At 44.1% G+C, this 71,887-nt stretch overlaps 2 protein-coding genes across 2 annotated transcripts; one reads left to right on the top strand and one right to left on the bottom strand.

Annotated features, from left to right (window-relative positions):
• Nucleotides 1–45,242: 45,242 nt before the first annotated feature.
• Nucleotides 45,243–60,244, bottom strand: ZIC4 (Zic family member 4). The gene is given in 6 exon segments (XM_054710332.1): nucleotides 45,243–45,246; nucleotides 46,637–46,955; nucleotides 51,429–52,046; nucleotides 58,237–58,346; nucleotides 60,139–60,190; nucleotides 60,193–60,244. Coding segments are annotated over 6 exon segments (1,155 nt in total).
• Nucleotides 60,245–66,222: 5,978 nt separating this feature from the next.
• ZIC1 (Zic family member 1) lies at nucleotides 66,223–69,661 on the top strand. Its single transcript, XM_008160948.3, has 3 exons — nucleotides 66,223–67,204; nucleotides 68,660–68,823; nucleotides 69,464–69,661. Exons 1-3 carry the CDS (start codon nucleotides 66,223–66,225, stop codon nucleotides 69,659–69,661), a joined length of 1,344 nt encoding a protein of 447 aa, XP_008159170.1.
• Nucleotides 69,662–71,887: the final 2,226 nt, after the last annotated feature.

Genomic DNA, 71,887 nt, shown 5'->3' with positions numbered 1-71,887 from the left:
AAATCTCAAATCTTTCCCTGCTTGCAGTGGCCATGCCTATATGCCTACTCTGGCCAATGTCCTGTTCCCAGATATGACTGACAGACAAGAACCCTCTCCACATCACCTAGACTTTACTGGGCATGCATCTATATTACAGCTTTCTGGCTCAAATGGCATGCCTATATTATCTGACCTTCCTTTCCAATTAATTAATAACTGGGTTAATTGCAATGGTATCATTAGCATTTTTAATAAAAGCTACTTTAAATGAGTACTTATTATTATACTACTAGTGGCCCCGTGCACAAAATTCGTGCACATTAAAAGGGAATTGATTAGAGGAAATATTTTAATATTGCTATTTGCCCTTTGCCGGGGGTGGGGACATGAGCCTCACATCCCAGGGTCCGTTGCTGGGGGCAGGGACGCAAGCCTCATGTCCCCGGGCTGGTGCAAGTCCCCACCCACCCTGCTGATCAGTCATTACTGTGATGGTGTCTCAACCAATATGCATATTACCCTATTATTAGTATAGATTTAAAAGTATATTTTAGTTCTAATTTCATCTCATGCTTAGAAAGACCTTTGTTAAGGTAGGTATTATTATTTTCCCTATTTTACTTATTTAAAAAACTGAGGCAAAAAGAGGGGCTTATAACATGCACATGGTCACATGTTGCAAGTCTTAGAGCAGAAATAGATCAAGAAGACCTTTGCAAACCAGGAAAAATCATATCAACTTGGAAAAGTTCAGCCTTTTCCCATACACATTTTTACTCCTAAAATAAAGAACACAAATGATTTTTCAGTAATTTTCCTATCTTTAATACATCTTTAAAGTAAACTTCTAGTATTAGTTTTAGAGTCTTGTAACCTATTCAAGATTACTTTTTGAAACATCTAAATTCTTCTTTGCTACTGAACTATCACACTTTATCGGCTTCCTTATTCTTCTGTGGCATATTCTCATATTTCTACACTATGCTTTCTAACTCTGTGTTTTTGCTTTCATTTTGCCATTAAACTATGCATGGTTTGTGTCACTTCCTTTTCCTTTACAAAAACCAGATCTTTATGTTTCTATGGTTTAATTTAAAAAATTAACTGAAACCCTACCCTCTGCAAAGAGGATAAGAGGCCAGGTTATTAAATCTCCAAGTATGGAGCAGTGGAGGGACACATAGCTGTGTATCACAAATACAAAGCATAATGAGAGAAGTGCCCATTTGATACTGTTGTAATAACCTGATTATTATCTAACAGAAAAGGAGTGAAAGGGAAGACTAAATATAGACATGCCATTTACACAGTTAAGCTGAAAAGCTACATTTAACAATGTCCAAGTCTGTTCCCCATTCATCCAAGGGAGAAGAAACTGGACAAAGGAATTTAGATCCATGCCCAATAAGGTCTGAGTGAGATGAAAAGATGCCTATCATGCTTGCCCATCAATCACACTTGAAAGAAAATCATTGTCCAGGATGGGCGGGGCCCCTATGTGTGCGAAATCTAAACATATAAACTTCTAGACAAAGAAGCCACTCTCTCTTAGCTGGGCCCTCTTAGAACTCCTGCTACTGGGGAATGTTCCCCTGCATCCCACATGGTTCCCCTGCTCCACACATGAATTAATGGACTTTAATCAGGCCCAAATGTTAAATTACACCCTACTGTAATATGAAACAGAAGCTCTGGATACTGGCCTTGTTTCTGACCCTACTAAACTCCCAACTACATCTTTTCCTTAAGGAAAAGAGGACTTTGGAACCCAAAAGATATTACTTGACCCAAATAAGGCCTTCTTCCACATTCCATCCTCCCATGGAGACTTCTACAAATGTTTCTTTCAGCAGCACCCTGAGAACCTCACTCTCCCAAATGACAGGAGGGTTTCATCCACCAGTAACACCTGTACTTCTATGCATTCCATCAACCCACAAACCTCATCCCTACACCCCCACAATATCATCACAAAGCACACCATTTTCTCCACATTAAAAAAAGTAATTGCTTTGTATTTGCTTTTCCCTTTTAAGTTGCTTTTTAAATCAATGTAAAATGAACATCAACTACAGAAAATGCTGGGCTGAGAACCATTAGTATTATGCCCTCCACCCTTGAAGGAAAAGCTCTAGAAATTGTTGAAAAACAAAGTACATAGAGTGAGTGTATGTTGCTAATTCCAGAATTTTTCAAACCTTATGATTTCTAAAGCTAAATGCCCATAAAATATATCCAATCATCTAATTAGCTTCCTCATTGTGATTTTACAAATAATAATAAACACAGAGAGGTTAGGTGACTTATTCAAAGTCACACAAATTAAATGATAATAATAGTAAGATTCCAAAAATAAAAGATGAGCAGAATATCATCTTCATAAGACAAAAAGATAGCAATCTGTTAATCTGTATTGAATCACAAAATCATTGGAATAAATGCACCCAGAGAAAAATTCTCTAAAACAAAGCAGAAGCCGATTATACTTGATCTAATCAAAATTTAGCAACTGTGCTGGAGAAATAATCCAGCTTTAAATTTTCAAAAACCATTAGTTGTCAAATTAGGTGGAAGGTGAAATAAAAAATTACCTTTTGCTGAGATCTACTGATAAATTTGGTCAATTTTGTTGTTTAGCAGTGCATGAAGTCCTTCCACTTACCATTTGACAAATTTGAAGGAAGAAAACACACTTGCTGCAATCAGGTGAAGTAGGTTATTAATGGTTCTGAACAGATACATAGGATTGCCTCATCCTGAGGCAATTAAGGCTGAAAAGAAAGTGTGCTTGAAGTGTCTGAGGACTAGTTTCATGGAACACATGGTTTTCCTACAATTGGCATTTTTGTATAATTCTGAATTGCTCAATACATTTCCTCTTTTTAACAAATCACTCATGAATTCAGAGGTCTTCCTTTTTTTAAACTCTAGCTCAACTAAAAGTCACCCCAAAAAAGCTGTAGATTTTATGAAGGAAAAATAGAAGCAAAAGAATAACCAGCATAAAAACACTTCACACCAATAAGCTTGGAAATAAAGTTGAGACAAACTATTGAAAGTGAAAACATAACGGAACTAAAAGCAAAACTTTCAGGTGCTTTTCCAAGTTGAATCACTTTGATCCTCGCAACTCAGTCTCAGATTACTTGCCTTTCAAGACAAGTAAATTGCAAAGCAAAGCACTTGTGAATCACAAAGGCAAAGTGTTCTTGGAAGTGAAAACTTACTGTTTCCTAAATATAATAATATAGGTAAACAGAATTCAATTCAATGTCCAATTTTCTATTTTATGTTATTCCTCCAGGAATCTCTCATCTACCATCTCTACACACACACACACACACACACACACACACACACACACACGTACCAGCACAAGGCCAGTATCTCTCATCTACCATCTTTACACACACACACGTACACACACACACACACACACACACACACACACACACACACACGTATCAGGTGGTTTTAAGTGATCTCTCAAAGTGTCCGAAACTCCTCTTATCCTAGAAGACATCACACATTATTACTATTGCTTGTATAGTTTATTGCATTTCCTTGTGTTTAAGTATAGTCAGCATCAAGTTACAGAATACCAAATAAAAGTTTTAAATAGTAAGAATATTTATCATCTATTTAACATGAAGGTTGGAGACAGGGTGTATCAATATGGTCACCAAAAAAACAACCTCTTTCTTTCCTTCCTCTCTATTTTCCTCTGCTAATCAACTACTCCTCTTTATCAAAGGTGGCTACAGCATTGCTCCAGACAGGTGGAACCTAGTTGATCAAATACATACTGAGTGGATAACTTTGTATCCTGGTTTGTCTAGGGAAATTCCTCTTTACACCCATTGCCCAGGCATAACTATGCCTTTCATACTCAAACGTGTCTCTGAATGAGAAATTATATGGTCACTCTCTTGGATGTCATGGAGAAAGTTTCTTCAATTCATTGAGCCCTCATTTTCTTTATAAATGAATATGATATGAATATGATACCTCTTCAATGAGGTCCATGTCAGAATTAAATGGGATATGTTATGTAAAGTGTCCAATATCTGATTGATCCTAAATGGATGACAGCTTTGCTGTTATTGTTGTTTATGTCTTTTGTTAATCCATATGCAATTACTTGTCTTCTGGTTTTTTGAAGCAGTAGGTCAGACAACGTTTGTCACAATACTGTCTGTTAAAGTGGCTGGGTATAACAACTTCAGCACGACATTCAAGTGAAGGACATTCCCAAAGAAGGTGACTAATTTTGCCATTCTCACCCCTTTTAGTATTAAAGCTGTCTCACTATCCAAGATAAATGGAAGGAGGAAAAGTTTTTCACATACATATATCTGCTTTCTCAGTGGTTTTAGTAACCTGTAATCTAGTTCACTATACAATCTATCCACATTTTCTAAATATCATCCAAATGTAACTTTTTCTGGAAGGTGCCACTGGTCATCATGGGCAGAATTAACTAATCCCTTCCTGTATTCTGATGCTTTAGGCCATATCTAAATAAAATCAAGTCAATCTGTTGCATTGAAAACTTCAAAATACAGCCTCTCTGTGGAGCCTCTCTGTGGCAGTATCATGTGATCCCAATATCTTCCACTTATTTTATAATCCAATCTTAAATTTAACATCCTAATTAAACTGTGCCAACAGCAATAGGAATGTATTTTCCCAGTAACAAAAAATACCTTGGAAAAAATTTCAGCAGCATCTAGGTTGTACCATCAACTAGAAACATATTTTGTAGTGGGATAAAATCACATTTAAAAATAAACAAGGCCTGGCAGGTCTGGCTCAGTTGGTTGAGCATAGTCCAGTGCATCGAAAGGTCACTGGTTTGATTCCTGGTCAGGTGGTCAGGGCACATACCCAGGTTGCAGGTTCAATCCCTGGTTGGGGTACATGCAGGAGGGAACCTATCCATGTTTCTTTCTCACATAGATATTCCTCTCTCTCTCTCTCTCTCTCTCTCTCTCTCTCTCTCTCTCTCTCTCCTCTCAAAAAAAAATCAATAAAAACATATTTAAGAAGAAAAAAAAAGGCTGAAGTAAGCTGGTGACCCAGAATAAGCAAAATCCTCAATTCCCAAAAGATCATGTAAACCCCAAATACAGGTATTGATGTAAATACTCCCAATTTAGTTTGGGTATTAAGAAGACTAGGCTAATTCTCAAGAGCTAACAGAAAGGACATTTGAGGGGCAGCATATTGATTAGCTTTCCAAATTTCCATCCCCCAGAATGAGCAACAAATTTCTATTATATAAGGCAAATGTTGGCAAATGCCTGTTTCATAGGCAAAAGAAAACAGCATTTTCCCAACTCAAACTATATATATTCCAGATAGTTTTCTTGGATTATGAACAAACTATATTACTAAAGCATCAAAATTATCAGCACTTACTTATTTCAAATAATAAACCATTTCCCCAGCATTATCATAAAGAGCCCTTTGTATAACCATTAATTTATCAAATATTGTTTATCCCAGCATTTTTCTGGGAAAATGACCTAATTGGGAGTGGGGGGAGAGATTTACCTTTGTCAGTTTAAAAAGTAGGAATAGGACCGATATATGATTTTTAATGCAAAATTTTACTAATTTGGTCAGTCATTACAAAATGAGTTACAATCTAGGCCACTAAGGAGCTTTTACTCCCTAAATTACATATAGAAATATAAAATGACAATAAAGTATATATTTTAAGTTATGAGCTACTAAGTGTATAGTATTTGGATAATTTATTCTGTTAAATTATACTTCCAAAATTCTACCTGCTGAGTGTATATTGTCCTTTTGCATGCCTTACCTATATGTATATTCTGGCACTGATCTTTGTTCTTATGGCTTCTAAAAGCTCCTTTCATGTATGGAATCATGAGGTCCTCTTTCTCAAATTAGAGCCCACTAAAATAGTATTTACCCTTATCTTACGTACTGCACCCTTATTCTGAGGTTTCCAAAATGAAATATGTTTCTGGTGAGTAATTTGGTCTTGCACTCTTTAAGAAATGCAGTCCATACTCAGAACTTTAATTTCATTGTTTTCATTGGGAGCTTTTGTTTGGAGGCATGTACAGGTACAATAAAGTTATGATAGGCACAGTTTTGCTTTTCAAATAAATTACAGGTATCATTAATGTAGCTCATCCCATAAATAATAGCTAGAGGGAGATCAGAAAACCTAGATCTAGTCCTGGACTAGCTAGTTATGCTTCTTAGAATCACTTCATTTTCAAAAGTCTCATTTTCTTCATCTGTAAAATGAAGCATTTGATATAAGTGACATTTGGAATTCCACCAAAGACATGCTTCTTATCTGCTCCTGAAGTTGCTTAAATGAAGAGAAATCCTCTAGATCTCATAATTTGTTTTAGCCAACTTTGATGGTTACCTTTTCTGCTACATCCTTAAATATAGATGGATCCCTTACAATTCTTTCAGGCATTATTAATTTTATAAAAGTTATCTAAATGGTTCTTTTAATATAATAAAATAAAACCATGAACATCTCTAGTTCTCTACCTATAATTCTCTCTGAGGGTGTCAAAACATTATCTTGATTTAAAATGTGTATACACACACATATATATGTTATGTAACTATGAACAGAACTCATCAGAATGATTTCATATGTGAAATCATTGTATTTTTTCTTAACTTTCAAAACTATAAAAATTTGGGAGAATATTTGCTCTTTTAGAACCAAAAAGGCCTGAGTACTCTTTCACATGCTATACACAGATATTTAGCCCATAGGGTTCACCATGACTGAAAAAGATGTTGAACTAAGCACCTAAAAAACAAACCTGAAGCTGATAAAAGGCTTCCAGCTCCCAGGAATGCAATTGTGCTGGCCAGACTCTTGGTTTTGCCACTGAGCATTTTAATGCAGGTTGGCACATGTTCTGAGATACCAGTTTCATCTCCAAATCATGTGTCCAGTGTGAAGTAAATATCACTGCAGACAATGTGAATAAACTGGTTTTGGTAGCTTTTATTTTTAATTTCATAGTTGTGTTATAAGACAACAACACATATTTTTAAATATCTAATAAACTAACTAAAGTAGGAAAATAGTTAAGATATTGCTATAATGAAAGAGGTAATTGTGAATACTTCCCACATTTACAAAAGCATATACACATAAAATTTATTCCCAGGCAGCTGCAATATAATAGTATGTTTTTTAATTAACCAACATAATAAAGGTGTGATTCAACCAATATCTAAATCAAAGCTCCTGTAAGAGAAGCTTATTTAATAAGACAGCAGAATATCTAAAATTCGAAATCTAAAATGATCATTAGGGAAAGTATCATACATTATATCAATCTTATGTCTTAGCATATAGTTAATTTTATCATTTGTTACTTGGACTAAATAAGTTTATAAAGACTACCTTTTTTAAGTACTTTTACTTTTGTAAAATGAACAATCTGTAATATAAAAAAGGTTTTAAAGTCTTTTAAATTTGCTTCATTCTATGCATGTGTGTATACATATTTGTGTATGTGTATGTAGTTATATAGAGATGCATATATAAAGCTAATATTTTTAAACATCGGCTATTTAATGATTATATTAATTTAATTCACATTTATACTTCATAATATAAGACAATAATACAAACTTTTTATTCTTCCACCTTAGGTGGTTAAGGTCACACACCCAGATGTCCAATATAAGGTTTGTTGATATTGAAAGCAACAAATATTACAGAGAAATGTTTCCTTTGGGAAAGAAATTATAATTAACTTCCCATCCTGATCCCTAAGCATACCAGGACACTTGCCTGAAGTATTCTCTCAGAGTACCTATAAGCTTAGACAATTATGTGTATTCTTTTACAGTCTGACCAACCACAGAGTAAAGCCCATGCATATTTAGAAAACTTTATTTGCCCTTTTGTCCTCACTCCAATTGCTGTGCTGTGATTTTGCTTTGAAATCTTCATAAGAGAGAGAGGATGTCTAAGCTAAAAAAAAAAAAAAAGGCATATTAAGCCATTACAAGCAAAGTTTTTGTAAGAAATATGAAAAAAATTGTATGGATAGAAAATCATCTATATTAATAACCAAAAAATGGTTTTACTCACTTGTTGAAATATAAAACAACAATAATAATATAGAAAAATAGTCTGAGTCTCTGACCATAACTGTGGACCAGAGCTTCATGACATTTCAGGATCTACAGATATTCATTGTATTCAGGAAACAGCATTAACAACTAACATTGGGAATAAAAATAACTTATAGTCAAGGAACCATGCTACAAGAAAAAAACTAAACTTATCCTAATATTAAAGAGAATTATAGAGGTAAAATTCAGAGGGTATTACTGATATCAATAGAAAAAATATATAAATCATTTTATAATTCTAGGAATTAGATCATTCAAAATGAATATATCTTACTTTTAAAAGTGATGATAAAAGGGTTGGCTATAAAAGCTTCAGAGGTTATGTAGATTATTAGGATTTCTCATAAAAATTTAGAGGAGTTTCAACTGAACAGGAAATTATATACAGAAAAGTCTGGGGAGAGTAATGGCAATCAATGCAAGAACTTTATAGACTCAAAAATAAACAACTTCTGCTAGGTCTTCCAGAGTCCTAAGTGTTTATTAAATGTGAGATTAGAACTATTTTCCCAATTTAAATTTAGAGGAAGCATATGTTATGGTCCTTGTACTCACTTTGCAGTTTCTGCAGAACCTAGGTACTTTGTCAGGGGCTCCCTAAGGATGCTCAAGCCTTCAGCCAGGCAGGATTTCCAAAGTCACTGACTCAGCTGACATTCCACACAGCCCTCATATTTTCTAATTCTATGTTACTTACTCTGGTGCTTCCCCATCCACCTCTATTTTTATGTTTGTATTTATAACATCTTTTGAGCTATATTTTCTGTTGGTCTATATACCTGTGTTACAAAGGGGTTTGTATTCATGCTTGTGACTAGAAAAAGGCCACTGAAAAACGCAGAGTATTGTTAATTGTGGGACCCAAAACCTATTTACTCAAGGTATCTTGACTATTTTCACTGAAACCTTCGTGAGTTGGTAAATCACTTTCCTGAAAAAGGAACACCATTTATGAACTTGCTTCTCTGGAACTACTTCAGAAGAATTTTATCTCCACCAACCTCTCACCCCATTTCTATCTCTGCTCATAAAACACTGATTGCCTTAGGCTCATGAATAAATAAATATACATAGGCCCTCTGGGGAAATGTTTGTGTATACTTTTAGTGAGAGTCCTGTGGAGTTTTTAAAGCTGGAGGGGATCAACTAATTGAATAGCAAAGCATCTATATTTTATAAGAAAATATTTCTAACAATCTACAGACAGTTTTCAGTACTAATGCTCATTGAAGCCTTTAGCTTCTATAAATTTCAAAGCCTATATACATTCTTTCCAAGTTACTTTCATAGAGGGCTAGTATAGTGTGAATTTTGCTAATGTAAGAATATATTTAAGAAAAAAACTTAATCAGCCAAATTAGGTGTTATTCCATCGTGTTAGTGCTGGGTTTCCATATAAACTTATGAAGTTTGGAGGAATTACAGATAGATTATTTCTTTTTTTAGAACACCATCTAAATCTATAACTCCCAATTCTGAAAATATGATTGCAGTCTTATTCAAATAAAAGTAAATGGAAATGAATTATTTGGTTTTGAATGGGGAATTGATAGTAAGTAGATATTATAAATAATTGCAGCTGGGTGGCCAGCAGAGTCATTCTGAGTTAAAATTTGTACTTTTTGCTACTCAGTCAGGAAATTATATCTGAGATTAATTTAATTGTATTCTTATTTCAAAATTGATCTAATTCTTCACCTAGAGATTATAAAGGTCTTCACATTTTCCCCATTCACTCCCGAATTTTGAGAACCTGTTTGACTGAAAAGGTTTACATAATCACTAGGACAACACAGAAGACATTCATTTTCCAAAAGGTTCTGTATCCCCAAGCTCCCTCTGATGGTCCCCAAGCTTTTCCAAACAATTCCCTGGGCAGTTCAAGTTTTTTGCCTTAAGTACAAAAGCTTTCAAGGAATCATAACAAAACTTAGCAAAGCAACTTTGCTTCGACTCCAGGGAAATGGGAAAAAAAAACCCTGGTGTCCCTCTTTTCCTCCCTTCAACCCTTTTTCTAAAATCTTGACATTGACCGGTAGAAAAAGTGGGCTAATTAGGCAGGCACCCGGCTGCAGTTTTCAGGTGGCAGCTAACCCCCGCAGCCTACGAGCAAGCGCTCCGAGATGAAAACTGGTACAGGCCGCCGTCTGGCTGCTGCATTGACCCTGCTATTACTTGTCTAAAATTACATTCTCCGAGGAGCTCCTTGCATAATGCAAACATAATTAGGCCCACGGTGTTCCCTTTAAAGGCATGATTTTGGGAAGGGAGGGGGTGTTCATTTACTTCGGGACTTTACTTGGAGAGCAGCTTCCGGATGAGCTGAAAATGATTACAGACAGATTTGCACCGCGGAGAGTTTAAAAAGTTTGTGTTCTTGCAAACCAACGCTTTTCAAACTTGCTTCGCCCCTGTTTCCCTAATCATCTGAAACCTGATGTCACAGACTCACATTCAAGAACCTCTGGCTCTTTAAAAAAAATACACCTAGGAACTGTGCTCGCATTTCTAATAGTCCAAGTACTGACTCTCAACGTGAATCTTTTCCCTTCCATTTAGCCACCACGGTTCCTGGTAGCAGGACTAGGGCTGAGTCATGCCTTCTGCTCAGGTCTCCTTGCCCCAGATCTCAAAACCTACTCCATCGGAGTATGGCCCTTCAAAGTCGCCATGCAGAGGAACTGTTCTGGCACTGAAGCAAAAAAAAAACAACAAACAAACAAAGCAAAAAAAACACACAAAACACTAGCTTTGAGGTGAAACAGCACACTTAGCCCCGTGGAGAGAAGGTTGGAGTATTTTGTATGTCTACATACTTTTCTGTGATTATTTATATAAATGTAGTACAGGTGGTGCAGGAGAGATGGTCAAGAAGAGGTTAGAAATAGCATTACAAAGAAGCTCTTTTGTCTTGGCTGGTCAGTCAGGGTTGGTCCTTTGCTAGAGTTGGAGTTTAATGGGTTCCACTCTGCATCATCCAAAATTGTCTGTAGATACACTTCAAAAATAAATACGTATATATCTCCAGCCTAGTATATATTATCTAATGTATATTGGTACCTACATGCAATCTTGTCATATCAACATACAATATAGTTTTCAAATGGCAATACACATCTAGTATATTTATCATCATATACACATATATATCTTAATAACATGTACCACACATACAAATACATATATTACTTAATGTACTCTTGTAATAGAAAAAAAATGAAAGTTTTTTTAAATGAAAGTTTATGGATATATACGAAACACAGTGATGTGTATTACGTGAGATAAATATATATGAATGTGTGTTATATAAATGTTACACTTATGGGCATAAGTTAGATGATGCATATTAGATACCAGGGTCCGCTTTGAAACCGCATCCACTACTTTTCACCTGTTGTTGAAAACCTGTGGTCGCCATAAACAGAAAACTGGAGCAAAGGATGGTTTTTCTATTGCCCACATGCTCCAGCTCTATCACTCCCGAGGCGACGGAAAGGAAATCCTTGTTCAAATCGTGGATGCCTGGGCTTCTGAGCCAAAAGATAGAACTCCTATTCCAGAGGAGGCTCCGACCGCCCAGCCCGAGCCAAGGGAAAGCTCCGTGCAAGTTCAACTTCAACAGCTGGGGGACGGGAAGTGGCGGGGAGTGGGACGGGGGAGACTGTCTAGGGGACTCTAACTTCAGGAGGCCATTTAGTCTCTTAAATTAGCTCGGGAAAATCACCCCTCGCCTAGGCCGGCTTACCTGGGGGATGGGAGGAGCAAGAGGCTCCGCCTCTCAGGCTTGGGGGAATAAATACTCCAAACTTGCTCTCCCTGGGGCTCCCCTTCCCCTTCCTGCAGGTTTGGGACCTTTGGAAACGCTTGTCTCCAGGCCTCCGCCAGAGATTCTGGGGGAGATGCAAAGGAGAATTGATTATTTTCCTAGTATTCAAGTTCCTTTCTGACATTCTGAGTGTTCTAGGAGCCAAGAACAGATTATGCCAAACACTCCTTCCCAGGAAACTTGACCACTCAGAGGGACCCGGAGAACGGGGGAAAAAAAATTGTTAACTTAAGAGATGTTTGGAAAAAGAAAGTTAGATGGGATCGGTGTTACACTAGAAAAATTCAAGCGTGAACCCTCCTAGCCTCGGCGCGATCAGTCTCCCGGCATGGGATGGAGGGATGGCATTTCCTTAACCAATCTGGGCGCTTCCCCACCACTTGCCTGGCGCTGGGCTATTAAGAATGTGCGAGTTTCTGCGCAGTATTGAGGACATATCCTAATTCCATAAAAACCTGGTGGAAAGAATTTGCTGAATGCGTCTGATTGGTTTAATTCGCCATCTATTCACGAGAAGAAAAGCTCCGTCCTTCGACTTAAGATTTTTTTTTTTTTAGGTAGTTGCCTTTAATAATCTAGAAACCGTAAAGTCCAGCACTATCATCTGCGTCATTTCAATTACCCTGCTTATTTGTTGGTGGTGCGGCAAAGTTACCCAATATTTTCCCATATCCTTTCTAACTCTTAGGATAAACTTGCTAGCTGGACAGGTATGCATTCAACCCAGAGGACAAACGCAGCATTTTCAAAGGTGAGGCTGAGCCTGGCGCGGCTTCCAGACTCAGCCTCGCGCGCCCCGGGAGTGCCCGCTGTTTGACGAATTTGGACAACTGTTTTAGGAATGCTTTTCACCAAACAAAAACAAAAACCTACAACTTGCAGATAAATTTTCTGAAAGAGGGCTGCTGAAAAGCTCTCCACCGTTTTCTTTTAACTCCTACAGCTTTCCTGGTGGGGAAACGGGGAGACAGGCTTCCTGGAATCCAGTAGATTGATTTGATGCCCAGCCCCACCCCAAGGCGAATCACTCACACAAGCACGTGACCAGAGCCTAGGTCAGAATGCCGAAAGCTCATCCATTCTTCTGGTTAAACTTTGACATTTAAGCTACCTTGGGCCAGGAAGTCAATACTTTCTCTGGCACCTATATGTCAGGAACATAGGAACTTCCCCTACTCAGAACCCTCCACTATTCTCTCAGTCAGCCATTTAAAAAAAAAAAATGTTTAATCCAACTTCTAGAGCATTAATGGGTAAGTGGCAGGAGCTTGAGTCCTAGTCAACCACCTTAGGGCTTTTTTTTTTTCCTTCAGCAGCAATATCCTGATTACATTTTATTATTTTGGCATGACTTTTTTCCCTCCAGTTTTCTAAATTTAAGAGTTTGCTAAATAAAAGGAATAAGAAAGAAGCCAGATGAATGCTCATATTCTCCAATCTCTGGGACACAGTTGTTATTGAAAAGGGGGATTTAAGATTTTTTCCCCTCTAAATATTAAAAACAAAACAGGATGATGAGGGAATTAGTGCCAAACACCAAGAGAAGAGCAGCCAATTCCTCCCTCCCCTCAGAGCACTGAGGCAGGTGGCTATTTGGCAAGTACCTTTAGCCATAGCTCTGAATTTGGACACCTCTCTGGGTTGAGGCGGCTCAAGCTTGGCTCTCTGAGGATCTGAAGCTCTGTTTATTTTGGGCTCAGTGAGGGCCTAAAAGGCAGGCCCCAGGCAGCTGGACAAGCCTCCTAATTGGCCACTCAGGCCATAATTCTCAGGAGTGTGTCCCACAAGTCACTCTGAAGTGGGAGCCACAGAGTGCAGAGTGCTTTGGGTAGAGATGGATCTGGAAGCTGTAAAAGGCCTCTTCTTAGGAATCACCTTCTTACTTCATCAAGTGCTAGCTGCTTTGGAAATTTCCCCTCAGCCCACACCCCTCCCTAGGGCTCCAGGCTTCAGGAGGGAAAATTCATTTCACCCAAGCAGCTCAGGCTCCACAGCATAGATTGAAGTCCAGGGTAGTTCTGGGAGAGTGTGAGCCTGACTAAACCCAGGCCTTACCTCCCCCATTACCCCTCCCCAGTGTTTTCAGCACCCACCACCAAGGGTGGGGGAAAGCAGATATCCTTGGGGGACGGGGCGTTGGAATTTCAGGTTTTACCCTAAGTAAAAATGCAGGTCTACAAGGAGCCACCCAGGGGGTCAAGCCCTTGGCACAGTTCTGTCTGGCCCCCTGAGTGAGCCATCAAAACCCAAGACCATCCCCTCCTACTCGGAAGCTCATGAAAGGTCCTGCTTTGGCCCCTGGCACCCATCTTCTGTCATCGGACACACTTAATAACTCCAAGACTAATAACTGGGGATTAAAAACAGATTCCCTGTTTAACACCAACATTCTTGCTTTCAGTTTTATTTTGGTTTCCAACCTCCTTTTCTTTTGTTCTATGATGATGTTCTTCTTACCCCCATTCTTGGGAAGAGAGGGGTCATTTTCATTTCCCCCCACTCTTCTTCAGGCTCAGAACTTTTTGGTACCCATGCTCTGTCACTGAAGGAAAAACTGTATCTGAAGGCTGGCTGGGCTGCTGAAAGAGAGACAGAAGAGAAGGCCCAGTAGTGGGAGTGGAAGGAGAGGGGAGCTGGAGGTACATTCTGCTAGCCCTCATCTGTTTCTGTGCACAGAGTTGGTGGCAGGCAATGACAGAGTCTCCAGTCCTGGCCAGACAATAGAAGGCTGGACAGCTACAGCTGCAGCTGCTACAAAGGAGCCCCTCAGCCCAGCACTGTTTACTTAGTGTTGGGCCTGACTCCGGGCCATTTGCGGCCTGTACAGATGCTGATCCCACCCTGGGAACTGGCTTTCTTTCCTCCCTGGTCTGCATGGGCCCACATGTGTTTGCAAACAGCTTAATTGACGTCTCTAACATTCATCCGCTCCTGTTGGTTTTGGAGAAATCGAAAGGGAAACAGGTGGGACAAAGGCACACAGCCGCTGGAGGTTTGACTTCCCACACACATGTCGCTTGGCTGATTATCTTCGCTTCTTTCCAGAGGAAGCTGAGAGTCTCCAGCTTTTGAAAATTTACTCTTTTAATATCCCAGCCACAAGATCCAGAAGAAGCAGGACAGCAAGCCCAGAGGCCTCTCAGAGGATGGAGCATCCCTTCTCAGAGCACAGAGATCACGTATGCCAACACATATGTTGCAGGCAAGGCCAGAGAATTCTCTATGCATGTGAAAGAGACATTCATTTAGGACTGTTCCTGATCTATTCTTTTCCATGCTCTTCTGCTGATACACTCAGGAAACCCATCCTTGACTTTCCAACTTTCCTTAGGTTTAAAAAGAAAAGTGGAAAGTCATCTAATCTTTCCTGCCATGAGTACCTAAACAAAAACAAACAAACAAAAAAAACAAACAACACTTAGAATTTGTTTCTTAGATGTGCAAATTGAGGAGCTATCAGGCAAGGAGATGCCTTATTTAACTGTGTTTCCCTCAGTGTCTTCCCCTTTAAGGGACCCTCTCCTGGAGCTGCCAAGAACCCACATCAGCAAAGACAACTATTGGGGTTGCCCCCAAATCCCACACCCAGGGTGCCCTGTACCCCACTCCAGTCCACATCTAGGCTTAAAGAGCCTGATGTCTTCTTGTCACACCAGAACTGCCACACTGAGCCATTGATAGTGTCCTGAGTTTAATTTGGTAAAATCACATATACCAACACACACGTTCCCTGATTTGAGAGTATCTCATTTTTCCTAAGTGTCCCTCTAGGACAGAGGGTTGGGATGGGTTTTTCCAGATGGTCTTTCTGTGAGGAGGGCCCAGCTGATATCTCCACTGAAACAGGCTGAAGACATTTGTTGGAAACCCAGCTAGGTCAGAGGAAGCTCATTTCTGTTGTGCCCACTTCCCCTTTCATTCCCCTTCATGACATTGTTTGCAATGATGGTCTATTTCATTTATGAGGAGGCCAGCATCTCCCTTGCAATGGAAACAGGGGGCTGAATAAAGAAAAAAAAATACTTTGTAGTCTACATCGTCCATCTTTAATTCAGAGATGCATCATACTCCAGGGAGCTCTGCCTTTGATCTCTTTGCTTTTTTTATACCAGATCTGTTATGGACTAAAATTCCTAGGTTTTCCATAGAAACATCTCCATTCCTTCAGAATATTGATGTTTTCTTCGTCCTGGGGGTTATGATATGGTAAATCAGATTCAGAACAGAAGGGACAATGCCAGTATTCATGGGCCTTCCCCTCCCTCTCTCTCGTGTTCTCTCTTCTCTTTTCCTCCCTCTCTCATTCCTTTATTCATATTCATTTCTCTCTTTGGCTCTTGCTCTCTTTCTCTCCTGCCCTCCCTTCATTCCTTCTTCCTTTCCTTCTGCCTCATTTTCTCTCCTTGTTCTTGGGAACTGAAATAGGGTTGTGATTCTTCTCTTCTCAAGCCCTTTCAAGTGCCTTCAACTTTGGCGGTAGCAGCTGTGGGTCGTGTTGCCATGGAGACTGTACTGTGCAGCTGCGGTGGCCACATCTCCAGTCCCCCAAACAATGTGCAGGTTTCTCGCCCTTTTCTGAGCACTTTTGCCATCTAATGAGGCTAGTGGCTTCAAATGAGCGCTGCATCTTGACACAACAATCCTTATCCCCATCTCTTTTGCCCCCTCACCTGTGTTTCCTTCCTCCCAGCACATTTTTGATCTATTAAAAATCAAAATAGCATAGTCACAGAGGAAAGTTAGATTTTGTTGTGGCTGCCACTCACAAAATGGGGCTCTTCCAACAGAGTGTGTTAGAACCAAGGTCTGACAATGCTGACCCAAAATCAGTTGTAACTACAGTTCAAACTGTACAAGAGGATGCAAATTATAACCAGACCCATTCTGTTCCAACCTGTCTGTAGCTAGAAGGTTCTGATGGCCAGAGGTGCCTCCAGTCAGGGTACAAATGCAACATGGTTGAGATCAGGGTTCTGAAGAGGCCCCTGGTGAGGAGCCATAAGGACCCAAAGCTAGAATAGCTGCTCAAACTTAGGTCATCTTACAATGCCCCTGCGTGGCACTGGACTCTGCCCTGATTTGGATACACTTCAGCTTCTTCCACAGTACTTGGCGTACAGCAGGTGATCAGTAAATAATTGCTGCTTGTTCTAGCTGCTGGTACACTGCCAAATCCTCCTCTAATGATCTAGAGAGGGGGAATGGTTACACACTAAAAGTCAAGAAACAACCAACAGCAGTACTTTGCTGTAAAGGCAAAATTGGGGGAAATGCCAAACCATCTGTAAACAGACATTAAATTCAGTGGGGGTTTTTCCAAAGTGACAGTAACGTTAATATTATTATTATGTCATTTGCCACAATATATTTCTGGTGAAACCATCTCTGAGCCAAACATATCTGGTCCATTATACTAAAACCAAGACAGTTGTAAGATCTTCAAGCTTTAGCTACTTGGAGCATTTCTTTAGGTAATACATTCATCACCCGCAACTTAAATATAGCAACAATATTAATTGAATTGGTTACATCTAAGTCTATTACTCAGATGACACATTTAGAGATTGATTTTTTTCCTATTGAACTTTTTCTTTAGATAGCAAGAAATGCAAATAGATTTGTATTACATTCATCTCAATTTCAGGTTAATATATAAAAAGTGGATTTTATATACTTTAAAAATCTATTTAACATTAAATATTTAATCACATTTATAACCCCTTACTTTTCCATATTAAAAACCTTACTTTTCCAATTTAAAATAAAGTTAAGTAAAAGTTGGAATTTAAAATAAAATAATATACAGAGATCATAAAATGGGAACAGAAAAGTAAGACCAACTCAAAACCTTTAAAATCTGAACAACTAGGTTGTTTTGGTAGTGTAATATCTACCCTAACATTTCTCAAGGAGTTGATGTGCTAATAATCCCTTGAAACATTTTAGTAATGTCTAATGTTTTTTGCTAGAATGAAACTAAGAAAATGTGCTAACAAATGGGCATTTGACAAGATTAAGTTTAATGTTTACCAGTAAACCAGGATAAAAATGATGCATTAACAAAATTTTTGTTCTTTTTATATACAAGACTATAAGATGATGTGTTAATGCAATTACATTTTTTCTAATGCATATTAGAACAGCATAATTATTTGAAATATGAGGAGAAAATAAAAATGTTCAAGTTTTGAACTATTTGTTGCTAAGGATTTGTGAATATGGAAAAGATTGTGTGAACTCTGGCAAAGGTCTCAGAACTCTAATCCCTAGATTCTAATCTCTAAAGGCAGACTACAAATTTCTGTCCTGGTCACTAAGCCTAGGGGGGAAAAATGAGATTGGCAAAATCATCTAGAAGACAAATGTGTAGACATACTTAGCACAAGTGGCCAGGCTTTGGAATTTATATTGTCAATTAAACCCAAATATAAAATGAAAAAGCTTTTGGCCAGCATCATGATTGATGAAACATATTATATAGACACACACATACAAATGTTGAGCTTGAGGGATTTTAATTTTTTTTTTTATGTTTTTCCTCACTATACCCATAACTTTGAAGTTCAAAATAACGTAAGAAAACCAGTCCATAAACAATTGAAAAGGCAGAACATATACTGGCCACAAGTTTCTGGGCCACCTTCTATTTTTTAAGAAGGACTGAAGGAGGAGGTCTGTGAGGTCTCTTCAGAAGCAAATGGAGAAGGAACAAAGAGTAACCATGGCAACTACTACCCAGGCTAGAAAAGGTAATTCGCAGGGCCTGGATCCTCCTGTCCATTTATAATGAAGTCTAACCATAAAGGTAGTCAGCAACCACCACCACTACTTCTTCTTCTTCTTCTTCTTCTTCTTCTTCTTCTTCTTCTTCTTCTTCTTCTTCTTCTTCTTCTTCATCTTCTCTCTCTCTCTCTCTCTCTCTCTCTCTCTCTCTCTCTCTCTCTCTCACACACACACACACACACACACACAACCTAAGATTCAAAAACAAACCTTCTCAGAGTAATTAGCATTTTGAGAAATCCAAGATCCAATCTCCTCAATTCTATACATCATTAGCCTCATAAAAAAATAAATAAATGGTCAGTGAGAACTATGAAAAGACTTGTCCTAGACAAAATCTCCTTTCTTTTTTCCTTCCTCTCATGGAAAAAGCCCTAATCATGGAGATGATTTGGTTATTTTCTGAGAAACCAATTATTCACCAGAATGAATTCACATTTCCAAAGTACAGGGTGGGGCAAAAGTAGGTTTACAGTTGTGAGCACGTTAAACAGAGTTTATTCTTGTATTGTTATTTATTAATTATTGTATTTTTCTTTTTTTCCTTTTAGATATCTTTATTTTTTTTAGAGCAGACTTAGGTTCAGAACAAAATTGAGTAGAAATTACAGAGCTCTCTTATACTCTCTTCCTCAACTCATGCACTCCTCCTCCACTATGGACATCCCACACCAGAATGGTTCATTTGTTATCATTTATGAACCTACGTTGTACATCCCAAGGGTTTGTACATCCTAAGGGCTTGTACAAATGTGTAATGACACATAGCCACCATTACACTGTCAAACAGAATCGTTTCACTTGTTGAAATCCTCTGTGCTCCTCTTATTAAAACCTCTGTGCTCCTCTTATTAAATCCTCTGTGTTCCTCTTATTAATTCCTCCCTCCTCTCTAACCCCTGGCAACCACTGTTCTTTTTTATTGTCTCCATAGGTTTGTTTTTCCAAAATGTCATTAATTATTTTATTTTATTTTTCATATGAACAACTGTTAACCTGCTTTTTCCCACGCTGTATTTTCTAACTTGGGAAATTTTTAGGGAATGTTTCCATCTAGGCGGCATCATTCTGCTATTGAACTTTGATTTTCTTTGGACTTTCCTCTGTCTTCTGTCTTCTAACTTCATACTACTGAGATGTCGTTTCAATTTCTTCAAAATGTGGTTCCAGAGCAGCAGCCTCAGCACTGCCTGGAAGCCTGTTAGTAATGCAAGCTCTCAGGTCCCACTTCAAGTCCACTGAACCAGAAACTCTGGGTATAGGCTCAGCAATTTCTGTTTTGAACAGACTCTGGGTGATTGTGAAGCTTGATCAAGCTGAAGAACCATCAATTTATAAGACCCTACCACCCACCCTGCTAATGGAAACGTTACACTTATGAATTTTTGTCCCTGAACTCTGCAAGATAAATCTGGAATAATAGTCAAGGAAAAGCTCTCTGAAGTTGAGGACTAAGAGCAGAGAAGTCACATCAGAGATTCTGGCTCCTATCTGCTCCTGGCTGAGCCCAGGGCACTGGGCAGCAGCTTCTATAATTGCCAGTACCAGGTGGCTCTGAAGTTAAGTCACCATGGATGAAAAAGGTGAAGGAGAGGCAGCCATGTCCTTTTCTCCAAAGACAAGTCCAAAATGGGGCAGGTGAGATGCTGGATCTCAGGTAAGGAAGGAAGCTCTCCAAAACAGAAAGGAGTTCAAATAACATTGGGGAAAAGGCAATTTGAGGGAGTGGCTTTTGCGCATGCCTAAGAGTAGGAATCTGAGGATGGGTTATGTGTGAGAGGGGTGAAAGATGTGAATATGGTGGGTGTGAGAAATTGAGCAGGTCCAAGAAGTATAAAAGGACTGTGGAGGATGAAGGTGTGTGAAGGCAGGAGAGGGGAGTGACTAAGAGGGAGGTACAGAGATGTCAGAGGGTGAGGGGAATCTATGGGGCTGTAAAAGGGAGTGTAGGAGTAAAAGGAGGTGGCAGTATGAAGTATGAAGTGGTAAAGGGCATGAGAGGGGTAAGAGAAGTAAGGAGGGTGGAGGAGATCTGAGGGGTTTGAGTGTTGGGAGCAGTGGAAGGGAAGGAGAAGAGGGTAGGAAGACATAGGAAGGGCTGTAGGAAGAAATGTGAAGAAGAAAGGGTTTGTGAGGAAGAAAGAAGTGTGAGGAAAAAAAGGGTTTGTGAAGGCTTGAGGGAGTAGGAAAGGATGAGAAGGTTTGAGGCATAAGAGGAGTGGGAGAAGGTGAGGAGATGGTGGGGTGGGCAAGGGCTTCCTGCTAAGTTGCTGCAGAGAGGCTGAGCATATAAATGAATAAGGATCAGATATGTGTGAGTGACTGAGTTGGGAGCCAGGAAACTCCTGGGCCTTGTTCTGCCACCAGGCTGCTTTCAGATAAATCAGAGAATGAGTCCCCACCCCCTCTGAACACTCTTGGTAATTGACATGCTCACACTCTCTGTGGGGATCACCTTCTTTGAGTGACTAATTAACACAGGTGCTTGGCTATGCCCTATTGGCAAATGATAGGACTCCTGAAATGTCAGGTAAGAACTAGTTCCCACACTCTTCTCTAATGTCTCCACCACTCCCTCCCTTCTTTAACTCTGAATTCACAACTTAAAAGAAATGATTAAGGTGGGGGCCTAGACTTCTTCAAGTTCAGGATTTTCCATGAACTGTCCATAGGAAAAATTTCCAAGACCCCAGGTGTTAAATCTCACCTCCTGGGCAAGGCATTGCATTGCCCTCTTCCGAATGCCCTTTGGAACCCAATCCTTGTTCTGAATTGCCCCAGCTTCCCCATTCTCTTTGCCAGCAGTAGGTAATTGGGTTGTGAATCAAAATGCAGGTGAAAGTACTCTTATGTTCTCTCTATAGAAAACAGGTAGGCTTGTCACCAAATAGGGAATGGCTGGTCTCTGAACCCAAACTACCCAGACTTGGGCATGGTCTGGCTATTTGCATGCACAAAAACAGTGCCTGAAAGTGGCATATTTGGACTATTCAAACTCAAGTTCTATAATTAATAGCTAAGTTTTCATGTGTAGAATAAAATGAAATTTAATACCAAGTAATTTATGAGGATTATTAAAGTAATATAAGCCATGTCTACATAAATTAGGAGAAAATAATTACCATGGAAGGGCTAGAATGGGAGGAAGGTCTAGCACCTGAAATCAAAACTTACTTCTTCACTTTAATTTCATTCCATAATAATATATAAAATTTCACAGATACTGGCAGTTGTCATTTTATAATCAAGTCAGTAAAAAAAAAATATATTAACATAGAGGTTGATATATACTATAGAGTTATTTAAAATATTCTAAAGTTTTGGTGTCAACTATAGGCAATTATTTTACCTTTAATGAATATTAATTCCATATAAAAATAAATTTTCAGCAGAATTGTTTCTCAAATACTCAAATCATAAGAACAAAACAATTACCTTAATTTTTCAAATATATTTATAAACTAATATTTTTACCTCTTTTGCTCTAAGAAAAATAACATTACCATGAAATGTCAATTTTTCCAGAAATAGTTTTTAAATTTTTACTTTCTTCTCCATTAAAGTTGTTATTCATTTTCAGGTAGGCGGCAGGGAGGGGGGGGGGTTGGGGGGGTACGAGATCAACCAAAGGACTTGTATGTATGCATATAAGCATAACCAATGGACACAGACACTGGGGGGGGGGGATGTGGGGGGGTAGGGGAGACCGGGGGGTGGGGAGGGGTCAATGGGGGAAAAGGGAGACATATGTACTATTTGTAATGCTTTAAAAAATAAAAAAATAAAGTTGTTATTCATTTTAATGAGAACAGTTTTGGCAGTTATGCTATGTCTTTAACAAATCACTACATATCCTCTGAGCACTGCTATATTAAACCAACAACAGGTTTCACAATATAAATATTCAATAGGTTTTTTGCCAAAAATATGTACCATGTCTAGATGTCTGTTTGCAATAGATTGAATTCATCATCTCTCATCTTCAATTAGATTCATTATAATTGAATACTTGGGCTAAATACTTGATTTGTTGGTGGCTAAGATATAGTTCACCTATATCCTTTATGTTTTATAAGATATGTTTTGTAAATCCTATATATGTTTTATATAATGTGTAGATATGTAGATATTTTAACTTGATGTGTTTTATTAAAATATATCTATTTCAAACTAAGTCCCTGATAGTCATCATCATGGGTTGTACATTCTAGGTCAAAATTCACCCATAAACCTGAACAAACTTCATCTACCACAAGCACAGCCACAGGATCACTGGAAACATATTGTTGAAGGCTAGAAACATGTTACTACTGCCTGGCTTTCTACGTGTCACTGTAGAATATATATTTTTTATGTTTAATTACTAAATTCTCTAAAAGATTAAGGGATGGTGAGAAGGGGCAAAGAGAGAAGAAAATGACTGGAGTAAATTTGCTTTAAAATAAAAGTTTTTTTTAAAAAAATTGGATGATTGTAAGTTTAAGGAAATGGGCAAATATTCTCTGAGAACTCAAATGCAATTTCTGTGTATACATATTTAGTTGTCTGCATTTCTAAATCTAAAACCAAAATATACAGACTACCATTCCCATTGTTTTCTTTCACACAGAACTGTTTTTGAAATAGTTCACACCCACTACATTATTAAATAAATAATAAGGGTAGACTAATGAATCTGACCTGTTAATTAAGAAAATGGATATAGTCTCCTTAATTTTCTCCTATATCACTTGTGTTTAATTTTCTTGCAAGCCTCTCCACATTACAATTCTTTGCTAGGTTCTTGTTCTTAAATTTATTTTTGGCATTCTGGGGTTGTTGTTTATATGTTTCTGCTACTTTTGTAGTACACTAAAACTCTATGTAGAACATAGCTTTTGGTAAACTTCCCCCTCCTCTGACCCACAGCCCACCAGAGGGATGATAAAATTTGCCCAAAGAACCAGAGAAAAGGCTTCCAACAGAAAACTGGTGACCAGCCCTTTTTACCTGCAGATGGTTAAAGAACCCCTAAAAAAGGCCAGGCCAATATTTGGATAAAAGACAGAAGCTATCAGACATTCAAATTTGCACCCCAAGACCATGGCCTGAGTTGGTGCTGCCCTGGTCAACTGCATCCATTTGTAAGAAGAAAGCAAACACTCCGCTTTCCAAAAGGAATGACATTCCCTAAATGAATACTGCAAATGCCCCGTTTTTCTTTATGTAACTGAAAATGGACCTGACTCTAAAGTCCAGTCTGCCCAGAAATTAAGCCCTGGAAATTGGGTATGTTTTGCCATCTTTCTGGTATTAAAAAAAAAAAAAATGTGTGAAAATTTGAACCCAGCTAGAAACAATAGCTAATTGAAGTTGCGGGGCGGGGGTGCGGGGGGGTTCTATACCAAAGTTCAGGGGAAGGCAGCCCAGTCCTCTAAGTCAGCTATTTTTTAACTGGGGTGCTAGGAAACACTGGTGCAAGAGTTTTTAAAACATGCAATATCTGGCTATTTAGTCAGAGGCACCGACCTCTTTTCCCCTAGGTGAAAAAATGACAACAACCAACCCAACGATAATCATCTGTTGTGAATGAATTAAAATTACTGCTTTTTTTGTCAGATCGGCAATATATATATATTTGGTGTGCCTCAGAATTTGAGTAATTAGTTTATGTGTGCCATGAAATGAAAAAGGTTGAAAATTTCTGCTATAAATCATTTCAAATTTACAATGAGGGAGTTACAAAAGGATTTAAACCAATTTTAAATTTTTACAAGATTTTTTGCTTCTCCTGCTAAAGTATTTAATTTTATTGGAGTAAGTACCTCCGGAATGGAGATAATTTCCCAAGACCCATGGGTTTCTGGGGTTCTGAGAGTCTCTTGACTCTCATAGCTCCTCCAGGAAAAATACATCTTCTGTGTGATCTTGGGGTTCATTTTCCAAACCTCCCCATCACCAATTGCCCTTGAGCATCCTCATAGTTCTCCCCACTGTTCTCTCTCTTCCATAATGGACTCCTCATCTTTGTGGAAAGGTCATTTGTAAAAAGAAAAATACATTCACATGCCCATTTGATCAAACAAGAATCCGTTGACTCCGGCAAATATAAACTTTTCTCCACCACCGGTTTTGTTTCCTAATCATTCTATTGGCTTTTCTAATAAAATTTTTTAAAAGACCAAAGAGAGATGTGTATCTCACATCTAATTGTCTTCCATTTAACCAGCAACTGGAAATCATCCGACATTAATTTATACCGTTTGTATAAATACCTAAGCTATTTAAAAGGCTTCTCTGGGTCCTGTGTGGCAGAGAACATCTATCTGGTGAATAGGCAGTGTCACACGGTAGCATGCTCCCTTGTCAAGGCCAATTGTGTTTTAGGCAAACATTTGCGCAAACATAAAGGCAAAGGTCAAGGACTGTTCAGTCCCAGTGTGTGCTAATTCACCTAGCGAACCAATGGGGCAAAAGTTGCATTTTATATGCTAGCCCGCCAGACGCAAGAGCAGGAGTCTTGCCTGATAATGAACAAAATCGCCTCGAATAAAGGAGCAACTCCTTTGTCAATTTCTCTCCAGCTGCCCAGTGTCTCTTGGCAAAGACGCGTTTGTCAACATCTGGATCAGCTCTGCCCAATTTCTGGTGCAGCGCCTGTGTATTCCAAGTTCTTGAGTAGGGAAAACTAATAATAACACATAAAATCTGGCTTACGACAGACGCTAGCAGGTCGCCGTGTAGCGATTAAAGGAACTACCACTCCGCACGAGTGCCTAAACAGCCACGTCCTGAAACACACAGCAGACCAACGGCATTATTCAAAGCACAGAACCGAATCCTAAAGCCGCGGGTTAGTGGCAGGAAAGTGCACATAAATAAGCATTTGTAACCCACGTCTGCACAAATGTGTGCCCGCGCTGGGAACCGCTTTTCGATCTTCTTTGAGGCAACTTTCCTACAATTCAGAGAACACAGGGCAACGCTTTCTGGCAAAATATGCCTCTCACCTAGCATGTCTACACCGTCTCCTATTCATTTTCCCAACCCCTGGGGAAAAAACACAAACGATTTCGAGTGGATGTCAACTTGAGCAACTCCGATGTGGAATACTTTTTGGGTTAAACAAATACGCGCGCGCGCTGCAACCCAAAGGGTTTACTTAGCATCAATAATCATCTAGGGAGAACCAATGGCTGACTTTTACCAAATCGTCCATTTAAAGCAATAGTTCCCCCTCCCCCACCCCCCGCCCCCCTAAACCCGAGGAGGGTGCGCGTGCTTAAGCAAAATTCATTCCCGAGAGTCCGGCGAGCTACTGACTCAGCTTCCTCGCGGCGCGGCGCTTGCTCCGGGCTACAGCTCAGGACTTGTTGATTCTTCGGCCCAACCCCCGTTCTCCAAACTCCAGGCTCCGCGGCCTCAGGGGAGGTGATAACAAGGCTGGGGAAGAAAGCGGCTCTCTGTAAAACACCCGCAAATCTGAAGCAAAGTCTCAGGAGACAGCCATTCCTGGTAGGAACTTGAAGTTATTTTCTCCTCCCTAAACACAACAGGAATACTCTCGCCGAAGTGCATTTTCACTGTATTCGGAAGAAGAAAAAAAAAAAAGTAAACTTACCCCACCTGCCACAATACTACATTTTGAGCGTCCTTTTAACACATTGATTCTTCCTTTAGTGCTGCAGCATTTTTCCTCCTCTTGCCAGAAACCTTTTCAAACTAGCTGTGGTTTAAAATTTTTATTTTTAAGCACTAAATAAAACCTGGTTTTACACTTCTCACATCTTGCTAGCTAGAATTTGACTCAAATACTTCTTTATTCCTTCTTTAACAAAATTCACTAAACACCACCTGGATAGTTTCACAAGGCTTAATAAAGTTTGTGTGGTTTGTGTGCCTAAGTATGCTAGTGTGTGTGAGTGTGTGTGTGTGTGTGTGTGTGTGTGTGTGTGTGTGCTGGCACTGCCATGAGAGGTAGTTGCTTTTAAAAAGACGTCTTAGTCGTCATTCGGGGTAATAAAAATGTAGCCCCATCTTTGGGTGTAGGTTCTTACATGCACCTCTCATTTCAGTTAACTTTTTTCAAGCTGAGAAAACTGTTAGCTTACTTTCTGGGGATTTTGGTCTTTATTCATCTTATTAGTCATGTACCTTCATAGCTTCTGGTCTTTCCGGAGACTTGCCCCTTATTCATTGCCTCAGAGGCACAAAACCTGATCCAAGGCGTTATGAAAAATGGCTTAGGCAAGAAGAATGTGACAGTGGTTAGCGTATTGTTTTAGTCTTCTTAAAAATAAAAAAAACTCAGGGAAAGTTTGCTTTTGATGAATTAAATAAAATCAAAGCTGCAACGGAAGAGATTTTCAGCTAAAATCATACAGCATGGGGCAGAGCTTAAACAGTCAGATGGCAAAAGGTAGAGGGACCCTCTGTACTTCAAAACCCAGATCTAGAATTTCACCAGTTGAGCTTCAATTTATTTAGTCCCACTGTATCTTTATTTTTTTTTTCTATTGATTTCCCTCACTCTTTTTTACACCTCTCTTTTGGTCCCCTACCCAGCTCCCCATCCTAGAAGTCACTGGTGGCACGTTGCCTTGGGATTTGCAGAAGTCACTTCTCAATTTCCCATTTGATAGTAGACTTAAACTTTCAAGCTGGCAGCACAGCCGGGTGTGAAACTAACTCTGAAAGCGGTAGGCCGGTTCATTGCGGGCTACCATTAGTTCTTGGTTGAAATGTCTGGGCCTTTGCCATCTCCAGGCAGCTAAAGCTTTTGAATATAAGAACAAATATGTTCTCACCAGCACCATCCCCTTCCCGGCTCTTTCCCCAATGCAGCCATAGAAAATCAGAAGAGCATGGCTCACCCTCAGTCTTGGACATCCATGGCTCCCTCCCTTTGGATCTCTGATTTCAACGCGAAGAGCATTGTATCCTAAGAGTCCCCAGTAACATATTTAGGGGTCAGAGAGACACCAACTGGGATGGCCACAACTGCTCCATCCCAACTTTGGAATGGAAGTAAGCCAGTGCCTGAGGCTCTGCCCCTGGAGATTGAAGTTAACCCAACAAAATTTAGTGAGGTCCAGGAGTTTGGCCACCACCTCCAGGAAGGCCTCCGGATGGATTCCACCATAGCTTGACTACAGTTCTCCAGTCTTGGGAACTGGGTTCGGTGGAGGGGTGGGGTTTTAGAAGGATTTGGAGATTTGGGTTTCAAAGGCTCAGGTCTAAGTCCAGAATACCCCTGCCCAGATGCAGGGATTTTGAAGCATGGTTAGGAAAGAGGACCAAGAGATCCATGAGAGCAAGGATTAGTGTTGGGTGTGTATCGACTTGTGGTGGGTGAAGAGGGGGGAGGCAATGTCTAAAATGCCCCAACCTTCCAGAAAGGAGATGCAGCTCAATGAAAGAGAAGAGTGGAGGCTTTGGTGGCACGCTGCTTTAAGTACCTGCCCTGCCACTTGTTGACTGAGGGACCCTAAACAAAGTCCTTTAAATTACCCCAACCCTTTGTTTGCTTATCTCTAAAATGGGCACAAAAAAATAGAACATTTCAAGAGATTTTTTGTTTGATCATTTTAAATAAGACTGAATGCAAAGAAGGTATAGAATGTGAGCAATAACTATTTATTGATCTGCTGTTGGTGTTACTGCTGCTGTTGTTTTTACTATAAATGCTGGTGGAGGCTCTGCCATCACAGTACCCTGAAACATATGTTCCCAACAAGCGGTTTCCGGGCCCATGCCCTCATTTCCTAGGCTCTGGAGATCCAAAAGTGTTCAGATTGGGACCCTTGAAGCCCGACAGAGATCCCAAAGGTCCCAGGACTGGAATAGCTCTCCCTGCTCACATCAGCACATCAGCCTGGGTCAGTGGGTGCCTGGTCACTCCCCTGTTCTCCCTGTGTGAGGCTGCAGAACCCCAAGTATCTCTGGGAAGGCCTGGAGTAACCCCAATCTGGTCTCTCATAGATGCCCAGACCCTGGAAAAAGACTCTAGAGCTGGCTTGGAAAATACCTTTTGGGAAAAGGTGCTCACTTGTATACCTTTTGGAAGCAAAGGAAAAAGCAACTGGAGGGGAACCGGAGAAAGATGCCCTGGCGGCTGAGAGGGTCAGACCAGCTATCCAGCACACTCCAAATTCACACTTTGAGTTTTCCAGCTCAAGTATTTTTTTGCATAGGATTCTAGGAGGAAATCTCTGCCCTCTCCCCAGCTGACCTTCAGGAAGTGGAGAAGAAGAGGGAGCAGAGGTGGCCATGGAGTGAGAGTTGCTGACCCCAACTGCTCTAAGACCTTGAAGGGAGAAGACACAACAGCAGCTCTGAAATCCGCTGTCAAAATTAATGCCCCCATCTTGTGGGGCAAATGAAATAAAAATCTTACAAGACAGGAGCTGACCCATATGAACCAGTATTTACTGGCACATATATGAGAAGTCCTTTGACTGCCAGAGTTACCCACTTATTTGAGATGTTTGAAATTCAGAAAGGATGCCTGCTCTCCACCAGTCTGAGGACTAGATTTTTTTTGTCACTATTTTGCCTATCTTGGACACCTCACATCTCAGAACCAAATTAGAACACTGCCTGGCTCCCAAATAGGGCAGATCCCCATGTCCTCAAGAGAAGGGGGACACCAAAAGTCCTCTCCCACCTGCACTGGGAGCTGGAGTCCAGGGCGCTGGCTCAGGGCACAGTCAGCCCCTCACCCTGACTCCTCCTGCCTCCAAAGCTCCTTATCATCACCAGGAATAATTACAATCCTCAACAATGGAGATGAAAGAGAGAAGAATTCCTAGACAGAAATTGTCTTGGTGGTTTGTAAATGGGGAGAAATCGATTGAGTTTCACGTGAAGGTTTCTGTAGTTTTATCTTATAAAAACAAACTGCCTGTGGCTAGTAGAGATGTGTGTGTGTTGGGGTGGAGCGGGGGGGGGGGGGGGGGGCATGGAGAGAAGGGGCAGTAAAGCAGCCCTGATTTAAATAGATGTCTAAACAGACCCCTGAACTTCTGGGCTGAAGATTTCTTATGATCAATGAGTGAGCTTGGCTTTGCACTTTACAATTATAATTAATCTAATGGGGATTCTGCCCACTTAAATATGTGACATGAATTGTAATCTGTCCAAAGCACTGGTTTTGCCTCAGTTTTTAAGGCACCCCATTCAGACAACTCCGTTGGACCAAAGTTTGCCACAGACAAATCTCACCCCCACTTCCATCCAGGCATCTCTCTTTCTCTCTTAATTCTCCCTTGTTCTTGGCTTTCTAGGTTGGGCAAATATCATTTGAAGGGAATGTGGACACATGGTGGATGAGATGGAGTTCTCTCATTAATTGTCCCAATAAATTGAGATATAGTGTGCATAATGCAATGGAGCAATGTGATTATAGTCCATGTGTATGACTTAATTAAGCTATTTGCAGCTTGTTGCTGCTAGTCTATGGGTGTGCAAGTAGATTGACAATTATTCACTCCCCATCTTCAGAATGGCGCATAATTACTAGCAGTACCTATCAAATTTTTATGATTGTGGAAGTAATGCTCACTTCACCAAGAAACCTCTTAATAATTCTCTCTTATGTATTTAAAAAGTGGTGTTTGGAAATATTTTGAAATCACTCTCAATATTTTTATAGGTGGCCTTTAGTGGGCAACCAATTTATTCTTGATGTATATTTCATAAAAGTGCAAAAGCTAAACTCTAAGTCCATACCCCTCCCAGAGAATGTCTCTCCTTTATGCTCCAGACAAGTTATCTGAAGAGGACCAGTTTAAAGGCTTGTAGCAGGACAGCCAGCTGCCTCTAAAATAATCTCTCTCTGCTCCCCGCCCCCCCACACACACAACCTACACATACATTTCCTTTCACTTAAAGATAATCCAGGGCCACTAAGAGTGCCCCCACTCTCCAGCAGCCCCTTCCCACTTCCACAAATGTCACTATTTCTCAAAGGATGCATGTTCCTCATAGGCAAGGCTAAGAAAAGTAAGACTTCTGGTGGACCCGTGGGGTAATGTGTACCACCACAGGTTGATACAATTTGCAAAAGGGATAATGAAATTACCCAACCTGATGGCAGAGACATTGACATTCCCACTTCCTGGGCTCCTTGCCCTTTGTTCAGAATAATATGGTATGGTACCAAAGCCCCAGATCACTTAAACTGTGGCTGGGGTTGAGTGACAAAGATGTGCATTTTTCCATGTGATTTACTATTTGAATCTTAAGTCAAGGCTGATCACTTGGCCTCTCTGGATTGAACTAAATTCATCACCTATAATTTTATTTAAAAGCCCCATGGTTATCAATCATAATGAGAGCACAAGGAACCAATATTTTTCAAGAAAATGTGTCACCCTCACTAATGCAAAGCATTTACACTGTCATTGTCCTGTCCTGGGCTGAGCAGGCACATACCTGGGGTTCCCGCTGAGAATCTAGTTTCAGTGCAGCACCCAATGAATGGGTAGTTACATTTTGGAAAAGGAGTCCTTTGCTTGCATAGGACTACAATTGGGTAAGATGCTGCTTACCCTCTCATTTAGGCAAAGTTGTAAATGAGCCCTCTGCCTTTGGACTCAAAAGTTTTACAAACTGTGTGCCTAGCCTTAATCCAAAGAAAATTTTATAAAATTCCAAAAGGTGAAATCCTGATCAGAGCTGCTTCCCTCCTTCTTGATAGTGCTGCTGTAAATCACTTAGAACTTACATTGCATCTCAGCTGCACCTCTGTCAGATTATCTGTGTTATTACCTGCCAACAATAAGTAAATGTAACAGCAGTCTCATTAAAAAATTTAAAAAGGGTAAATATTTCCAGTGATCTTTTAAACCCAACTCCACATTAATTCTTAAAACTAAGGTTGCAGAGAACCTGTTTTGAAGGTTTCCTGGTCGAAGTCGATTTGTTCTCGTACCTAAAGCAGGTGATGTTTCTGCAGAGACATCTGAATGACAGCAGGAGTGAAGGACAAATCTAATAAAGCCTAATAAAGCATGAGCATCAAAATGTCATTAAACTTACAAAAATGAGACTCAAAATCACCAAAAAGGTAAATGTCTTCATTAGTCTGATCTCTGAAGACTGTCAAACATTTCATTAATTTATAATTTATGATTGTTTGACAAATATTGAAAAGTATGTAAATATGAGTGGGATAATGTCTTTCCTGCGGGAGATGAGGAAATGACCCAAACTGTACATGCCTGCAAGATTACACACAGGACCCAGCTCCCTGTTATCAAACTGTGCCGCCCCTTTAGCCAACATATTGTGCAAGTGACAAGTGAAATAGGGCAGATAAACCAATGGTTTAAAACGTAATAAAGACAACAGCCATTTGCATTTTTTAGATTTTATTACAAAGGTAATTTACTATGACACATTTCTGAATGTAATTTATGAAAACATGTTAAAGCAATTACAGCGTGTGTACAGCCCTCGTAGCTACAAAAAATCTGATAAATAATAATATTATAGATCCTCAGAGAGTTTCACTATTGAAAACATATCATAAAGGAAACCCTTTATTTCAAAAATGGATTGTACTGGATAAAATAATGGAATTAAAATATAAAATTAAGAATCAAATCTTAAACAATAGAAACTCTTTGTTGAAGTTTCAAAATTAAATCTTTATGATGACAATTTTTCCCCTTCTGAAGTCAATGTTAGGTGCAAAGTATTAAAGGTATCTTGGAAGAGAGATATAAGAGGAATGAATGTATGCTTCGTCTTTCAAAGTCCTTATCTCATTCCTTTTCTCCATGTCTCTTTTCTAAAGCACAGTACTGTGCCAGCCTTGCAAAGTAAAAGAGAAATTCATTATCAGAAGGTTCAATACTGTCTGAACACATTATCCTTTAAGCAGGTTTTCTACACCAGCCTGTCATGAGTTATCAAAATGGGAGAAAAGTCCATGGGGAAAGGGGAGAGAAAGTTTACATAATAGAGAATCATATAAAAATGAGGGATGTTTCATTTCTCCTCCCACTCCCCAGATGTTAATTTATTTTGTAATAACTTCATAATATGTTTTGAAACTGAGAGTGCATGATTAGATACATTAGATTCAGACTTCAACTATTCTAATCAAGTTTGGGGGTGGACAAGAACCTTCCTTCTATAGTTATAAGAACATTGCTTTGCAAATGCTTTAGCTTTAACAGTCAATCATAAAGCATTCATGAAACGGGCCCTTTTCCTGCCTATGGGGTACATGCCCTAGGTTTATTTCACACCCTGGGACTAACTGAAAGGCCTTCTGTATGTTTGCTTGAAAGATCTTTTAGGGAGTGTTCAGACTTACAGACACAACTCCCCTCCCAACCCTATTAAATTTATCCAACCTAAGAAAAAAGGCCTTGGACACAACTCAAATCTGTATTTGTGGGCCATAGGGAGCATGCAATAAATGCCCTGGCACCTTCTCTTTCAGTTGGGGGTCCTAGCAGCCCATAATAACTGGTCCCCAAAGCTTCCCACTCTTTTTTTTTTATTGTTTAAAGTATTACATATGTCTCCTTTTCCCACTCTTAACTGGTTCTAATGCCCAACACTCCACCTGGATGTAGAGGCACTGAGGCCCTTAAAGTGTGCCCATAGAGTCTACCCCAGCTACCAAAGGAGGGCCAGCACTAACATGGCCAACTTGCTCAGAACAGTGGGCAGGTGAGCCCAGGGTCTAGTGAGGCAGACTTCCAAATTCCCTGCCCAAGAACTTTTGCACTTCCCCCTCTTCTGATAAACATTTGGTGTCATAACCGACCAAAGGGCTGACACTCCTAGCACCACTGTTCTCCCACCAAAGGTCCCTCAGATCGGCATTGCTGGCAGTCAGGCCAGCCATTCAATGGGTTTTGGCTCCAAGACCGTTCACTCACCCCTCCCCTACTCCTTCAGAGGCAAGGGTCGCTCTACTTAATATCTGGCTTCAGAGCAGATTCTCACTTTAACGCCTGGAATCTGCTCCACTGTCCATCCTTACCCCAGAGAAGGCTGTGACTTAATTCTACTAGTCCCTGACCCTAACAGGGTCTCAGCGCCTCCCCCTCGCCTCCAGCGCTAGACTGGGCTGTGGGTTAGTTTTAACCCCGCTCCAGCTTTTGTCTCTGTTGGAAAGTTTAGGGGTTGCATATGCTTTTGTGTTGCAAACAGCAAGCAGGGTCCTCAGGAGTCCCTGACCCCGTGCCTTAATGGGAGAACGGTTTCCCAGGACAACTGTGGCTGAGCGGGCCTCCAGGCGGTGGTCTTGCGCATTTACGCTGCCACATACCCCAGGAGCCAGCGCAGACACCAAGTGACTCCCTCCCCCACCCCAAACACATACAAAGAAAGTTCGAAAAGAGAAGAAGAGAGGGGAAGAGGAAAGAGAGAGAGAGTTGCATTTACACTGATGGTGAACTATCTGAATATGTGAACTAGATGAAGGGGAAATATAATGAAGGAGAGGATTAATTAAGAGAGGGGAGCTACTACAGAAGAATACCTGCTGATGTGTCGACTGCAATGGAAATACTATCTTCTAATAACAAATGAAACAATGAAAAGGCTGCATTGTTTCCTGTTAAGCTCTCCATACTTGACCCCATTTATATCTGCAAGGCTATGTTTTGATGACTTACAGTATATGTAAAAACAAACTTTCCGTGTGTGTGTGTGTGTGTGTGTGTGTGTGTGTGTGTGTGTGTGTTAATTCTCCTCTGTTAATCAAGCTTGTCTTTCCAAACAGTCAGGTGAATTAAAAAAAAAAAAAAGGCAAAGGAGAGATAGAAAAAACCTCCACCACCATCACCACCCAAGAAATGATAAATAGTGTCGCATAGCTAATCGCTGGAGGGCGCGTTTACCAATTCATAATCATTTATTCTTAGTGATGTATGGCTCTTAGTCTTAAACCTGAAAAGCTTCTATTTGAAGGTGTAAATAGCTTTTTTTTTCTTTCCTGCAGTAAGCCTTCCTGCGTTAGCAGTGATTGATCTCATGTACAATTCGTCCCAGAGTGCTATTTTACAGGGGAAACACTAGCTTTTGGAGATTAACTGGGGAGTCTGTTACATATTAATGAAGCTGAGAGATATACTAACGTTTTGGTAATTTAGTTATTTGTGTCTATAGCTATCGTGTTATTTTCTTTTAGACCCCTGTGGTTGTTATCCATCGAATTAAAAAGTGGTCCTTAGAATTATTCTTTTTCCACTAGCAAGTAAATGCCATTTAATGTGAAAAACAAATGTTGACTTCTCTCCTGAAGGAAGTGTGTTTTTTTTGTAAGATATCAAAGTGTTTTGAACTGTATTAGTGGATTATGTTAGTTTTCTTACCCACAGCCTGTGCTAAAGTAATAACTAATGGAAGAAAAAAGAAGTCTAGCCTGCTTCTATCATTGAAAAAATTATTTGACCTTCTAGAAGAAGAGGAGAAATTTAAAACGCTAGGATAAAAGTGTTCCTAGCAAGAGGTCCCCTAAAACGTGATAATTCATATCCCATCAAACAAGACATCAAAGTCATTAATGCCTGTGTGTTCTTGAAGAGAGAATTTGGATGAATTGCAATCCACATTCTGCAAAGAGGTTGCTTCATAGCCCCCGATAAAATGGCAGTAATTCTGTAGCATTGTTTTCTTTTTTAAAATGTTCTGGCACCCCATAAATGATCTGGGGGATTGTGTGCAGACAGGAAGCCTCTCCAGATGCCCCCCACCCCCAATTCCCCAGATTCTGTGGAGGACTCCGGACCACTGCAATGGAGCGCTGGAATGAGAAGGAGAGAAAAGCGGTTTTGAAATGCTGTGGTTAGAGAGGAGTGAGCACCAGAATCTGCCTTGTGTAAGAACAGGTGGATCGTCCATATCTGTTCCCACGGAGGTCCGAGCTGTCTGCTGAGTTCTGGAGAGTGAGGCAACGAAATAACATTCCTGAGGGACACGTCTGCCCTAGTCCCAATCATAAGAATCTTAGACCCATGACCCTTCAGATCACCTACCCCAGGCCGGGTCCTTCTCCTTCCCCCAAAAGGGAGTGCCTTGTACGGTTGCCTCTCGCTTCCTGTTACCACTCGCTTTTCAGACGCCGGAGTCTGGATATCTAGACTTGGGGTCTTCCAGCCCAGTGTCTACTGTAAGGACAACTTCAAGGAGCAACAAATTTCCAGAGCCACGGAACACTGAAGCGTGATGGCGCCAGTGGACCGGGGCGCGCCCCTTTTGTTTTCAGGGGCGATTTACGTTCTGTATAAAAAAAAAAAATGTGGTTTGGAAAAATAGAGTCTTGAAAACGTTGTTACAATGAAAAAGGGACAAATTAGAAGACATTTTCCGTGATCAAAGGCAGGAGGGAGAGCGTGCATGGACATTCACAAAGCTTGACTTATTCACTCCCCTCCTTTGCAAGCCAGGGCAACAAGCGTGTCCCCTGTTGACAAGGCGCCCTATTCAGACTGCAGGTGCGAAGTGGGCCAGCTCGCTTGGCCACATTATGTTAGGGTTGTTGGAGATTAGTGTTCGGCCTTAATAACTAAAGCGCTTGATTTACATGGGGGGTGGGGGTGGGGGGGAAGCCTCCTCAGCCATGAAAACAAAATCGTTGAATGCGCAATCATTGCGAGGGCCGATGACATTGTTCTCAGCTGGGCCCAGGGGTGCCCTGGTCTCCGGTGCAAGGGCAAGGACTTGGTTGCTGGCCATTGACCAGGTCCCTAATCACACACCCAACCGGATTTTGGAAGAAAAGGTGATGTCTGGGAGTTTTACTGAGGTCTAAGAAAGATAGAGTGGAGTTTTCCCTGAGACTCCAGATCTGGAATCCCAGCTTTAGTGAAGCCTGGGATAGGAGAATCATGGAGGATCCAGGCCCTCAGCCCCAATGATTTAGTGTCTTAAGGCTGGAGTGGCTCCAGTATAACTTTTGTGGGAGAGTATGTGGAATAGCTGGAGGATTTATCTTTCAGTGTCCTAGGCAGGAACAATTTTACCCACAGGCGATGATTAGAGAGCTGAAAAACATTCAAAGAACATGCCACACCCACTGACTTGAGCTGCCTTGCCTCCAAGAAAGCCATTCATCATGTTCGGGCCAAATCTCTTGCTTCAAGAAGAGCCCATTTCAGAGAAATTCAGAACTACTTGTCTCTGCCTCTCTTTCTCTACACATTCCCTGTTTTGTTTTCCCAAGGATAGAGGGAGGTCCACCTTGGCCTTGGTTCTGCTTCCTTTGTGTGGGTATTTGAGGGCAGATACCATTCCCTATACACTATCTGAGCCTTCCAGACACCCCCTAACCCCATCCAGGAGAAGAGATCCAGAGAACAAGAGATCTGTGCTTGGGACCTAAGAATAGGCATTTCAATATGGATATGTATCTATTCTAACTGCAATATCTTTTGTGGAAGTCAAGCTACTTAAGGCAATTTCCATAAGATCTGTCCAAGAAGAAAAGGTTCACTAGGAACAAGGTGAGAAAGCTATTAACTATTGTCTGACACTGAATAGGTACTAAATCAATGCCCTGGTACCTGACCTGTCAGGAGAAGGTATAAAGGATTTATTTATGCAGTCTCTGTTATGTTCCCAGCTCTCACAACAGTGTTTCTATGATTCAATTTTCTTATCTCTTCTCTTAATTAAAAAGCTGAACCATTAGAATAGTACCTGCATTGTGTCCTGACAGTGCCTGCATACTAATTCCAGAGCCTTTACAAGCAGTATTTATAACATAAAATCAGAGATTGAATAAGACAGGATTTTGCTTCCAAAGCCCTGCTAATCCCTTTTTAAAAGGGTCTGGTGAAATAGTTCAGAATAGTATCTGGAAGTTGAATTACTGCTCCCCCAACCCCCCTTTCTCACTTTTTACAATGAAATGATATTTCACATTTAAAGGAAGCTCCATTTTTCTACACTTTTTTTTTCAAATGAGGAAATTGGCATGTTGTTGTTTTTTAATTGATGGAAATAATCTGATCATAGAATTCTTGCTTTCTAAATGCAGTGGCAGAAAATGTAGAGGAAATTTTTATGGCGTGTTTGGAACACTTAAAATTTCTCAGGTGAAAGTGGGTATAGTGTGATTCAGAATTGTTTATGTGCATCATTCATCAGGTGACTCTCCTCATTTTTCTCAGAGGAAATAAATAAGCAAAGCTTTGGGGGACAGATGCCTATTTTTCATAACTTAAAAATATGCATATTTCAGGCAAAACACTTTTCACTAAGATGCTGGGTGTATTTTTAAAAGTACTTAATGAATATGTTGATGAGTACAAAAACTAAAAGCCTCATTATACCTTGAGCTAGACTTTACAGTTACCCAAGCCAGGAAACTTGAGCTCTCTGCAGTTTCTCCCCAGTTCTGGCAAAGAATATTATCCTCATCTGGCTAATCTAATCTTGCATGGGCCAGCCTTCAGTCACAGACAAGAAGAAACTGGATCATCCTTCTGATGTTGCATAAATCATCTGATAATATTCTTGTTGTTTTTCCCCCTTATTTTTTGCCATTATTCTACAACTTCCTGGTCCAATCAAAGCCACAAAAATTTGCCCCAATTTTGCTTTCTTTTCTATGCATTTTCCAAGGTTGCCAGTTCACTGAGATAAAAAATCATGCACGTCCCTGTTCTACTTGTTTTGTATGAATCAATATTTTTATCCTCCCTGGTGGTTCATACAGAGTCTATACTGGCACTAAGGAAGTCAAAAATGCAGAACAGATTTCAAGTCCTCCTCCCTGGTCACATTTACATTGATTAATGTGCATCCTGTTGTAATTTTTTCCCTTCATATTTTTTTTTTTATCCAGCTGTTTGGATGTTTGCAAAGGCACTGTAAGATTCAGAGGCAAACCACCAAACCTCCCCTAAATTGTCCATTGAGTTTCTCTTTTTTTTTTCTGAATGGTTTAGAGGTTCAAACTTGATAAAGTTCCTAGAAAACTCGCAGGCATTTTCCTCATTGAAAATAGTTGGGTAAAAAGGCAAGGCCACCCTGATGCTCAGACAGAAAGTAAGTGACAAGTGAATCATGTTATTGTGGGATCCTCGACCACTGTCCAGTTGGTAACTAAGATGTTATTAATTTTCCCAGAATGAGGATTCAGTATCAGAAAACTATTACTATGAAACAGGTCCTGATGCCTTCCCAGAAAAAAATGTGCTTTTGTGTGACTTTTGCCCACCCAAAAACTCTGTACGTGGTCACCCACCCATCCCCACTCGTATATTCCCACCCTCCACACCTGGGTCTTGGAATGCCCAATATGGGACTCGCACTAACCATAGAAACTCATAATAAAACACTGGTCAGGACCTAGAGTTTACTGCAGTGCTAGTGTTTTAACAAGTCCTGGGGGAGGGAGGGCGGGAGGTATTAATTACAATCAGGTTTCTCCAGCTTCTTTCTGCACCCAGATACACTTGATTCCCTTCACTTTTTCTTGAACATTTAAAAAATAAATTATTGTCGCTGCCTCAGTGCCCTGCTGCATAGGGCTCTGAAACTCAGGACCTTCAGCTAGCCTCAGGGCTCCTGGGCTCCCAGGAGAAGTACACCCTACTTTAGGGTTCAAGGCCCCTGCCAATGCCACATTTTCTAGGAGGGTCTGGAGATCTGATTCAGTAAGATGCTAGGGAATGTGTCTGAAAGGTGGAGTAATGTAAATAACAATGATGATAAGCATTTAACATGTAGATTTTAAATATTTCAAGGGTTAACTTATTTATTGCTCAAAACAAATTTTAAGCCCTAACCGGTTTGGCTCAGTGGATAGAGTCGTTGGCCCTCAGACCTAAGGTCCCAGGTTCGATTCTGGTCAAGGGCACATGCCTGGGCTGCGGATTCGGTCCAACGTGCAGGAGGCAGCCAGTCGAGGATTCCCTCTCATCATTGATGTTTCTGTCTCTCTCTTCCTCTCCCTTCCTCTCTGAAAACATTTTTTTAAAAAATAAAACGATTTTTAAAAACAAATTTTAAAAGTCTATTTTAGTAGATGAGAAAATAACCAGGGGGATGTTTCATCACTTTTTCCGGGGGGGGGGGGGGGTGGCAGAGAGCCATAGGTGGAGAACCCTGAGAGACTGGCCTCTAGCCAAAGTCTTCCCCACCATGCCCGCAGTTTTTGCCTGGTGCTCTTATTCCACGTAGGGAAGATAAGAGACCCAGTGGAAATCATTAACCATATAACATTTCCCCAAACTGCCCTGGGCCCTACATTCGGGGTGGGAGGTATGTAACCTCCCCAGAGGACAAGGGACTTGTTTCCAGTGTGAGGCTAGCCGCGGATACTTGAGCGGCAGTGAATTCAACCCTCTGCCCAGAAAATGAGCTGTCCGAGTGGCAGGGGCCCTGAGGTGTCCAGAGCACTTCCCCTTTCGCCTCCTCCTAATCCCTTCATTCCTCCGCCCCAATTCTGACTAAAAGGATTCAAAGGCGGGCCTTTCCCTCTCCCAGGGACCAGCACGGGATGCCAGGGGCAGCCGCCCCCGAAGACTCTTTTCAGCCCGCTCCCAGGGGCGACCCAGGCCACCGCGCCCCGCTGCGCGGGCGGCACCGCGCTGTCCCGGGCGGGGCGGACAGAGTCGGGTGGGGCACTGGGATCTCTCCGGGCGGACTCTAGGCAGCCCGGGTCCCCACCTGCTCCCCCCGCACAGATTCTGTCGGCGACCGGGCCTGAAGGAGCGCGGCCTCGCCCGGAGGAGAGGGCTGGGGAGAAGACGCGCAGCGGGAGAGACCCCTCCAACTCGTCCCGGAGCCGGAGGAGGGGGTTCCTTCCGCGAGAGGCTGGGGGGGGCGGGGGGGGTGAGGGGGCGCGCTAACCCCGGCCTCATGTCCAGCGGCCTCCTCCCTAGTGGCTCCCACCGATCCGATGTGTCACGGCGGTCCCAGGGGCCTTCCCCTTGTGGCCGCTTATTTCACATCCACACGTGGGTCGCCCTTGCGCCTTTTCGCCCGGGGGTCTCCCCCCAACCTTGTCTTCAGCACCGCCGCCCTTGGGCTAGGAGCTGGGTCTCCAAAGGGTTCCATAAGGAGACCTAGCAGTCCAGCCCCTGAAGCAGCCGTCCTTTCTCTCGGGGCGCCCCCGCCCCAGCCGGCCGGCGGGAACCTACTGGGTAGCGGAGCTGGGGCCGACGCGGGACCCCGCGCCTGCGCAGTGGGAGGGGGAAGGTGAGGACGCGGGGGCCGGAGGCTCCCGAACTGCCGGGAAGGTGGGGAAGGCGCTGGTGATTCCTGTGGTCCTGGAAAATCTGAAATTATTCCTCCAGTGGCAGGGCCAAATAAAGGGCCCCTGCCTGCTAAACCCCAATGAGGATGACAATCGGGGCCCAGGAAAGAGTCGTACGGGCCGGCGGCATAGGCACAAGGTCTGAAGGCTTGGCCCTTCGCTGTTCCCTGAGCACTGGCTCTTTCTTGGAGGGAGTGGAAACCAGCGAGGACTTGCAGCCGACCGTGCACTGACGCACCCCATCAGGGCTTAGGCAGGGATTGGAGCCACCCTGCCCTGTGGTTTTCTTTCCTTATTTTCATTCCCTCCAAACTACTAGACTTTTCTCTGGAAAGGCAGAGGTAGTTGGTGAGAGGGTGAGCCTTGTGGAGCCACAGGGAAGACAGCCTTTCCAAAGAGACAATGAGACAGTTTTACCTTTTCTCCTTCCATAGTGGAAATCGGTTAACGAGTGCCAATGTCACTGGGATGAAATTGGGGGTGAGGGAGGTTTCTTCCAGGATGGTACCTTTGGTTGGTCCCCTTGCTTTTCTATCCTGAACAACGAGGCTTCAGAGATGCTCCTGTGAAGCCATGAGGAAGGCAGGGAAGAGAACTGGAGGCTGTGGAAGAGTCCCAAATCTTTCCCAGGATGATGAAGCAATAACAAGATACTCAGATTCAAAAGAGGAAGGAAAACATCACATCCTTTATTTCCAAAGAAAATAGCCAAATGGAGCTCCATGTACACAAAGATATTTGGAGGGAAAACAATCACAGATTTTAATTCAGTTTTACATATTTACAGCAAAATTAAGCCATCTCTTTCAACTGTGTTTTCATTTAACTATCACTTTCAGTCAAATACTATATAACAACATTTTATTTCAAGTTAGTTCATAATTTAGGATGCTAAGGGGACAGATGATAAATCACAAACAGTGTGGATAGAAAGGGTACTAAACAGTCTAGGGCTTCAGTCAGAATTGTGTGTGTGTGAATTATGATTACAAAATATTTGCCTGTCTGTATAATTAACATTTACTGTAATCATTATATTTTCCCATAAATTAACAATATAAATAAACATATGGGGATCTTGAGTAAGCAACTAAAAATCAGTACAAGAGACAAAATTTTGTTGCAACTATAATAATAGCATGGGTTACAGCTTGGGGAAAACTACTTCACAAATAATTTAGTCAGCACACACAGAGTGGAGAGACTGGGACATCCTGTTTGTTTAAACCACCTTTAAAACCACATGAAGGAGGTTTGGGGAGAGCTGGGACATGGTGAAAGTTTTTTCCTGGGCACAGTATAACAAGAAGAACTGCATTTGTGGATGGGAGGGGGGGTTGCATGCATTCTGGGGTCACTATCTTGTAAACTGAATCTTCTGAACTCCAATTGCCAAGATTCCGAAGAAAATAGAAAATTATAAAAATGTCTCTCTCCCTCAAGCCACTCTCCTGTCTATTAATGGCAGAAGAGGCTTGCTGATTGTTGCTAATGAGAAGAAACACACAATGGGTCTATTTTCTTTTTTCAGAGATTGTCTTTGAAGGAACAGGAAATATTAACCATAACTTGGCTGCAGCCTTAGGATCCCAAACAAGAATATTGGGATCTTGAGGGATCCCCAGAGGAGGCTCCAGTGACCTGACTTGGACTGATTGAGTGCCATGCCAGAGCTTGGAGAAGCTTACATGCCTGTGTCAGAGTCTGTACAAAGAGCCCCTCAACATCTGCACACCTTCTTGGACCTGATGTCTCTGCATTACTTTTGTTTTCCTGTAAGCAGAACTTAGCCCTAAAGTTACCAGTTAGTGTGTGTGTCTTTTCTTTTTTAACGAAGTTTGATTTTTATCTCTTTAGAAACGGTTTGAAACTAACAGGGCAGAGAGAGTTTGACAGAGAGGAGAACAAATCGCTGACAAAGAACCTTTTACATTTCATCAGCGTTGTTAGGACGACAAGCAAGAATGTCTCAGATAATAACTCTCACTTCAAAGATTTCTCAGCTCAATAGAAAGTGGACCATCCTTTTTATTCAACCACAAGGACTGGCACTAAAGAAGACTCCACTGTTTGATTTTTTTTCCACCATGTTTATTTTTCCCCTATTCTCTAGGGTACTTGGATAAAATAAACAACATGACAATTAAGGGAACATGGACTTCGAACTTTCCTGCCATCTTCCCTATCTCCTTGGCCTTGCACTCTTAAGCTCATGCCCAGGGCCAGCCCAGACCTGAGGAATGCCGTACACAGCACACTAGGGAGAAGTAAGTTTGGGGTGGCTGCAAGAGACTTCTGGGATAGAGGGGCAGAATGGGCTGTGCTGGGGCCAAAGTGGAAATGACTGAAAGCCACAGTCTGAACTTCTCAGACTCATCCAGAGTGGCTCCACTGCACTGCAAGTCCCACTCAAATTCAAGCCTCCACCTTGCTCAAGATGCAGAGAGGTGCATTGCACAGAACTGAGCTTGGCATGCTTACTTTTTTAGCTGGTGAGGTTGCCCTAAAGTTATTTACTCCTGATCTTGGAGCCTCTTTGAGGGACAGCCAAGATGTGCGGAGTCTGTGTGCTGAGTCAGGTTCTTCCCTTTCCTGAAAGGGTCCCTGGCGCCAAAGCACCCACCTACGTTAGAATGCAGGGTGAACCCTTAAACATCAGCAGGGCAGGTCCTAAGGGGGAAGTATATATTGGAGAACGTAGTGACAGTATCAAATGGCATGAAAGCAAAGGTCAGTGCAAATGTATCTTCTTAGAGCGTCTGCAATGAAGTGTGCCGCCTTTGAAGGGGCCGCTCCCTGAGCGCATTTCCATGGCAAGCCCAACTTGGCGTGATGATGCAACGTCAAACTCACACTTTCAGCCCCAAAACTCAACTCTTTGAACAACCCGAGCTTGATTAGACCTTTCTCCTTTTCTTTCCCCTCTTAAAAACCATTTCCTCGCCTTTAGAAACTCGCCATCAAACTCAAATGCGCCCTCTGATCACCGCAGAAAGCAGAAACAAAGAGGGCTGAGCGGCAATTCAAGCGGCCTTTTTCTTCTTTCCCATTATTATCCATTTTTATTATGATCGAGAACAAGTGCCCATTCGCGTGGGTTTTGTTTACCGGAAATTAAATGAAAATGATTTAGTCTGCGTCAAACAAAAATATATACTTGTATACACAGGGGAAAAGGCCTGTTAGACGTAAATATTATGTCCTTAATGAAAAGCCTGGACGGGCTCCAGGCTTGGCCTTTCAGGATTTCAGTGAGACTTGCCCATTGCCATAGAAATCCTAACTTACCATGAAGATGCACCGTGGCGAAGAAACACTGCTTTGTGCGCGGGCCCTTTGATGTCGCAGGCTCGGGAGGCGGGCTTTCAGCTGCGCTGGGCGAGATTACCTTAGGAGCAAAGCGGTGGACATCTGTAACAAGCAAATGAAAAATTATAGGCGATTAGTAGCCTACCAAACATTGTTGTTTTTATTTTATTGTTTTGGATATGGGCGAAAGGCCAATTGGGTCTAGAAACACAAGAGAAAGAACCTAGTCCAATTTGGGGATGGGAGAATTTTTAAACATTGTCAGAAGACGCAAATTCCCCAGATGCCCTCTGCACATTGGCCATGGGGCAGGTGTTTCAGAGGGGAACAAGGTTTGCTGCCAACACAGCCCTTGACCAGGCAGCATCTGGGCCCTCTTGTAGTGTGTCAGGGGGAGGGGGAGTGATTGTAGTTCCCCTTCCACAAGGAGAGATTCACTAAGGATGTGTTGAGAAGATTCTGGTTTTTATTATGGGTACTTTTAGGGGACTGGAATGGGTCTGTGCAAGATTTTCCCCCTTCTTTTTCTTTCTTTTTTCCCCTCTAAATCTCAACAAGGATTTCGGGGAAACCCCATTCTCCCAGGGTGTTAGACTGGAAAATAGGCCCCAATTTCCCCGCCCCCCCTTGGAAACAGTTGCAAAGACTTTCTCTTCCCCTGCCACCAGCATCTGGTTCTCTTTCTGGGGACTTAGTATCCAGCACATAAAATATACATTCAGCCCTGGTTGGTTAACTCAGTTGGTTGGAACATCATCTGATGCAACAAGGTAATGTATTTTTATCCCTAGTCAGGGCACATACAGGAGTCAACCAATGAATAAATAAGTACAACAACAAATTGATGTTTTTCTCTCTTCTTCTTCTCTCTCTCTTTCTCTAAAACAAATAATACACATTCAATCTAAATCCATTTGGGTATTTGCATTTAAAACATTTGTTATTGTAGTTCATCTTGTGTACTCTTCTTCACCTTAAAAAAAGAAAAAAGAGACCAACATTGTGCGATTTTTGAAAGATCATCACGGAATTGACTGAATTTATCCAGACACTGTGGTCTAGGTTGGATACCTGTCCAGTGGAGACCTAGGCTCAGTGACGTCATTGGCTCACTGCACTCCTAGCGCCAAGCAGCCACAAGATTCCATAAGCCACGGCTAGACAAGGGTAGGAGGTGGGAGGAGAAGATGATTGGTCTGGGGAGACCTCTAAGCAATGAATCCTAAAGCCCCTCTAGCACTCTTTTGTCTGAATTTCCCATTGTTTGAACTCACCCCCACCCCAAGTATATAATGTATATACGAAGCAGACTAGCAGACAGATGTGTCTGTGTGCTTGGGTCAGTTCGCAGGGGAGAGGCATGTGAGTCCCAGCGGTGGTGCTGAAACTCTCTTATCTCTTTTATAGAAGTGTTGGGAAATTTTGAGATCTGGAACTTGTGTACTTTTGTTTCAAAAGACAGCTGTAAGGTGAAATTGTAAAGAAGCAAAAGAGGAAGGAAATAGGAGGTAAGATATAAGTGATCCAAACTTCAGTGGAGACTGCAATTGGGAACTGAGAAAGAAGTGGGGCCTGACAATCCAAGTCAGGCGTCCTCAAACTGCGGCCCGCAGGCCACATGCGGGTGTTTTTGCCGTTTTGTTTTTTTACTTCAAAATAAGATATGTGCAGTGTGCATAGGAATTTGTTCATAGTTTTTTTAAACTATAGTCCGGCCCTCCAATGGTCTGAGGGACAGTGAACTGGCCCCCTGTTTAAAAAGTTTGAGTACCCCTGATCCAAGTGGTCCAATCCTGGAGGAAAATATTTCCCATTATCTGAACCTCGGGAAGACTTTGTGGTCTTAGTTTTGTCACATGAAGTTGCCAAGATTGCACATAAACTCTGCTAATATATATATTTTTCTTTTTGTCCATCTGTTTATCTACCTTCTTTACCCCAACACTGGTTTCATGCTACCAGGTCAGGAAGATGTGTGTGTGTGTGTGTGGGGGGGTGTTACTGGGTATGACTGTAGAATAAATAAGTAGTATATTTACATTTTATTCAATGACCTCTAACAACCATTAGCAGTGAACTAACTTCCTTCCTTCCTTCCTTCCTTCCTTCCTTCCTTCCTTCCTTCCTTCCTTCCTTCCTTCCTTCCTTCCTTCCTTCCTTCCTTCCTTCCCTTCTTGTTTCCTCACCTTCTCTTCAAGCCTCAAGAACCAGATCTAGACTTGCAGTCATTGCTCGCAGAGCAGCAACCACAGCAGTAGCCCTAATACCATAAGCAGCGGGCGGCAGCGGCAGGGCCAGATGCTGGCGCCCGACTTGGCGCGGCGGGGGCAGTTACAACACAGCCAGTGCCTTGACACACATACCATTCTCTCAATTCGATGCCACGAGCCACTACTGCCGCCGAGGAGGCCACCGGGGGCTCGCGGCCGAAGTTGGACGAAAGCGACACAGCGGCAGACTGCGTGGCAGAGACGTAGCCAGAGCTGAGAGGCGGCGGCGAGCGCCCGTGCACCTTCATGTGCTTACGCAGCGAGCTGGGGTGCGTGTAGCACTTGTCGCAGCCGCGTACTTTGCACGTGTACGGCTTGTCGCTCGTGTGCACGTGCGAGTGCTTCTTGCGGTCGCTGCTGTTGGCGAAGCGTCGCTCGCAGCCCTCGAACTCGCACCTGAAGGGCTTCTCCCCTGATGGAGGCAATTGCAGAGACATTAGTGCGTGTGACCCGGGTCTGGCTCGGCCTCACAAACCTCCCTAAACTTCTTTTCCATTATTTGGAAAAAAAACACGGTAAAGATTTTCAGAAACTTTTGTGTTCGGCCCCTTAGGCCTGGCACCTTCTTCCCTCCCGGCTCGGAGTGCGCCCTCTAAGCTGCCTCCTGCAGCCCGCCCCCACCCCCCTCTCCTGCCTGAGCCTGGGGGAGGGTACGGAGGAGGAGCGACAAAGAATCCATCTTAGTTGAGTTTCCATCCTGGAAAACCCTGATCTACTCCGATTGTTTGCCTCCACATTTTCTCCATTCGGAGCCAGAAGCTCCTCTGCCCAGAAAACAGAGTTGACCGAGGAGGTTTTGTCTGCTCAATTTACAATTGCTGTTCCAGCCAAAGGTTCCCTGCCCAGAGGGCCATCCCGCACACACCCCATCCTGGCCCAAACTGTGTCCTAAAAAAGGTTTTGTATAAATGTCAAGGCGATGGGATAATTTAGTAGTGCACACCCGATGCACACGACACGTGCACAGTGTGTATTCGTGCCGCAGGAAAAGGTATTCTGAGCAATGATTCACTTCACGGGCGATTTTTACAGGAAATGGGAATTTCCTCCCCCTTCCCTTCGATCCCCTGAGGGCAAACGTTTAGCAGCATTCTTCAAATCTTGCCTAAACTGCTCGGGATCCCGCTACCTACGAGCACCGCCAGCACTGCTTTATCCCGCTGCGCCTGAGGTTCCGGGAGACGCTGCCGCCGGCAGCCAGCTCTCCCCGTCCCGGGCGGCCGTGCCTTCAACTGACCCTCCCTCCCCGACCACCACGCCCGGGAGCCGGGCCTAGCCGACCTGAGGTGACAGGCCCCTGCGGCAGGATCCGCCCGGGCCCAGTGGGACCCGCGGCCGGTCTCCCAATCGAACCCTTGAGCATGGAGGCTTCGGTGTGAGCACAGCTGCTGCGGTCACGCCTGGCCCGTCCCCGCGGACGGAAGGCCAGAGGGCAGCCGGGGTAGACCCACGCGGGACTCGGCTCCCCGGTGCGATGCCCCGTAGAGCCGCGGGAAGGCGCGAGTGCGCATTAGGTTGGAAACACTGGCGGAGGACCGAGCTCCAAGCCGGGAGCTCACCGCGGGCCGGATTCGCTGGCCTGCGGGGGAGGAAAGAGCCCCGAGAAGCCGGAAGCCAGGTTCCTGCGGAGCCGCAGGCGCTGCGGGAGGAGGTGAGAACGTGTACAGGCGCTTTGAATAATTGGATGCCGCCGTGCTCCCCGGACAGAGGGATCCGCTCCCGAGCTTCTGGTTGAGAAGAAAGAGGTGCACGGCTGCAGGACTGTGGCCTTTGAGGTCGCTTCTCCCGTGACTCCCAGGAAAGACGGAGAGCGTTGGGTTAGGTTTAAACAAAGCACCTCTTTTCGATGTCCGCCCCTGCTCACGCTGAGCCAGAGGTTTGCGTACAGCCCTCGCCTCAAGGCTGCAGAGGTTTGTGAGCCCAGGTCTCGGTCCCCGCCCGGCCGTTGCGTCCTCCCCCTGCAGGACTATTGCAAGTACAGTGTAACCGTGGACGGTGCTAGAACCTGCTGCTTCCCAGGACACCGGTACCGTTTTATAAATATGAATAAAGAGACATGCAAAAATAAATCAGTGCCCTTATTTGCCCCTCGTTTTCTTCCCTTTAATCCCTGTTAGTATTTGCCAATCTAAAACTTTTCTTCATTTTCTCCCTCACAACCCCCCCCCAAAAAAAAATATCTAACAAGAACCATGCAATTTAGCACCCGCAAAAGGAAACAAGATTTGCTGAGAAAACGGAAAAGGTGTGGAATTTAAGCTTGACTTACTGCCCCCCGCCCCCCCCCCACACACACACACACTTATCCCATCTTGCGAGCGCCTCGTTGGACATTCACGTAAAACAGAAATAATGATTTCGTCCCAGACGAGGAGCGGAGGCGGAAAAAAGCAGGACACTGAAGGTGAAACGGGCCTGAAGTTCCGAGGCCGCGGGGAGGCCCAGAGCAGCGGCGCCGGCGCGCCCTCCGCCTTTGCGGCCTCTCCCAGTCGCCGGAGCCGCCCGGGCTTCTCCGTCCAACACCCCACCCCCACCCCCCGCCCTCCCGCCGGTCTGTGCTCCGAGCCCCGGGCGGGCGGGCGTGGAGAGGCCGGGTGGGTCCAGGGCCTGGCAGCCCTTCCCGAGCAGCGGGTCCGGGGTCTGAGTCGGGAAAGGCCCGGAGTCTCCTCCCAGAAGCTCAACTACCAAGAGAGGCCCCTTCCCCGGCCCCGCGCCCGGCCCGCCCGACAAAGTTTGGCAGCGGCGGGGCGGGGCGCTGGCGCCATTTCCTCGCACTTGTGGCTGTGCCGGGCTGCCCGAGCGTCTCCGCCCGGGCTCGGTCTCTGCTCCAGACCCAGCCCTGCTCCTCCCTGCCCGCCGCCCGGGGAGGCGGGAGTCCGCGGCACCGGCCCCGGGAAGCGCCGGGCGGCGGGGACGGGCCGGGGCGCGGGGGCACCTTTGTTCCGGGACGGCGGTGACCGCCACCAAGGGACACCTTTCGGCCTGGGCTCCGGGCAGCCTCCGAGGCCAGGCCTGGGATTCAGATCCGGAGAATTTTAACTCCCGAGAAATATTCGCCGCTTCCGCGAGTCAAGAAAATGAAACGCCATTAATATTTGAAAAGGCAATTATTTTCCTGTTTAACTGTCTTCATGAAAAATTTGTGAGGTCTCTTGCCATTTGAGAGACATTTTTGTTGTTTTTCCCCCCTCTTTTCATTACTTAGGAGGGGGCTGAGAGAAACGGTGGACCAGGCCCTGCAGTCCTGCAGGTGTGTGTGTGTGTGTGTGTGTGTGTGTGTGTGTGTGTGTGTGTGTGTGTGTTAACTCCAGCGGCAATGAATCGGGACTGCCATCGGAAAGGACGCACTTAGAATTTGGTCCCGGGTGGAAGAAACCTGAACCAGCCCGGGCGCACGGAACTTGTTTCGCTGCTGCAGGTCGATTAAACTAAGAATTTAACCGTTTTCTGCTTCACGGCCTTCAAACAGCAGGCCGGCAAAGTGTGTTTGTTTAGAACTCCCCTGTCATTAAAAACCAGTTCCTCCTCTGGCTCAGGACTGCGTGTCTACCTTTGCAGTGTGGACCGCCAGCTTCTGGAGTAGCCAGCCTGTAGGCGGTGAGCAGTACCTCGCTGCTTTCTGCCTCACACCCGGATGAAACTCCGATGGGGAGGGAGCATCCTGGAAACAGCTTCAGAAAACCATACGTTTCCAGACGTGCTCCAGAAATAAAGCAGGAGACTACAAGTGGACTTTGGTGGTCTGGCCTCCGCGTGTGCCATTTTCCTGGCCACGGATCTTCTTCAAGATTGCAGGGTTTGCGAGAGAAGGTGGGATTTAGCAAGATTCTTTCCTGGGCATTGCCAGCCTGGGAGAGTTATTTGACTCTAATAATTGCCATTGTTTCTACCAATAATAGAGGTGAGTAAAACAGAGCGCCAGGGAGGAAAAGTGGAGCACCAAGCTGGAACTTATTTCCTACCCTGGTCTGGCCACCTGTCCAGTTCTCTCCGCCCCCTCCCCCCTCAGGAAACAAACAAACAAAAACAAACAGGGGAGGAGGAATGTTGATTTCTTAAACTTGGAGAGTGGGCAAGAAAACCCTAGCTAACTGGAATATAAACATGACTGCTAAACTAATTAATGTAACTTCACAGGCTGTTCTGGAAAGTGTGAAAACTTTCTCCTTGCCATTGCACTAATTATAGATGCTTCTGGCCAGAGAAGTTCAACTTTGCAGGCTCTTGCCCTGGTTCCTTTCCTTTCTGTTAACTAGCACTGACAGATGTGGTTGACACATGTCCCCATTTCACTTAACAGCTCAGTAAATGACATTTAAGGCAGATGAGTCTCCTTGGATCTCTGCTAAAGCAGAAGAGAGGTTTGTCAATTATCCCAAGTGTCCAGTTATCAAGGCTCCAAAAGTTAGCCTAGAGACCCCAAATCCTAAAAAAGTAGCCAAAGGCCTGATGACCCCTCAGTTCAGGTGGTGGTCAGGTTGTAAGGCTGGAAGAGTGTTGGCCAATAAAACTGGGGGAAAATAAACTGTTCCTATATATTTTAAGGCTGAGAAACAGTACTGTTTAAATACCTTAAAAGCAAACTAAATTGGCAGGGAGCACACATTCACACATTCAGAGACCCAAACACCTTCACCCTTGCCTCCCAGAGCAGAAATCCTCTACTGTCTTCCCCACACTCAGCCTTGGGAACTTCTGTGACTCTAATAGAAGAGCATCATTAATATTTTATGGGCTTGGCTCACGGAAACACCAAATACCCTTCCCCCACACACTCACATACACACACACTCCAGGGATGAAACTTGAGGAAATCCAGCCCGAGGGCCGGGAAGAGGCCCCTGCTTCCCCAGAGGATCTAAACGAGGCAGTGCCGAATACTGACCTGTGTGAGTTCTTTTGTGTATTTTGAGATTTTCTGATCTAGCAAAGACCTTCCCACACCCCGGGAAAGGACAGGGGAAGGGCTTCTCGCCTGTATGAACGCGGATGTGATTTACAAGTTTGTATTTGGCTTTGAAGGGCTTGCCCTGGCGCGGACACTCCTCCCAGAAGCAGATGTGGTTGGCCTGCTCCGGGCCGCCGACGTGCTCCACAGTGACGTGCGTGACCAGCTCGTGCATGGTGCTGAAAGTTTTGGAGCAGAGGTGCGGGAGCTCGGGGCCATCGACCGCCAGCCACTTGCAGATGAGCTCCTGTTTGATGGGCTGGCGCATGTAACGGAAGAAGGCACCGGGACCCTGGGGCACAGCGAGGTTCACGGTCAGGTTCATGCCCCCATAGCCATGCAGGGCCCCGGCAGCTGCTAGGGCGTTGCTGTGGGCGACTGGTCCTGGCGAGAAGGATTCGGGGCGCGCATTCATTTCTCTGGGGAGCCCCAGTCGCAGGAGTCCGTTCAAAGTGCCACTGGCGGAGGCCTCGGGAGGCTGTTCGTGAAGGCCAGGGAACACCGAGCGGCTGGAGGCAGCAATGAGCTGGGGGTCATAATGTCCGGAGCTACTACCTGTTGTCAAGACAAATAGCGAGCGTGAGAACAGGTGGCATGAGCTGAGCATTCCACCTGGCGGGGGTGGGGGGGGGGTGGGGGGGGGAGAGAGAAGCAGTTCTACAGCCTCTGCCTTCAGAGCCCAGACCTGGAGCCAGATAGTGTCAGCAGCAAACCCAATAGGCCACGCGAGGTAGAGCCCCCAACCGCTCCAAGAGCCTTAGATGGATGGTGGTGGCTCGGCTTGTGGAAGGGATAGTGGGACACGCAATGCTGAGTCCTCTGTGGGCAGTCGGGAGCCCCTATGCTCTGTTCCAAGGGAAGCCCGACCTGCTCCCCAAGTACACTTTGGCGGCCAACAACGCCCACCCTTCGGGGGACTGGGGATAAGGGCAGTGGAGATGTTGTAGGTGGTGGGGGTGCTGCTGAAGCGTCCGGCCATATGCATTAATTTCAGCTTCCAAGTCCGCTGGGAGTGGGCGGCCTGCATCTGGACTGACTCCCCGGAGTTGCCAGGGTCTGACCCTTCAGGCCACTGTCACTTGACAACATGGAGGGGAAAGAAGAATCACAAAGCGACTTCTGAAGAGTAGTTTCTTTTTCCCCCTTAAGTTTTGGATTGTGACTTTACTCCTCTGCCCGCCCCCCCACCCCCATCTTTAAAGCCTACTTGAAACCCGCATGCTACAGAGGCGGCAGCAGAGCGCTTGAGGAAGTGAATAGAGATTGGGGCCCGCCCGGGCTCGCAGAGAGAAACAATCGCCTAGGTCGCCCATTGGCCTGCTGCTGGGGCCCGACATCAGAATTGACAGGTCTCGCAGTTCCCGGACACACACACACACACACACACACACACACACACACACACACACACACAACTGCTCTAGCTCCTCCTCCCTCCCCCATCGCCCTCCCTTGCCCCTTATCAGCTCCCACTTCTACTGCTCCTGCGCTCTGCCCCAGGCACGGATTCTCTCCTCTTGAGCCTACCCCTTATCTCCCCCAAAGCTGGATGGATATGCTCTTGAAAGTGAGCGGAACGAGGTAATGCCTCCGTTCTCCACGTCTTTGGGGAGGGGTATTGCGTTGCACATGACCTCGGGGAAGACCTACTGTACCCAGTCTTGCCAGGACTGATAGGCAGCACCCGGAGCACACGGACAGCTTCAGCGCTTTGTCCCAGGAGTCATGTGAAAGCCAAGGCGGAGATCTAGGGAGGAAAAGACCGCTGCAGGCTAGACGGCCTTGTGCAAAAGAACACCTAGGCTAGTAGCCCTGGAGCATAATTTTACTTTCTCGATTTCTCTGAAATTCATTCTCTCTCTCTCTCTCTCTCTCTCTCTCTCTCTCTCTCTCTCTCTCTCTTTCTCCCAAGCCCAGACCACACTATGCCTTCCGACATGTATCCTTCCTTCTCCCCTCCCTGGCTCCCTTCTTCCCACTTAACCTTGGCGGTCCCCCCTCCTGGTGCCTGGCGCTCTCAAAGACTGGTAAACCCCAGAATCCAGTCCTGGCCAGAGCCAGGAGTGAGCAGGAGGAGTTGATGACCTGGAGAGGCTGACTTCAAACCCACACAGCCCTCCTGAGAGGGGCTAAGGAACTTCTCAGCCATAAATCACAGCACCCCACAGGTGGACTGGCCAAAGAAACAAAGGCTAGCATAGCAAGAAGGAACATTTCCTCACTCTTCCATTTCCTTACTCTCCCAGGTCTCCCTCCTTGAGCTCTGTAGACCCTGACACCAAACGGAGCCTTTGAGAAAGGGTAGATTTAGGGATCAATTCCACTCTCAGCTCCCACCTGTTGCCTGTTGCCAGAGTCACTGCCTCCTTCCTTGCCTGTCTTTAGGGTTCTGATAAGAGTAGAGGCCAGGCTGTGAGAAGACTGTGGCTTCCTGGCCTTCGGGTTATACAGTCTTGGGGTGGGGACATGAGGTGAAAAAAAAAAACCTTCAGGTCTGGGCAAAGGGGCTGAGGGTATCATTTGTTTGTGTCAACCCACTAGTTAGGATGAGCTACATCACCTGGTGATGTAAAGGGCTGCTGGTTTCTACCCCTGCCTTGGTCTCCAGCCCAAAATGCCAGCCTAAGTACTTGGGCTTCTCTGATGGCCATAGATAGCACCCCAAAGCTGATAAAAGAGTTTTTAAGAGATGTTTTAAAGATTGGGTAAAAATCCCCATACCCATAGTAGAGGTGAGAAGTTTGGACAGATTACTATGAACTCTGATGCAGGGTTTTTGAGTTGTCCCACCCATTCCCAGCAGCAAGGACCATTATACATTCACTACTCGGTATAAATAAGGATTTCTTTTAAATTTTAAAAATAATTTACTTATTTATAATGGTTGGCAGGTTCTTTTAGAATTTCTTCATTTAATACATTGTTCCTGCTCCGGGTGCATTTTATTGAGGGATTAGCTTCCACAACAATTTCCCCTGGTTTTGGCAAGTGCAGGTCTTTCTGCTCCTCCAGCTGGAAGAGCTTAAGCAACACAACCAATAGGTGCTATGGTTATCATTGAAAAAAAAATGGCTGGGCCTGGCATGGCTCAATGGTTAAGCATTGACCTGTGAACCAGGAGGTCACAGTTCCATTCCTGGTCAGGGCACATGCTCGGGTTGCAGGCTTGATCCCCAGTGTGGGGTATGTAGGAGGCAGCCAAATAATGATTCTCTTTCATCTTTGATGTTTCTATCTCCCTCTCCCTTCCCCTTCCTCTCTGAAATCGATGAAAATATATATTTTTTAAAAAGTTGAAGGAAAGCATTTGACAGCTTAACCCTGTCTGCTCTGGAAACCAAGGGTTTCCACAGCAGTGTTGAGACTAGGTTTTGAGGATTTGTCTCCTTTCCTGGCTTTCACGTTTTCCAACAGTCTCACTTTCTTGGACTTATCCCTCTGCCTACAGGCACCTCCTCTGGTCTCCCATCCTGTTTCCCCTTCCTCTAAGCCTGGTCAGGAATGATCTCTGTCTCTAGCCATAGTATTGAGGTATTCCAGTCTCTGTGAGTGATTTTAAGGCTCCCCTTTGTGCAGGTGTCCGTTGAGTGATGCAGCTTACTAGGCAAGTCTGGGCTGAACCCAAGTAGGGCTCAGAAAATAACAAAGACCAAAACCAAAAACCCAAAGGTGTGTGTCCCTCCCTAGGATCCCTCGCTGTTTCTCCTAGGCATCCCTCAACACAGAACTTAGTCACCTCCTCCGGTAGCATTCAGACCTAAGTGTAGGGTGCTTTTGCAGTAGTTCAGCAATTAAAGCATTTTCTTTCCCACCTGATCATGGGCCATCTACAACCTACTGTTCAGGATGTTTGTCAAACTCATCATCCACTTTGACTTCCATTAAAACTGTGATTTGCACAAAAATGTATCTCTTAATTTATACATGGTGATCTCACCTGTATCAAAAGCATTGAGTAATTGTACAGAAAAAGGGTATTTAAGTTGTTTTATGCTTCGAAACCTATTGGAACCCTTTTGAACTAGTGCATTCTAATAGTACTGTGTGTGTTGCCCATGCTTGTAAAGAAGAAAATGATAACTTTCCATTAGAAGGTGGTGAAGCCAAAACCGGTTTGGCTCAGTGGAGAGAGTGTTGGCCTGCGGACTGAAGCGTCCCAGGTTCAATTCCGGTTAAGGGCATGTACCTTGGTTGTGAGCACATCCCCGTTAAGGGGTGTGCAGGAGGCAGCTGGTCTGTGTTTCTCTCTCATCGATGTTTCTAGCTCTCTATCCCTCTCCGTTCCTCTCTGTAAAAAATCAATAAAATATGTTTTTTTAAAAAAAGAAGGTGGTGAAAATAAAGATTCTTTATTTTCCCCATCCATGTTTGCAGACTACTTGAATTCTATGGATTGACTCCATGGACTCTAGGGATAAGAAGCAGAGGTTTTATACACACTCTCACTTACTAACTTTACCTTGAAAAGCTTCAAACATGTGTATGGCTTTTTGTGCCAACAGCAAAAGGGCAGGTTCATCTGATTCAGTCAAATTCACTGACAGTTACCTGGCCTTGTGGAGCTCCCTCCCAGATGCAGCTTTCTCTTGGAACACGGAAAACCTCTGGACATTTTCCCGAGAGACAGAGATAGGTAGAAAAAATTGATTTCACCCACTAATATTTATAAACGGGAAATTTTGGGCAATTACATAAGGGCCTTCAAGGCTTATCTCTGAAGTTATCAACAAAGCAGTATCCAGCTAATCACAAAAGACAGGTGGGACACCAATGTAGGCAGGTGTACTTTAGTTTTCAGGGACATTCATTTGGGTCTTCTAGTGCCCAGATAGCAAGGAGTTCAGGTATCATTGATTATTGTTTGGGCAGGTTGAGGAGTATTATCCCCCTCAATGGTGATCAGAATTTTTCTTTCAGAACTTTATCTCACCACACTTGCTTCCAATACCAAATGTGTGGCTGGAATATTCTTTTCCTAACCATCCTGTAGTTTATAGCATTACTGATTCTGCTTTCCTGCTTCATCTGCAGGAAAAAATATATATTCTGGAGTCCAGAGATCTTTCAGCAGGTGTCAGAGAAGCTCTGGAGGCCTTCATGGATGGGAGACTGTTTGGAGCACAACAGACCCTAAACATCCCTCCAATGCCCAGAATCATGCCCTATATACCCTTCTTTATCTGAGCCAAACCAATGCAATAGCATAAACTAAACTGATTTTCTAATCCTGCTGTATAGAAATATGACATTTGGTGATGCCATCATCTGCCAGAGCTCCTCACATCATTGGCTCAAATGGGGAAAGGTCGGATCTCTCTCCCACGGGAAAGAAAGAAATCAGGAAAATTTCAGATGCATAACTGGGCTATTTTCCAATTTTGCTCTTTTAAACAATGCTAAATGATGATTATCCAGCAGTATCCTAGGAGCCAAGGGCCACTGCACAGAGCCTGGTTAAGCATAAGCCTTGTTGCCTGGATGTTTTGCATCTAAATCTGCAGTCACTTGTTCAATCTTTTCTTCCTCACTTCTGCCCAGGTTACCAACCCAAACTAGGAACAAATCTCTTCAGATCCTAGTCACTGACAGACTTGAGGATTCCTGCAGTGAGAGATTGTGTCTATTCTTATGGGAAAGTAATTAAATAACTTAAGCCCCAGGAGGCCACCATATGTACAGGTCCAAATTGTACAAAGGAGATGAGATCTATGAGGATTTTGGAGACATTCCTCCCCTTTGCTATGCCAATTTGGGCTTTAGTCATCATTAATGGAACTAAGTATGAAAGAAAATATACTTAGATAGAATTTAATTTTCAAACAATGATTCTGCAAAACATCTTTCAACAAAAGATTAAGAAACATGGCTAAAGGATTTTACAGAACAGCATTGAAAAACTAAAACAACAGAATTTACATAATAACCACAACTCTCTTGAGAATTCTGTCATCAAATCATGCCAAAATAATAGAAGATAACAATTTCCTGAGTTGTCATTTAACTTTTTTAAAGAAGGTTGCTTTTTCTACCAACAGCAACAACAACAACAAAAACCACAAACAAAAAAACAAAACAAAAAAACATCTTTGAGGCAACCATCAGCTAGTGGTGTAGTTAAAATGAGGAAAACTAGATGCCTGGAAGGAGAAACACCCAACCCTAAATCATATGCTTATTCTAAATGGAATATTAAATTAAAATTTTCCACAATGAAGGTATTCCTGACTGAGCAGCTGTCAGTCACTCCCTGTTCAGACACCACATTGTGGGAAGATCATCACCACCACATTGCAGAAGGCTGGTGTCCCTGGTAAAGATGATGCATATCATGCAAACCCCATCACCAAGATCAAAGTATGCTTCTTTCATGGAAGCCAATACATGTCAAACCTTATTCCAATCAAATTATCTGGAAATGAATTCAAGATGAATATGTCATAGAATAATGTGACAGTGGAACTGCAGAAGGTCAGGGGTGGTTGTTACAATGAGAGAGTCGTCAAATATTAATTCTAGAACATCCAGATGAGTAGGCTTTGAGGGATTAGTCAGCTGCTGGTGGGACGTTGAGTTGCTGATTTGTGTGCAAATTTATTAAACAGCAAGGTGTTGCTCTAAGTTTCTCTTGAACTCAAGAAACATCCCCAAACTCACAACCAACATAAGCAAAAGACAAAACAAAATTTTCTACTTAAAAGAGAAATAACTTCAGCAAACCAATATTCAAAAGAGGATTTTAACTTACTGGACTCTTTCAGAGCCGTTTGGTTAAGTCGCAATCGTTTCCTCATCCCCAAGGATGTCTTGTATCTCATTTCCTGACTTTGAGCCTGTTGGGGGGGGGAAAGAGAAACAGTTACTAGTTAAATATTTTTACACATGTTTGTACAGAATGGTCTTGTAGCCTGCATGTGTGAGTGAAAAAAAAAAAAAAGTGTGGATCTGAAAAGCCTTTTAGTCTTTCTTTGACCATTTTCAAATTTGGCAGTGAAAATAAAAGAACTCTGATGGGAACTTCCTGTATTTATTGCAAAACAACATACCCTTGAAGATAAAAAATATTAAAATCATCATTCCCCAACAAGTTGTGTTTTGTTTTGTTTTATCTTAAACTCATATTATTCTGTCTTGCAGGTAGAATTAAGCACCAAGTTCAGTCAGTCAGTATTCAAACATCTCTAACTTTTAGAATTTGAATTTATTGTATGAGAAGCTGCCATTATTTTCTTTAAGTGTATTAATTGAATTTGGTAAAATGGAATGAGGAGGGCGGGGAGGTTAGCAGATTAAAAATTGAGTTGTAACTCTTTTTTTTGTTTTTTTTTTTAATTTTTTAAATAACTTTATTGATTAAGGTATCACATATTTGTCATCAACCCCCTCCCCCGTTCCCTTCCCAATCCCCCCCACATGCAAGCCCCCCCCCCCCCTGTTGTCCATGATCACTGGTTAGGCTCATATGCAAGCACACAAGTCCTTTGGTTGATCTATCTCCCTTGTCCCCACCCTCCCCTACTTTCCCTCTGAGGTCTGACAGTCTGATCAATGCTGTTCTTGTTCTTCAGTCTATGTTGTTCATCTTTTCCTCTAGATGAGTGAGCTCGTGAGTTGTAACTCTTGAAACTGGGAGGAGAGGAATTACTTTGCAAATTTCTAGATCCTGTTCTGTTCTGTTGGTATGGAATCCCTTACATGGTTTCTTCCCTGAGACCCCTTTGGAAGCCATTACTGGTTGATTTTTCAAAGTCAATATAAAATTTCCCCGATTTTTTTTTTGGGGGGGTGTCTCATTTTTATCATCTGGTCCTGATTGTCCCACTTCTTATTTAAGAAAGTCAGAAACAGCCCTAGCCGGTTTGACTCAGTGGATGGAGCATTGGGCCTGTGGACTGAAGGGTCCCAGGTTTGATTCAGGTCAAGGGCACATGCCCTGGTTTTGGGCTAGATCCCCAGTAGGAGCATGCAGGAGGCAGCCAATCAATGATTCTCATCATTGATGTTTCTCTTCTCTCTCTCTCTCTCTCTCTCTCTCTCTCTCTCTCCCCCTTCCTCTCTGAAATCAATAAAAATATATTTTAAAATTAATAATAATAAAAAAGAAAGTAAGAAATAACCTGCTCCCCCCGACCCCCACAAGATATTTGCAGATCAGATTCACTTTGTGGATAGAATCAGTAAGCTATTGGTCATCTTAAAGCCTGAAACCCACACTGGGGACTTCCGCATCTGTCAAGCAAGGAAAGGCAGTGGAGCAGCCAAACAGAGGCAATCCACCCAACCCCAGCCCTCAGTTTGGCCTAGAAAGACAGACAGTCATTGAAAAGGTCTCAGGCTGGACAAACACAACAAGCCCTCTATCAGTGAAGAAGTCTGCTTGTCTTAACACTCCAGTCCACAGAACAAGCGGTTGTTTAAATTGTTGAACTGCAGGCCAAATCCAAGTGAGGCTCTGCTATTTCAAAGGCTTTCCAGTTCTCTATGTTCAAAGATCTCTTTCTCTCTCCCTCAACCCCCAATTGGGACTTGAATTAGCTTGGGTGTTTTTACCCTTCCCTCTCCCATCTTTTCTAGTTTCAAGCCTGAGAGGTGTGTGTGTGTGGAGGGGGTGGGGGTAGGGGTAGACTCACCATTTCCTAGATGGTTTTATTTATTTTCAATTTTTCCTAACCAAAAGGCTTCCATCTCCAAAGGTAATAAGCACAAATCAGAAAAGAAAGCAGACCCAACTTTGCATTCCTGCAGAAGGGTGGCATGCTGGATGACTTTACTCTAAAATTTCTTCATGGCAGGATATCTGGCATGAGAAAAGTTCTGGTTGGGTGGAACTAATAGAATTTACTATTTAGCTTCTGAAGAAAATGGGTGTGAATTTCCCTAGAGAACTCTGTTCACCCACAATGCTGCCCAAGCCCTCCATTTAAGAGGCCCAGGCTACTTCCACTCCCAGGACTTGGCAGTCTTTTGTATGTTACAAACCCACAGGCATGCAAACAATTGCTGCAGAGGCTGGACTTCAGGCAGGTAACTGGGACCTTACGCTACTCTCTGTAGCAGCTCCATCACCAGCCAGTGCAGGAAACAAAAGTAAATATCTTTGGTTCAAACTCTGACCCCACTTAACAAGCTGGTCATCTTATTAAAGGAGGGGTGAGAGAAATGAGGAGCAGTCCCTGGGCCCTGGGACCTGAGATCTCCACCAATCCAAGGATTTAAAAACCCTGAAAATGCTAGGTTTGATTTCCTCCCTGAATGATTGCTCTTGCCTCCTCTTCTCACATCGGCTCTGACCAGTGAATCACCAGTCAGGAGCACAATCTGGAGACTTACTGAAGTCTGCCTGCATTTCCACACCCTGAGAAGAAGGGCCAGCAAACCCTAGATAGTTAATTGTGCTGGGGGAGAGCCAAGAAGGTAGGCTGGTGGTGGGGGGGGGGGAGGGGTACATGCAAAGGGCACCATTTTGTGGGCTCACCCTAGCCTGTGTGGTCCTATTCAAGGTCAGAGGTCATTTGTAGTCTGATTCCCAAGCTAGGGCCTCTAGTCCCCAAGACTGCAACATTGCTCCACACTGATTGAACTGGAGACTTTCCTAAGAAGAAGGCATGCTAGCCTGTCTGCCACAGTTCAGCCAGTGTGGGTACAGAGCAGGGACCCTATAGACTGCCTCAGAGCTCCAAATCCAAAACCCCTCTCCACCTTTGCCAATGACCTGCTGTGATCAGCTGCACCAGGCACCTCCCTGGCTCCCCTCCACTGGATCCTTGAATACCAGGAAGTTGGGATGCGAGTCTGGGTTATAAGACAGCCTTTTTTCATTCTTCTGTTCCCTAGAGGGAAGAGCTGGGCTTTCCCCAGCCCATGGCTGAAGGCTGGGTGACATTCTTGTGTCCACTTTAGAGTTTGCATTAGTAAGTCCCTTAAAGGATATTTAACTATGCCTTTGAACCACCCCTCGTCCCTAAATCTGCCCGTGGCTTAGATGGGGGAAAGTAAGGTGGTGCCTTTCCGTGGGTTGCTGTGCCGCCAATGCTGTCCGGAAATCCAAAGGTGCTCTCCTGCAGATGGTGCCAATCCCTTCTCCATTCCTAAGACCTCACTAGATCCCAGCTATTCCCATGGTCAAAGCTTTGAGGCAGTCCTACTTTATTTCACTGACCCACAGCGTTTCACTTCTCTTGTCCCTAATTTACAGTGTCCATAGGTGTCTAGCGTAGTGCCCAGAATCCGAGGTGGCTGTGGCCTGCTCCCCAGAGAGCTAGTCCTACCCCTCGTATGCATCTGAGAGAGAGAAAGCCAAGTCCCAAATCCATGGCAGGCGGCGCGCAGAGAGCGGATTTCAGCGGTCAGCGTCCTGAGGCAGGAGCGCAGGACGCCTGAGAGCAGTGATCCAGCCCCGCGGCTGACCCAGCCAGCATCCGCCGTCAGGTTGGGGCGGAGAAGTTCCATCATCTTGCTGCCAGCCTGGATAACTAGGGTCCTTGACCCTGGGGCGGAGCAGCGGACTCCCTCCGGCAATCCTCAGGGGGCAAAGCAGAGAAGCTACTCGCAGGGGTCCCTTCTGCTCACTCCTCGAGAGGGAAGTTCAGGACCACAATTCTCCATCCTGTGCCCACCTGGACACCCAGGCAATTTACCAGGAGAGAGGTAGGGAGGGCGGGTGGGAACAAGCTGCTCTTGGTCCCCTTCCCAGTTGGCGCTCCATCCGGTCCCCTTACCGCTCGCTCTTTCCTGGGGAGAAGGATTGCACTCATCCACGATCACTGCCCCTTGGTAGAAGGGTCCCCTTCCCCCTTAGTGTCAGTGAGGTTGGGGGGCTAGAGAGGCATTCGGTGGGGGAGAAAGTCTAGATGGGCCTCTCCACCCAGAGGGGTTCGGGTGCCAATGGCTCCCATAAGGGAGCTTACTACCCAACTGCTGGGGCGTACAAGTCTCCTCTGTCTGCCCCCTGGACTCAACGCACTTACCCCACTTCACCTGTTGCTGGGGTCTCCTCATTTCTGCACATCACTTTGGGGTGCGGAGGGGGAGCCACAAACCCCTCCAAGCCTCTCTTTGTGGTTCCAGCGAGGCGGTCATCCTTCATTTCTCTTTTTCCAGCTTTCGGAAAGCAGTTAGGGAATGTATGATGAAGCAGAAATGAGCCGTCAGGATATTTTAATGGCTTATATGTCACGTTGGTGCATGTGGCTTTGAACTGGAGCCTCTTTCGTTTCCTGCAGAGAGCGCAGCAAATCCCAATTGATAACTTCTACAACCCACAACTTTTTTATCCCCTCCCCATACATTCACTCTTACCCTGTATATTTGGACGTGTTTCCTAAAAATACTCTTGTCAAAGTCCCCATTGGATTTTCCACAGACTGGAGAGAAGAAGACTTTTCTTTTTTGAAAAATTATTTTTGCTCTCCCCTTTTTAATGGCTACCATCCCCCCTTCACGTTCCCCCCTTGTTTTTTTTGGAAAGGCGGGAGAGATGGGTTCAATATTTGTTCTCCCTAGGATAGCAGTTTAGCCTCTAGAGAAAAGTTGCAGGTAAGGTTTTTATAACTGCGTTGGAATCAGGTCCAAACTTCCCTTGTAGACAGTAGAAAACCCTTTGTTCAAAAAAGATATATCAGAGCCACTCAAAGTGTATACTTTTTTTTTTTTAAACTACTTCTCAAGCTGAGCCCTTTCTTTCCATTCCTCATCCAGGTCCAGTCAAAGTTGGTACTGGGCTGCTGCACTCAGACTTGTTGCTGGGGACAGTATATTTGATTTTTTTTTTTTTCCCTCTCAAATTTCTATTTCCCAGCTCAAGCACAAATGCTCCGCGCCAGGTTTCTTTAGACCCTGGGAAACCATCCCAGTTACACAAGTCCGGTTTTGAGAGGGGAGAGTGCAGGAAAAGGGCAGCTCAGTTTGCCAAACCCAAGTGAAAATCTAGTCGATGAAAAGACCAGAAAACCAGAAAGGCAAGGAGCGGCTAGTGCTGATCCTGTCTTCCTCCAGCCTGTGCCACTAAGGCGGGAGACTGGGCAAAACAAATTCATTTTCGTTTTCCTCTCTCCCAAGCACTAGAGAGTTTCCTAGCTGGGCTGCCTGTGGAAGGATGAGTTGAGGTTTCTTTGTTTGCGAAGAGAGTTTAGGGCTCCGATTCAGCTGCAATAAGCCAAATGAAGTTAGAAACAAAGGGCAAATTGAAAGATTCCGACTCTTGGCTTTTTGTGTTTTCCTTACTAGAAAATAATTAGATCTAATGAATATGCAGACGTTTGAGCTAAATCCTCAGCCCAGGCTGCTGGGTTTTAAACAGAGCTGGGGAGAAACGCAACCTTTAGCTCCCACACCCCCGCATCCATGTGCATTTTTTTGAAATGCATAAATGTTACTGGCCTTAATTGATTGAGTCACAGGGATTTTTTTTCTACTTTTAAGTGCCATATTCTTCTACCTTTCAACAATCATTTTAATATATGGTCAATGGCTCTTTGTGGACAGGACAAAAAGCAACTACGGGCAGTTGTTGAATAGACTTTGCTCTGGGCAAAGACAGGTTAATCGAGGGCCGCATCGCGAAAACAAGCGAGTGTTGTATGTTTGCACTGAATCCAAATGTCTGCATTTTCCTAACTAAATCAAAGGGAGTGTTATTTCTTTTTCTGCTCACTCATCTGAAGGTAAGTAAATTTTCTCTGGCGATCAAAAGCCTGGTCAGCAACAAAGACCGCGCCCGTTTTTTCCACCGTCCTGGTGTGGCCAGTTGCGGAATTTCAATAACTGTGACAAGGGTGACTGATTTGTGAAGTCAAAAAGGTTTGAATGTCACAAAATTTACATTGGTTCTATCTATCAGGGATTTAAATACCAAAAACGTATTTGGGGATTTCTCGGGAGCTTTGGACAGTTCTGAAGAACAATGGCACATTGGGAAATTTACAGTTTTACCTGAATGAAAGGGGCTCCGTTGGAAACAGTAGTGCAGAAGGATGGGGTCACAGGGGCAGATGAGGGAGACTAGGGAAAAGGGAGAAAAGAGAAGAATAACACGGGGCGGGGGGAGTAAAACTCAGCAGCAGTGTTTCCAATTTGCTATTAAAAAAACTCCAAACCTCAATAAACTAGAAAGTTAAGAGCGCTCACCCACCTATGCTTATTTGAGGGGTTGGAGTGGTGGTGAGGAAAGTGAAGCAGGAAACCGGATGGATTTGGTAAAAGTAAGAAAACCAAGGGAATCGGTTATCCTGATATTTTGTAAAGCGAGAGTGGATTGTCCATGTGTTCCGGGACCTTAAATTATAAACAGGAGTAGGGGGGGGGGCAAGGCAAGAAGAAAGAAAACTTCAAAAAGAGCAAGTAACAAAAGCCTCCTTTGCTGCCCTTGAAGGGAGGGAAGATGAGGGAAAGGAAAGAATAGAAAGTTGCTGAATCCGGACATTCTAGAAGTGTCTTAGCTGAGTTTACCAGCCCCAGCCAGGTCTAATCGCTCAGCTAAGACCAGGTTTGAAAAAGGACGAGACTAAGAAAAAAGATTAGAAATAGATAGAGATAGAGAGAGAGAGAGAGAGAGAGAGAGAGAGAGAGAGAGAGAGAGAGAGAGAGAGAAGAATGGGAGAGGACGAGCAAGAGGAATATCAGGGTAAAAAATGTGTATGACTGCGAGAAGAAAAAGGAATCATGCCCTCCCCCTCCAATTTTTTTTTTTTTCCGTGAGAAGAGGGTAAAAATGTTGGGGGGAAAAAAAAAAGTTGCTTCTCCTGGCAGCCGGAGTTGTCAAAAGGGGATGTCAAACGCTTTACAATACCTGGGATTGATGAGGCGGGAGGGCCAATGAACAGCGCGCGGCGCCTAGGCGCGCCCTCAGTTGACTCGGCGGCTCCGGGCGGCGTGAATGCGGACGCACCAATGGGAGCTGGCGTCAGCCGCACGTGACACCTCCCCCTGCTCCCATTCATCAAGGGCGGGGGGAGGGGGGGACGGTGTCGTCCTTTCAATTCATTTATCTGCAGGAATGATTGCTGCTATCAGTCTCGCGCTCACCGCCCGGCTGAGGAGGTGAAAGTTTCTCCCCAGGAAGATAAACCGCAAAAGACAATATTGTGCATGATTTGCACCTTTTCTTTGGCTTTTTCTTTCTTTTTTGCTCCCCGCTTATTATTATTATTATTATTATTATTATTATTATTATTGGAAAAAGCAGAGGGGAAAAGGCAGAGTGAAGGAGCGAGAAGGCGAACCTGAGAGAAAAGGGAGCAAGGGCGAGGGTCTAGTGGAGAAGTGAGGAGGGGCAAACTGCGCGAGGCGGAGAGTGAGCAGTTGCGGCTCCTGTGCTCACATTCCTCTATGCTACAAATCCGGGAGGAAGGCTTTTTTTGGAGTGGGGGCTGGGAGGGTGGGCCGAGATGCTCCACGGCTTTCCCTGGGCAGCCTTGACGCGGGGTCTTCTCGGCAGAGACTGAGCGGCGAGAAAGTGCGAGCCCGGCCAGCGGGGTCTGCTCCGAGGGCTCCGGAGCCCGCCTCGCCCACTGCCGGCAGCCGTCTGGCTTCTCCGAGCTTGGCCAGGCGGGCTCCCCGGCGCGCGGAGCGGCTGCCTGCGGGCTAGGACTTCGAGAGGTGGGTCGACTCCCCCTCCCTCCTCATCTTCTTCCTCCTTTTCCTCCGCCTCCCATTCCTCCTCCTCCTCCTAATTTTCCCTCCTCTGTAGGCAAGGGTGGGGGGTGGGGGAGGCCGGAGCTCGCCCGGAGCAGCCACGATGCTCCTGGACGCCGGCCCCCAGTACCCCGCGATCGGCGTGACCACCTTTGGCACGTCCCGCCACCACTCCGCGGGCGACGTGTCCGAGCGCGACGTTGGCCTGGGCATCAACCCGTTCGCCGACGGCATGGGAGCCTTCAAGCTCAACCCCAGCTCGCACGAGCTGGCCTCTGCGGGCCAGACAGCCTTCACATCTCAGGCGCCTGGCTACGCGGCTGCCGCTGCCCTTGGCCATCATCACCACCCGGGCCACGTCGGCTCCTATTCCAGCGCAGCCTTCAACTCCACGCGGGACTTTCTGTTCCGCAACCGGGGCTTTGGAGACGCGGCAGCGGCAGCCAGCGCTCAGCACAGCCTGTTCGCTGCTTCGGCAGGGGGTTTCGGGGGCCCACACGGCCACACGGACGCTGCGGGCCACCTCCTTTTCCCCGGCCTTCACGAGCAGGCTACGGGCCATGCATCGTCCAACGTGGTCAATGGGCAGATGAGGCTTGGCTTCTCGGGGGACATGTACCCGCGGCCCGAGCAATACGGCCAGGTGACAAGCCCACGTTCGGAGCACTATGCCGCGCCTCAGCTTCACGGCTACGGGCCCATGAACGTGAACATGGCCGCGCATCACGGCGCCGGAGCCTTCTTCCGCTACATGCGCCAACCCATCAAGCAGGAGCTTATCTGCAAGTGGATCGAGCCGGAGCAGCTGGCCAACCCCAAAAAGTCGTGCAACAAAACTTTCAGCACCATGCATGAGCTGGTTACGCACGTCACTGTGGAGCACGTCGGCGGACCCGAGCAGAGTAACCACATCTGCTTCTGGGAGGAGTGTCCGCGCGAGGGCAAGCCCTTCAAAGCCAAATACAAACTGGTCAACCACATCCGCGTGCACACGGGAGAGAAGCCCTTTCCCTGCCCCTTCCCTGGCTGTGGCAAGGTGTTCGCGCGTTCTGAGAACTTAAAGATCCACAAAAGAACACACACAGGTATGGAAACCTCTTTCTTTGACCCACCCCCTGTGCCCCACTCCTGCTTCACCCAGGGCCTGGGACCGGCAATCCAAATGTCAGCGGCCAGGCACAAACTGGGCCTTGGCTGAGTCTGGGCGTCAGGTTCCAGCAGGCAGGCAGCGAAAGTGTACGCTGGTTTTTGGTTTCAGGTTTGAAATTATGAAAAAAAGTATAAGACGATTGGACGGGAAGGATCCTGGGATATAGATTTTAAAATGAGGAATAAAAAAGGCCGGGAGAGCAGAGAGACAAACCTGGTTTTGAAGAGCTGAGGTGCGCGCGAAACAGGAAGAGGTGGCCGGCTCTTCCTGGTGGCTGAGGCTCCAGCTGCACCAGCAGCAGACAATCTAAGTCTAAATGTTTGCTTCCCGCCGACATCCTTATCCTTCTCTAGGCACCTTAGTGAGGACTTTCCCAAAGGATGGAACTGAGGAAATTGGAGGATGTCGGATGAAGATGCACAGAAAGAAATAAAAACAGAAAGACAGAAAGGAGGGAGGGAGTGGTGAAAACAAGTAAGTCTGACCAGAGGAAGCTTTTTGGAGGTTGCTCATATTTAAAGAACAGAATTTTAGTAGTGGCTTGTTTGTGAGTAAGCTTGAGGAGTCCAGAGAGTCAGTGGAAGGCAGGCTCTCTCTCTCTCTCTCTCTCTCTCTCTCTCTCTCTCTCTCTCTCTTTTGTCATCAATTAGATTCTATGAGGTGGTTTTCAAAACACTGAATCCCCCTACATTGGCCTTTAAAATAGAGACTGGTCGGAACAGTTAAAAGAAAAGTTGGTGGTGAGCTCATGGTTGTAGTGTGGGTCAGATAGGCCATTCTGGGCCTCTTGCTCCAACAAGGCCAGGAATCCAGTCTGCTCCCCTATTCTTATTTTCCCCGGTGATTTCTGAGAACTGCTTTTGGAATTTTGAGTTTATGACCACAGTCAGGAAAGAATGTGTGGTGCCAAGCTCTCCATTCAGATTACCTTATAAAATGTGACTGCGTTTAGGGGGTGTGGTGGGGGAAATTAAGAGGGGGTTGCAGAGCCTCAGGGAAAGGGTGGGGGGGGGGGAGATAGGAGCAAAACAGCATGAGAATCAGGCCCCAAAGTGAAAATTAGAAACTTTGAGGCAGGTATTGCCGCCTTAAGTCGTTTGTATAGCCACAGGCAGAAAAACCTGCTACTGCTCTGGGATCTAAAAATTAAAAAAAATCTAATAATAATAATAGCAACAACAATAAAATCTGGACCTAATTAGATTAATAGTTAAATTAATTAAAATATTTATAAAACCACTGCATATATGTGACTTTATTGAAGAGCCGGGTTTTTGAACTTGCAACCTTTTTTTATTTTGTTTTTATTTTTTTCATTTGTTTACGTTTAAAAATACAACCACAGAATTTGTTCTAATGAGACCTTTCTCTTTATCGCCCTTCACACTAGGGGAGAAGCCCTTCAAGTGCGAGTTCGAGGGCTGCGACAGACGCTTTGCCAATAGCAGCGACCGCAAGAAGCACATGCACGTGCACACGAGCGACAAGCCCTATCTTTGCAAGATGTGCGACAAGTCCTACACGCACCCCAGCTCGCTGCGCAAACACATGAAGGTAATTGCCGCGCTCCCGACGCCCGCCTTGGAGACAGGAGCCCGCTCTGCACTTCGGCGGGGTCCATGGCGAGTGGCAGCCAGGTGGTGGCAGGAGCTGGTGCAGGCTGTGAGGGGCTGGGCAGCCCCACTCCGCTGTGTCGGGCTGGGCAGAGAGTGGAAAAGGGGGCGGGTGAACCCCAAACTGTTATAAATTTATTTTTTAACAAGAAAAGTAAAATGGAATTTGGCCCAGATAGGGAGTGAGGGCTATTCTAGCTGGGTGACGCTCACGAAGCTGCGGCAATCGGGGCTGGAAGAGTTGACGTCTTGTAGGTAGACCTGAGCAAGCAAAGTTCGGCGGCGGGGGCAGCGTGTGGGGAGCGCTCTGGGGCTCTAGCCTCATGTCCGGTCTCCAGGTTCCCGCGTCTTCCTTTTGTGAGCCCGGGGTCGCTATCCCTCCCTGGAGAACTGCTGCTGCAGGGCGTGGCGGGGGCAACGGAGCCCCAGCGCCCCTGGTGAGGCCTCCCTAGCGGTCCAGTGAACGCCGGGCTCCCGGGCTCCCGAGAGAAGCGGCGTGCTGCCTTCACCCGTCCTAGGCGGCCGCTGCTCCCGCTGCTTCCGCTCTCTACCTCCTTAAAAACTCGACTTTATTCCCGCAGGTCCACGAATCCTCCTCCCAGGGCTCACAGCCTTCGCCGGCCGCCAGCTCGGGCTACGAGTCCTCCACGCCGCCCACCATCGTGTCTCCCTCCACAGACAACCCCACCACCAGTTCCCTGTCGCCCTCCTCCTCCGCGATCCACCACACAGCCGGTCACAGCGCGCTCTCTTCTAATTTTAATGAATGGTACGTTTAAAATCAGAAGCAAAACACCGATCAAAACCCTATTTAAGAGACCGAACATACACGTATGCAAAATGTAACTGAAAGATCCCTGCGAATCAACACAGCTACCCAACTCCGCAATTCTATTTTTTTTTTTAAACTTGCTTGTAGACCCAGGTTCGAGTAAGAGAGAGAGAAAGCATCAAACCTTTCGTTACCCGCCCCCCTTTTGCTTTTTTTTTTGGCAAAGGCTTGGTAGCTAAGGGGCGGGACGGGGGTCGAGGACCAGGCAACCGCCTGACCAAATGCTGACAACCCGGGAGTCCAGTTTCCCGACAGAATTGGAACAGGCTCTCTGGGCTTCGGCTTGTTTATTTGTTTTTGTTTGTTTGATTTTTGGCTTTGCATTCTTGTAAATACAGAATTATTAGCTTAAAACTGTACGTTGGATTCTGTAAATAGTTATATCTCGGTTTTGAGCGGGCGGGTGGGATCGTGGCGTTGTGGTCTTTGCATTGGGGCGGGGAGGGGCCGGGAGGGCGGGGGGGGGGGGCGAGGGGGGTGGCGAAAGCCAACTGTTTGTACTGAATGGCAAGAATGTTCTAGTAAATGTGTACCAAAATGTGAATTTGTATGATTCCAGTCTCCACGTCGACCTAAAAGAATATTATTGGTATTGATGTGTGTGTGTTTTTTGTTTTGTTTTGTTTTGTTTTGGTATAAAGTGCAAACATTTCGTCCCAAAGTCTAAGTACTTAAGTGCAGTAAAATGTTGTTTCACGTCCTGTCAAGAATTCATATAGTAGGAGCCTGAATCTGCGTGTCAAAACTGGCCCATTTGTTTATGTAAAGTGATATTAAAAAAGATATAAACTATAACTGTCAGTTGCTTTTGGCAAAAACAACCATGTAATGTATATAATTCCTAGTTTCCATATTTACCCGCATGTAAAGGGCCAGATTATTCATGTTACAGCTATTCAATATTTATGGCTAGAAGAACTCATTATGTACACTTTAGTTTCCAGAAATGTTTGGTAATTTTTCGTACCTTATTAAAGATTCTTAAATCTCAGTGATTGTGGTAGGAATTTCTTCTTTTTCCTTGCCCCCACCCCAACAACCTGCTGCCTCTTCTGCCACTCTTAGCGGTTCTTGGGAAAAGCTCTCCGGTCTCCCTATCCTTCCCTTTCTGTCATTGTAGGTTGTATAAACATGATAAATGAATGCTACCCTGCTGGCTCTCTGAGAGGGTGTAATTAGTATTTATATCAAAATTTATGAAACAAATTTCAGGCCGCAATATAATTTAAATGACCTTTGCAGATGTAGAACAACAACCATAAAAATAACAGAAATAGATTGCACAAGCGACATCAATATTAATGTAGACGAATTGTCAGAAGCTCAGTGCTCACTCTACAGCGTTGCAAGTGAACTTGCAGCCAAAGGTTCCACTGCCCCAAAATTAAATTCCCCAGGCTGAAACCAAGTTGCAGATTTACAATATCATATTTTTAAACTGCCATCTTCAATTAAACCATTTATGGCTATGACTAATTTTCAGCTTGTCAATGCATGCTTTTCCAGGCCTTACTTCTTTGTACAAAAGTAAATGTCCATAAAGTGTTTTACTTATATTTCTTTAAACATGATGCTAATTTAAATTAATTACTTCCTACAATATGTTATTATCGCTATAATTTTACTACTGTTATTAGTTCTCTCAAAAATACATCTAGGGAAGAGAATTATTTTATGTAATCTTATTATCTTTCTATCTCTTTTATTTATTTCTCATTTACTTAAGAAATTTGTTCCATTGGTTGGCGTTGATACAGTAAATTTGTAAATGAGGAGACAATATAAAAAATCTAAATTACTTGTGCTTAATGACTGTAGCGGAACGCCTTTTCTCTAAATCAGATTGTCTTTCTTGCAGTTTAGTTTGATAGATTTGCAAGCTATGCTGCTCCCTCCAAGTTAGCTACCCTGGTAGGAACGCGAGATTCTTTGTCTCTGGTTGTAGCTTGCATGATCGCTCCATTAAGTAGACCACGTAGCTGGAGATTACAAATCAGTGCCTTGGCTGTAGATGCAAGGGTGTGGATTTGTTCAAGCAGGAGACAGAGACTGACCTCACTATGGGCAAGGAGGAACTTTGATCTGCTTCATTAATATACTATGTGAGTTCAGGAAATGACCGAGGAGAAAAACAAGCGGGAAAACCCCTCAAAAGTATGACAACCCCTTAAGA

The sequence above is a fragment of the Eptesicus fuscus genome, chromosome 3, assembly GCF_027574615.1.
Source record: "Eptesicus fuscus isolate TK198812 chromosome 3, DD_ASM_mEF_20220401, whole genome shotgun sequence".
Classification (NCBI taxonomy): Eukaryota; Metazoa; Chordata; class Mammalia; order Chiroptera; family Vespertilionidae; genus Eptesicus; species Eptesicus fuscus.
This window is presented reverse-complemented; position numbering and strand designations above follow the sequence as displayed.

Coding starts and splice junctions, on each gene's coding strand:
- ZIC1 (XM_008160948.3), top strand. CDS start 66,223: ATGCTCCTGGACGCCGGCCCCCAGTACCCCGCGATCGGCGTGACCACC. Junction 67,205..68,659: donor CCACAAAAGAACACACACAG/GTATGGAAACCT, acceptor CCTTCACACTAG/GGGAGAAGCCCTTCAAGTGC. Junction 68,824..69,463: donor CGCTGCGCAAACACATGAAG/GTAATTGCCGCG, acceptor TTATTCCCGCAG/GTCCACGAATCCTCCTCCCA.